This window comes from Siphateles boraxobius, unplaced genomic scaffold (genome assembly GCF_051911475.1).
Source record: "Siphateles boraxobius isolate OS27281-9 unplaced genomic scaffold, OSU_SipBor_1 41, whole genome shotgun sequence".
Classification (NCBI taxonomy): domain Eukaryota; kingdom Metazoa; phylum Chordata; class Actinopteri; order Cypriniformes; family Leuciscidae; genus Siphateles; species Siphateles boraxobius.
This window is the reverse complement of record NW_027509042.1, coordinates 20,519,957-20,592,045: the sequence shown is the minus strand read 5'-3', so window position 1 is coordinate 20,592,045 and position 72,089 is coordinate 20,519,957. Positions and strand designations below refer to the sequence as shown.

Below are 72,089 nucleotides of genomic sequence, written 5' to 3'. Positions count from 1 at the left end.
ACCCATATTTAAAAAACAAAACAAATAGTTATCTTTTACTCTCTCATGTGTCGTTCCTAACCTGTAAGACTGCCTTACTTCGCTGGAACACAAAAGGTGAATTTCTGAAGAATATCCTATGAATTATAAAATAATTCATACAACTTTTGCACTATATTACAAGTCTTCTGAAGTTATATTTTTGTGATACGTTTGTGGTCCTTTTTCATTCTCATTTCATGGAAAGGAGCAACCAGTACATTATAAATAATGTATCCTTTTGTATTTAAAGGCATAGTTCATATTTCATCTGCTGAAAAAAAAGATAGTCAGGCAGGTTTGGAACGAGATGAGGGGGAGAAAATGATGACAGAATTTTCATTTTTAAGTGAACTTCACATTTGCAACTGTGCTTATGAATATCATCATCCTTCAAGGCTGAGGTCACTTTTCAGCATCTCAAAACACAAAAATTTAATGTTTCACTTTAAAGAAATGAAAGAAATCTCATATATGTGCCATTGACTTCTCTGGAACCAGGTACATTTATCAGAATGGTCCGTTTGCACATGAAGGCTAATTTATCATTACAGCCCCTTAGAGACACAGATACCGTGTCAGATATATTACAAAAAAGGTATTTGTGAGTGTGAATCTGCAAGCTTTTGCCTGAATGTGTGTGTTTCTGTGTAAAATTTCGATATGGGCCTTAATAAGATAAGTGAGCCACACAGACCCCAGTCTGCTGTGCATTTCTGTTAACAGTTGTCAACTACGATTATCACACACTTAGATTATCCCATTTAAGAGGAGCAGCTATGACATTCCTAGCTTCATGATACGTTAGTCATACACCATTATAACAAAACCCTCTTCGCGGTTCAAACATAAAACAGAAATGTAGCCTCTTTGATAAATGTGGGGGTCTGACGTTTATGCCAGTCAGAAGCCTCACAGCAATATCCCAGCTGAATTACATCAGCCATCATTATAGACAAACCCACTGCAGCAAAAGAGCACTGAGCAAGATTCCATTCACACATTGTTTACAATCTCTTTCATATTTGCTGCTTTTTCTTGATTTGTCAATGAAATTGTTAAGGTGAAAAAATAAGCTTATTACTTTGTGAATAAAGGAGATTTCAACTGTCCTGGAACTTTTGACTTGACGCTCACTGCCGTTGTATTTTCTTTTCAATTTCTTTTTTCAAAGAAATAAATACTTTTATTTTGCAAGGACACATTCAACTGATCAAAAGTGACAGCAAAGGCATTTATATGCATTGTTACAAAAGATTTATATTTCAAATAAACTTTACATTTCCTAGAATCCTGAAATCACAATGTGCACAATATGAAGCAGAAATTGTTTTCAAAGCAGGTAATAATAAGAAATGTTACTTGAGCACTAAATCAGCATATTGGAATTATTTCTGAAGGATCATGTGACACTGAAGACGTAATGCTGAAAACTCAGCTTTGCCATCATAAACTACATTTTAAAATATAATAAAAAAGACAACAGATATTTTAAATTGTAATAATATTTCAGAATATTATAGTATATTCATAATATTATATTATTATATATAATATATTTAACTGTATTTTTGATCAAATAAACATTATTAAAAACATTAAAAAATATGTTAAACACATTCAAAAATATTATCGACCCCAAAAAAATGTATGGCAGTGTGAATATGAATATCATTTCTTTATTAGAATAAATGACATAAAATCAATAAATAATACATAACATGTATATGTATATGTAAAATGAAATGTTTAAATGTATAAATGAATAAATGTTTTCTGTAAAATGTATGTATTCATATATGGATTTTAACCAAGATCTAAGATTCAGAGCAGCAAGGTGGCCCAGACCTCTAGAAAATCTCTGGAAATTAAACGGGAGATTTAATTTAAATGAAATTGTCTCGATGCAACATATTTAAGACTAGTCTGCTAATGATACGTACAAGGGTATTCATTTCAGTCTAATTAGAAATATTAAGTTCCTGACAGGGGTCTTACCTGGCAAGAGGAATTAGACAGATAAAGCAAAAGTGTATGTTAATCAGAAATTAATCAGGATTTGAACTTTATGAGGGTAAAGCCGCTGCTGTGGCCCCTGTGTCTTTAAAATCTGTGCAACAGAACGTTTACAGCAGAGAGAGAGAGAGAGAGAGAGAGAGAGAGAGAGAGAGAGAGAGAGAGAGATGGGAGCAAGAGGTTTGTCACTGCATGGTGGCGATTCTATTCCAACCTTATCAAACCAACTCTTGATAGGCCTACAAATCAGCATTTTACTGGAGGTAATAAACTCAAGCATCCAAATTGAAGCTGAAGCGTTCTTAAATTGAAAGGGAATTTAAATAGTGGTGAAATTTCCTCCTTTAACAGGTTAAATGTTAAGACTTTAAAGTCATTTTAATTAGAATATATGTTTATAATTTAATTTTTTATATCGGTATAAAGTTTCTGGATAAATGTAAATGCTAAATAAATTTAAATAATCATCCATTTAAAATAAAAAAAGTCACAAGAGTTACAGTCAAAGTCATTAAATGATTATGCAGTAAAATGTTTATAAACACACAACAAAAATTATGTGAGATATTTGTTGAAAGGATTTGTTAATAATTTGTTAATAATGACCCTACAAGTTTGATTAAACCATCAACATATGAGGAATATTATATATATATATATATATATATAGGCCTATATATTGCTGGCCAACCACAAATAGCAGAGTTAGGGTCTGTTTTAATGTGTTGGCTCAACAACAACAACATATTTTTTGTTATGACAACTACAAATGAAATACCATTCAACCAACAAGCTACATTGAGTTATAAAGGAACTTAATATATGGCATAAACACAGGATTTTAAGTTGATTATTCAATACAATTAAGTAACTCTAACTACTTAAGTTGAAGTCCTGGAACCAAGTCTTGTCTGTTTCAGTTAAAAATCCACAGCACCACATGCTTAATGTAACTTACATAGCATGTATTTTTAATGAACAAGTAAGATATTTGTCAATGGCATTAGTCATTGGCAATAATGGCATAATGGCATTCTATAATGGCAATGCAGTCATTGCTTATGGAGTCAATGTAGCCAACTGTTTACCTTCATGTTGTCTACTCTTGGGGACAATGGTAATAAAAAAAATAAAAACTTAAACATAACAGAAACTCTTTTAAATGTCAAACATAACAGAATTAAACAGGTCTTTCCCTTCACTAAAGTATACATAAAATAACCCTTCATTTCAACTATAGGAATTAATTATTAATTATACACAATATTAACCCTTTCACACCTACGATCACACCGGTGTGATCAGTCTTGGCTGGTCCCTGGAGCTACGATCACACCGGGCCAGTGCATCACGTGATCAACTGCTAAATTCAAACGTGCTTTCGTGCGTTTGCTGGCGCTGAGCCAGAGACGGACCCACTCAGTGCTGTCATATATCACAACTATTTTGTGTTTTTAACCACATAATGTTTATTTTAGGTTTCAGACATTTAAATACACACAAGTACTAGCAAAACAATGATTTTGAGTTTGTAACACACACTGATGTCTATGGAAGCCGAAGCAGCAATAATAATCCTTTACATTATAATAAGACAACACGTTTTATTCATATCAGATACACAGTGTGTAAGTAGCTTTACATTTGACCCTATTCTTCTCCCAGTTCACCGGCCACTTACTCTCATGCATTTCGTGAGAAGTGGTGGAATTGACGTGTAAATCCAACAGATCCGATTCTCTGAACTGTGAAACAAACTAACATGGCGCCGCCCTTCGCGCATACAGCTCAACTAACGCGATCGTTATAAAGGTGTTTAAACAACAAAACACATCCACTTGCACATATTTGACAATCGGAATATCAGTGTTTCATGCTATAGCTAATACATTTGTGAATATTTTTAATAAAAAAGGGAAAATTACATAAAAGCAGATCATCATTCATTCAGCGCTATGTTGTGGTTGCGCTCTGTCACGTGACAAGCAATGACGCGTCACCATGGAAACATTAAAGTGACAAGTTCTAAATAACGGTCGCCTTGAAAAACTCACGCTGGGGGGTCAGTTAGATTTTTTTAAACTTACATGTGTAAGGGTTAAGTTAATTTAATGATCGATATTATGTTAACAGAACTAAAACATTAAAATAATGTTTGCAACTAAAATGGTTTAATTGAATCAATAAATTTGAATTTTTAACTTGTAACCATGCATTTATGGTATGTCCCTTGAATTACTTTTTACTCATCAATAAACTAATTAATCAATTAAACATTGATTGATCGAATCAGAAATATGACTGTTTATTGTCTCTTATATTTCTGTTGCAACCTTATTATGAATGCAATAAGCCACTAAATTTCCAGTTACAACAATTTTGGGCACTTTTCATTTAATCATATGATAATATTACCAGGCAGCTATTGCCAAAACCACAAAAGAAAAGGAAAAAAACTGTAAAGAAAAAAACTGTTATCAAAGCCACAAAAAGTCTGCACAAATCCTAAAACAGCTAAATGTATGCAGCGGACACAACAGATGCCCAATTTAATACATCAAGTTTGGAAAAATCTGCTGAATAAAAGAGGAGGGTAGAGTAATTATTTTGGCAGGGGTGAGGAAAACAATGTGGCGTGGCAGCGAGCTAGAAAGTGAATGATTGAGGGGAGGAGGGGGGAGAGGAGCAAGAAAGGGTAAACAAAACAAACCTCGGCGAGGGCAGCGGAGGAAAGAGCGGGGAGGTCTGGGGGGTCACGCGATGTGTTTGGGGGCTGCAGAGTGTGCCAGGAGCGTGGCAATGTGGCACAGGAAGGCTGCTGCCAAACGGAAGGCAGTCTGATTTATCAGGAGGGCCGCACCAGACACCGCCTCACACTCCCCAGTGCCCCCTGCCTTTATGGAAGGCCTCCCTGACGGCTCTGATAGCACAATCAGGGCCATGGCAGAGCCCAGGCAATTTCTCCTTCACTGTTTGATAACCCTGCATGCCCGTGCTGAAAGCCAATGGCTATGGCAGCCTCACCAACACAACAACAACTCAATTGTAATGAATGACTGTGTATTCTGAAGCAGAGGGGGGGAATAAGGTTATGCCCTGGTACAATGCTACACGGAAGTTAAACAGGGATAACCTCCAATTTTATGCCTTCCCTTTCAGAGATTCCTTCTGATGATCAAAGTCTTTTCAGATGCAGATTTTGTCTTTGTATTTTTGTCATCTCTACCATTTTATTGAAAAATACATTTAAAAAAGCAGTTCGTACATACAATGAAACTTCTTCTGTGATGAGCATGTTTTTAATTAAAACTCATTTTTCAGGCTGACCAACAGTCCAGTTATAATAAATACAAAAGCCCGGGGGGAAATATGGTGTGGTGGCAGGGCAGGGCAGGGCAGGAAAGGGAAGGGAAAGGAAATGAAAGGAAAGGGTCAAATGATTCATTACATCTTGTTTTTATTACAAAGAGACTTTAATAGGGAATCTTTTTAAAAAAGGAAACCATATAAAAGATAATAGGTCATTTTAGTTTGTCATCAACTGTTATCTACCACTTTTTCCAAAAGAGGCAGGATGTTCTAGCAAGTACGCAAAGCCATTAAAATTTCCAGGAAAATATACCAGAAAATGAGAGAGCATCTTGACATTAGATCTTGTTTCAGAACTGATCTAATATTTAATCAAGCATGAATGAATCAGAAGATTTTCATTAAAAAATAAACCATCAACAAAGATTAGACTGGAACTTGTGATCCAGCAAACACAGGGACCAAAGGTTACCTTGGCTGACCTGCAGTTTTGTCAATTCATAGTTAGTCAAGAAAACTTTCCCGGGCAGTTCTGGCTCCTCTGTTTAGGGTCAATATTTGTCATTTGTGATCTGTTTTCAGGTTTGACAGAATAGCGCAGTGATTATGATAGGATCTTCCAAACACAAACTGAGGGAAGATGGTTCTCTGTCTCCACCGGGCTCCCCGCTTTTCAGGAATTGGATTTTTACTAGGCTGCGGCAGCTCTTATCGTCCTATCAGGCTCTCCTATTGTGAAGCCAGGCTCTGGAAGAAAAGCCTCCCAGACGCTCTGACTTTGCGTCTTATTTTTCATTTATTTTACCCTTTAAGACCCCGGGCCTCTTGTGGTTCTTAATATTTACCCCCACCAAGAGAGGGGAGGTTTTGTGGGTTTGTCTGCTTTTGTCCACCAGATCAAAAAGGTGTGGGTCAGGCTGGGTCCTGCACCGCACACACTGAGTCTCATGGCAGACATGCGAGAGCTAGTGAGCGCATGCTGAATTCGTAACTCGCAGAAACCTGGAAAGAAATCTAGGCATGCACGCCGGGCCGTTCAATGTATGCCATATGCTCCTGGGACCTTTTTCCCCTTTCTCATTACTAACTCAATTGTGCAGACTGAATAGAAATAGGCACACTGATCGTCCACTCATTTTGCATATGTGCTTGATATGTGACACACTGAAAAACAATTATAGATGGATAGATAGCATCGAATGAGAACAAACATCTGTCATTTATGTTTAGTGTAGAATTGCATTGTACAGCATAGCATCTTACATTAATTCTCTATTTTAATTTCCCAGGAGCTGTATGCTGTTCTTTGTTCTTTCATGAGATGAATGGCAATAAACATTCATTTCTTCTAAATTTGATAGCTTAAATTGCTTAGTAGCAATCACCAGCCAAGACTTACTTTATAGTTCTACAACTGTTCTTAAATGTTTAAAGACAGACGCATTTCCATCTATCCGACCAGTCAAAAGTTTGGAATAATTTGGATTTTTAAATGTTGTTTAAATAAGTCTTTTATGCATAATTTAATAAAAGAAACAGTAAAAACAGTAATATTTTGAAATATAGTTACAATTTAAAATACCTTTTCTATTTTAATACATTTTAAAATGTAATTTATTCCTGTAATGGCAAAGCTTTTCAACATCATTACTCCAGTCTTCAGTGTCACGTGATCCTTCAGAAATCATTATAATATGCTGATTTGCTGCTCAAGAAACATTTCTTATTGTTATTCATGTTAAAAACGGTTTAAATTACTTAATATTGTTTTGTAAACCATGATACACTACCATTCAAATGTTTTGAGTAAGATTTGAAATGAACAAGAAATTAATACTTTTATTCAGCAAAGATGCATTAAATAAATCAAAAGTGATACTAAATAAAATTTTAACTTTATAAAAGGTTTCCATGTCAAATAAATGCTGTTGATTTCCTATCCATTAAAGAATCCTGATTTTTTTATAATAAATATTAAAAAATAAAAATATAAGAAAAATATATTAATATCTGAGTACTAGTAATAACAGATAATAATACAGCACCAACTCAGCATATTAGAATGATTTCTGAAGGATCATGTGACACTGAAGACTGGAGTAATGAATCAGCTTTGCTTTTATATGTTTGTTTGACTTTTTACAGTAATTTTAATCAAATAAATGCACCCATGGTGAGCATAAGAGACTTTCATAATTATCTTAATTATGCCAAGCTTTTTACTGGTAGTGTATATGCTTTTAACAAGGAAACAACATTAGAATAATAAACCCAAAATCATGTAGACTCTCCTCAGATTTCAATTAACTCCAACTTGGGAATCAGATCGTTCTCTGAAAATGATATCAACTGAATTTTTTTTTTTGCAGACTTATGCAGAACTGAGAGCCTGAACAGTTCTGCAAATTCCATATTTCTGCCTAACTGCCTTCAAAGACTTGCAGTATATTCTATTAAATGTAAAAGCGATCACCGAAATGTCAAGAGAAAACCACCCTACCGATTTACATCAACAGTGAACAGCGGGCCCCATCCCAGTCCTGGCCTTCAGGGCAGCAAGGTCAGAATACAAAAGAGCTCTTGGTGTTGGGCAGCCTGAACCTCAGCTTGTGCCTTATCTAGAGGACCTTCAGACCTGCTGATGCCAACGATTCCATACAGCCCCATTCGGTTTAGTTCCCAGCATAACTTGAGCTCTGCACGGTAACACTTCACTGCTGCGTATCTTGCGTATCTTGGCTTGGGACCTCATACTGTGAAAATATAGTGATTACTTTTCAAAGAGAGAACATGCTGTATATCCACAGTTGTGCTATTGAAACAATAAGGTGTGAGAGTTAATTCCATTGTGAAATATAGACATGACTAAATAGCTTTACAACACTTAGGAGAGAGCCCTTTACTATTCTATAATGTTTGTATATGCAAATGTGAGTATATTAAATACATGAATGTTTATTAGAACAAAAGTTCATTAACTAATAAAAAAAACATTAAGGTGGAACGCTGTGTAATTACTCAGCTTCCAGGACCAGAATTACACATTTTATAATTACTAATAAGGGAACATGTAAAAATATTATAATAATAGTTATAATAGTTTCTCAAATAATTGTTGAAACAGGGGCATTTGTCTTATGAAAACAGAAAAAATTATTTCAAGAAATTAATATTTTATATATTTTGTAATGAAATTTAAATGAAAGTAAACATGCAGTATTGGAATAATGAACTGCAAGATCAGATTATCCATGGCCTCATCTCAGCTTTATTTCAGATTTCAGAATGACATGAGATCACAGCTGAAGCATCTGTTTTATTGCTGCATCAGTGGGTGGATTGATTTGGGGTGCTGCTCCTCAACAGAACATAGTGCACCTGAGTTAATTAAACAGAAATATGCCCAAAAGCCATCAGAGACAGTCAACATGACATCAACGTCAGAACTAACTTCAGCTGAACTTTGTTTCAGTCTTTACCAGCTTACAATATATTCTGCTTTAAAGGATTAGTTCACTTTTTAAAAAACTTTTGCAGATAATTTACTCACCCCCATGTCATCCAAGATGTCCATGTCTTTCTTGCTTCAGTCGAAAAGAAATTAAGGTTTTTGATGAAAACATTCTAGGATTTTTCTCCATAAAATGGGCTTCACTGGGTACCAAACGGTCCAAGGTCCAAATGACAGTTTCAGTGCAGCTTCAAATGGCTTTAAACGACACCAGACGATGCATAAGCGTCTTATCTTGCGAAATAATCGGTCATTTCAAAAATAAATAAAAAACGTTTAGGTTTTAAGCACAAATGCTCGCCTTGCTCTATTCTGTGATGCACGTTCGTGACTGTCCTGTTCGAACTCGTTCATCAAAATGAACAAATCTTTTTTCGAGTCATTTAGTTAATTTTGTTCGTTGAATGAACGAAATGACTCGAAAAAAGATTTGTTCATTTGTTCATAAACCTTAATTTCTTTTCGACTGAAGACAGAAAGACATGGACATCTTGGATGACATGGGGGTAAGTAAATTATCAGCAAAAGTTTTTTAAAAAGTGAACTAATCCTTTAAACTTGTATTCAGTGTTTTCCCTCCTTAAAAATATAACTGAACAGAAATGAATATACAGATATGTTTTAAATGATATATATTTTAAAACAATGAAGACATGAAGACAATCATATCAGTTGCTGGCAGTAGCTGTGTTTACATGGACACTTATAATCGGATTGACGGCTCAATCGGACTAAAAAACCTTCATGTAAACACCTTAATCGATCCGATTGAGCTCGATCCGATTGAAATTTCGATCGGATTGAAAGGGGTGGTTTACTCCTTTTGTGAGCCGATCGAGAGAACATGTAAACACTTGATCGGATTGAAAACCGAAACTAAAAGGACTGCGCATGTGCAATGACGTTGAAATAGCATAATGACGTATGACGCGCGGAACAAGCTGTTCTTCCTGTTGAATAAAGTGAATATAAATGAGTGTTCCGTCATTAAAAAATTCTCATTTCACTCAGCGTCTGTGAAGTGGAGCAGGACAACGTCCCACCAGTGCTTGTTTCAGATTATCATTCATGGACCACGGGTTTTGGGCGCGTGGTTTTACTGCGTGATCAATAGCAGGACGGCAAAACAGTTCATGCTCATCGTCTCCAAATCATGACCAGAGACGGATAAATATTAAGTCTGCTGTTTAAAAAAAATAAAGAACAATAAAGGAGAATAGTTATGCGCGAACAGCGGCATATTCGTGCAGTGTGCGCATGTCAAAAAATCAATTCCGATTTGAATCTTGTTACATATAAACGCGCACATCAACCCGATTACTTTATTTATAGTTCATGTAAACACCGTGTTCGGATTCATCAATCGGATTGATTTCATTCCGATTGAACCATGTAAACGCAGTTGGGCAGTAATGCGTTACTAGTCATCACTTACCAGTGTTGGGAAGGTTACTTTGGAATTGTAATATGTTACAGATTACAAGTTACCCTGTTTTAAATGTAATTGTAGTGTAACTATTTAAATTACTTTATTAAAGTAATGTAACTGGTTACATTTGATTACTTTTTGATTATACTTTTTTTATAACTGTTAATCATTTTCAAACATTTAAACCAGGCCGGGTTAGCCTTACTGTAGTAGCCTACTCAATACTGATAACTGTCAGTCTTTAAAAAATTAAGATTATACTAATATAATTTTAAAGCACAGCCACCATATAATTAGACTTTGGCACCTCTTTTTACTTTGAGATCGTTCTGAAGTTAAAAACAGATTTAAAATCATAACAAGAAATAGTCTGTAGCATTTTAATAGTTGGCAAACATATTTTGCACTGAACTGTTATATTTGCACCCTTTTCTGATTTCTGGATGAAATTATTTTTAAATTTCCAGCACTGGAACGCATTTTTATGCCTCACCAAGGTGTCAACTCTTAGACATGTTGTAGCCTAAAGCGTTCAGTGGCAATGTGGATTCGATGTAATTGGAAGACGTGGTGTGCTGCAAATAAAACACGGGAACCAATCAAAAGCATCAGAATAGCATCGCTTTACTAAACGGACTTTAAATGGTAGGAGGCATTGTGCACATAAAAAACAGACAAAGCAACAAATTCTTATTAACTAGTGCTGTCAATCAATTAAATAAATTGCCTTACTAATCGCATATATACTATTTTTAACATATATTAAAAATAATAGGTATAAAAATAATATTTTAATCTATGCTGTCTGTGTGCATGTGTGTGTGTGTGTGTGTGTGTGTGTGTGCATGTGTGTGTGTGTGTGTGTGTGTGTGTGTGTGTGTGTGTGTGTGTGTGTGTGTGTGTGTGTGTGTGTGTGTGTGTGTGTGTGTGTGTGCATGTGTGTGTGTGTGTGCGTGTGTGCATGTGTGTGTGTGTGTGTGTGTGTGTGTGTGTGTGTGTGTGTGTGTGTGTGTGTGTGTGTGTGTGTGCGTTCCTGTGTGTGTGTGTCTGTCACACATACACTAGATTGACAGAAGCGCCAGTACATATTTAAGTTCTTATTTTTATATCTTATCAGACTTGAATGGTTTAATAGCCCTTGAATGAATAATAGCGTGATCATACTGTAACATATCCTTGCTTTTTACAGAAAATATTTAGCTGTAACCCCTTTTGTAATCATTAACATTTTCATAAGTAACTGTAATTTAATTACACATATTTTTCTCAGTAAGTGTAACAAATTACAGTTACATATATTTTGTAATTAAATTACGTAACGCCATTACATGTAACAAGTTATTCCCCAACACTGCGCATTACAAGTAATGCAAGTTATGTAATCAGATTACTTTTAGCAAGTAACTAGTTAAGTAACACATTTCACTTGCACAAAAACAGCTTCAGTATTCCACATAATTATTAAAAACGATGAAATGCAAACTCAGCATATTATACGAACCTGCAATAATTAAATATGTTTATCAATGTCTTTGCTGCTGACCCACAATGATCCAATTCAACTAATAAGCAAAAATGAATTTATTTCAGTGGTTCTCAAAGTGTGGTGCACGTAAACAACATTACTTTCCATAAAAAATAACAAGTAACGCAATAGTTACTTTTTAAAGGGAGTAACGCAATATTGCAATGCATTACTAGTTAGTAGTTACGAGTAATGTGTTACAGTAGTCTAATATTACTTTCCCAAGTAACGAGCAGCGGTATGAACAGCTACTTAACTGCTACTTCACGTGTACTACTGTAACCGTCTACTACCGGAGAACAGCTGATTTGCCGTAGTTGTTAATAAGTGACAGATTAGATGAGTAAAATGACTTGCTTAGTGATTTTTGCGTTATTTAGCTACAGAAATTAACAGTTTACTTCCGGTGGCCATTGCTGTTCCATCAGCAGCTATTGCTCAAAGTCCCCATTCACACACAGGAGCACATTCATTGTCTGAATTTTGAGGAGAAAAGGACGCAACTAGCAATTTTGTGGGGAGTAACTGAAAAGTAAGGAGTACTGTAAAGAAATACAGTTGGCAGGTAGTAATGAGTAATGAATTTGAAAATAGTAACAGGTGATGAATTACATTATTGGAGTAACAAGCCCAACACTGTTATAAAAAGCTGTTTTATTTTACGTGTAGTGGGAACCCTTATGGGGGCGGCCATATTGGAATCACATGACCAGGGGAATACTAATCCCTTTATCTCAGTCTTATTAAACACATTCAGCCTTATTACAGCCTTATTAAACACCTTCACTCACAGAATAAACTATGACAGTGCATTTCTCTAATGGCATCGGTAACCAGAATCCTTTGCATTTGTGCTGTACAATCCCTACACTAGGTGTCAGTATAAGATGACTGTCATATTGGCCCATCAACATAAAAAATGACGATTTCGCTTTTTGCCTCTCAGATACCTAGTTTTATTCCAGTTTCTAATTAAGCCAAATAATTATTTAAATGAGCAATTTGCAGAATTCCCCAAAAATAACGAGAAAAACAACTCCAAATGCAAGAGATTTAGATTTGGCAAACCTTTCTATTTTTAGCAGGTGAGATGCAACATACTAAAGACTGAAGAGACTACTCCAGGTCTTCCTGTTCTCACCTCCTCTCCCACTCTATCTGTTTGGCTTTGAATCATTAGTAAAGCAAAGGAGTCGTGAATCACTCCTTTCTTCAGCCCTGCCCTCTCTCTCTCTCTCTCTCTTTCTCTCTCTCTCCCTCCTCCTCCTTGCCGGTGCTAAACGACTTGACAGAAGGGTGCCCAGACCGTTGGCAGTAGCGATCGACTGGAAGGGGGAAGCTGCCAGAAGTCCTTGATGGATAGGCTCATTTTCCAGCCGGCAGCAAGTCTCGGCGAAGCATCCGTGTCATTTGTAATGTCAGCCAACAAAATGTAATCAAACATTCCAGCGGTTTAATCACAGAGGGCTGCTCGAGAGATGATTGTAGTGTCAATATAATGCTATTTCATTATCTGTTTGTATTTTATATTGACAGTGTCAGATAAACAGTGTGGAAAATTAAGATTAAAAATATGGTAATTTCATTTCAATCACCCAGGCTACAGTTGCAGGCCCATTATGCGATTGATTACTTCTGAATTAAATTTGGGGCTGAATGTAAAGTTTAATCTTCTTTCTTCTCTGCAATTCAGCTCCCCAAAGGCCTCTTAGTAAGTAAGTACCCATTTCATTTGATCTTTAATGAAAAGTAATGGCCCAAATGAATTGTATAAATCAGCTTGTGTGTATACCTAGCTGACATTTGCTTTTTTTTTACAGCCATTTATTCTTCATTGTGCTTACACATACCACTGCCCTCCAGACCTTTTAGCCACACAACTTCCTTTTCTTTTTCCCTTGATTCTTTCAAATCTTTCAAAAAAAATAATTTGATAAAACATCTCACAATGCTGTGTAATCAGCGCTGAAGTGGCAGCTCCTATTTTGCCTCTAATGCTGATCTCTTCCTCTCACACTACACACACACACTCAGCAAAGTTTTTTACTAACTAGAGAAGGAAAATGGTATGTACATTATATAAATGGAAAAGAACCTTGGATTGATGTCTGCAAGGTGCTTAGCAGTCAAATTAAATGGAGTGTTTTATAGCCTAGAGTGCCATTTGGAGAAGACGTATGCAGGCTCTAAACCATGAGCTCAATGATAGACGTTTTAATTACATGGTAAATTTTTGATATTTTTCAGCCTCTCTAAAAATGCAGCTACTGTCGCGGGCTCAGCATTTGCAGAGCGTCCAATTTTTTCCACCGTTTCTTTTCTCAAAAGTGACACGGCCGTTAACGAGGACTGCGCAAAAAGGAAGGCAAAGAAAAAAGGGCCTCCTCTTTGTGAGACCCATTCACAGTGATTTGTCCTCCTTTGTAGTCCTAATTATGTGCCAAAGTAGGATAACAGAAGTTCTCAACTCGACCATTATGCCAGCACAAAAAAGGAGACGCATACAAGAAGCTGATCACTTTGGAATTAGCAAACATGATACTATACGAGGGGGAAAAAAATCATTAATACCGACAGGGATTAGAGGTTCTGATTAAAGGGTAGCTTTTACCGTATGCAAATTAGTGATATGCATTTATCAGTGCCTGGCCAAGCTGTCTTAGCTGCAAAGCCACATATGTTTTTTAGCTGATTAAAAAACTGCTTGAAGTTGCAGACCTTTTTTTTTAATGGAGGAGAGCAACAGAGAGAGAGGCAGAGAAACAGAGTAAAGGAGTATATGTGGCAATCAACTCGTTTCCTTTTGGCCAAATTCCCGTGATTGTTCAAAGCGTTCGCCGTAATTCCCTCTTTTATTAAGAACGTTCTTTTGTACATAATTAAAACATTTCTCAAGTGAATATGTGTGCGCACAGACCCCTGCCAAACCACCTCCGTAAGCGTATGCTCGTATCTTTTTCTCCTGAAACAACCATCGCGGCTGGAGCTGTTATTTGCCTCTTGTCTGAGTGGCAAAACAAGCCGAAAGTAATGAATGGAAGGGCAGGACGAAGGGGGAGAGTTTATCGCCTGACCGCCATTGTCTGAGGGCCTCCCATTTACTTCACTCACCTTCCTATGGAGGTGACCCGCTTTGTGTTAACAAAGAAAAGCAGGATGAAACTGAGCTCTCTTTTCCTCTCGCCTACCACTGATAATACCTTCGTTACTCGACGCCCCCCTCTTCTCCTTGAGGGAGTGCTTTAATTTATGCTTTTTCATCTCTCAGGGGCTCGGGAGTGTGTTAACCTGCTCTCTGTGCAAACCGGCTCACATGAGAGGAAACTGCTGTGTCAAGCTTCTCGCCGCACGGCGGCCTCGTTTAAACAAATAAACCGTTCCCCGCAGAACGCAAAATTCAATTAAGATGTAATTACAAACACAAGCTGCTGACCATATACCATAAATCAACTTCACACTCACAATGCATTATCTGGTTTAATATCATCGCTGTCTGAGCTTCTAACAATTATGTAATAATGAAGTCACCATTTCTATTTAAAAAAATGTAACTCTAGCATTCTCTCTTCTGCCCCCTCTGTCAACACACTGGGATTCTATTAAGGATAAAGTTAATAAATCCATTGACTGTAACACCATCTCTGTAAATGGATATCCAAAAATATATAAATTTGATTTCTTTTAAAGAATATAATTTGTATTTCATTATTAAAATATTATTTGAATATTTTTGTCTTATCTGTTTAATTTATACAAAATAAACATTAAAAATACAATGATAAACATCTTTTCAAATTTTGTACTCAAATTTTTTAAAAATAATTTAGATTTTTTTTGGGGGGGAGGGGCCGGCCTCATTAAAACAATGAGTAACCTAGATCTCCTTCATTGGATTAACTAAGTTCAATTAAGTTCAATTTCAATGAACTCAAATTTTAAGGCAGCCAGGTAACTTACTTTTTTAAGTTAAATCAAAAATATTTTTTACAGTGTGGTCCAACCAGCATGCTGAAGAACACACTGTTAAACAATTTTGTTGATTAAACCTACAGAAGTAAGTAATCTGGTTGCCTTAAAATCTTAAGTTCATTGAAATAAATAAAAAAATGAGTTCATACAATGAAGATCCCAGCAGACCATCACGACTATGTCAAGGTTGATAAGTCTCTTAAAATGTGCTTTTGACCTTTATGACAAAGAAAGGTTAGTTCGGGTTGTAAAATGTTATGTGGTGTGACTGCCCAGTAATACAGTATTTAGGAATGAATATTTAATGCATTTGTAATTTTTGACATTTAATAATGTAAACCTAATGTAAACCCTATACAACCTTGGAAATTGTATGTTCTTTTTCTTTCCAAAACCATTTGAAACATAAATACAGAGAGTACATTTCTAAGATATTTCTAAGATCTTGGCTCTTGCTTAAGCTAAAAAAAAACATTTTCCTTTTATTTAGCACACTCATCATTGACCTTTATACCTCATGACATCCGATTAAATACAAAAGTCAAAAGCTGATCTTGAAGGAGCAGAATATTATGACTTTACATGTCTACAGCATGTAAATTTAAAACAGGTTTTGAAAACATGCATCAATTTAATTATAATTCAATGAGCAGGCAATATATATATATATATATATATATATATATTCAAATCCAAGCTTAATAGAGCCTGCATGGGAACTAACACACTCAAGCTCCACTCCAGATGAAAACTGCACATAAAGAAAAGGTTCACAATTTTTACATCATGGAATTAAAATAGCATTTTCTACCCCTACTGAATAGTTTGACTTCTTAGCAGGTGTGGGACTAGATTAAGAAATAGAAGATATTTCGTTCAGATGAAATGAGTGGTGGGATACTGGAGAACTGGAGAAATTCAGTTAGCATGTGAGGTGAACCAAATAAAAGGTTATTTAAATGGTCGAGCAGTGTCCAAAAGGATGATAAGATTTCAAATAAACAGAGAAATAAAGCTAGTATTTGCACAAGCAAGATAAACATGTGACTTTTTTTCCCTCCCCGCTTTTGCTATAGCATGGAAATTCAAGAGAGTAAGAGGAAGGGAGGGAATCTACAGCCTTAAAGCCTTTTTAAATTCCAATTTGTGCTTAGGCTGCTGTTTTCCAGCATAAATATGTGTGTACGAGGAACAGAGATAGGTCCTCATGGACACACAGAAAAGCAGGGTTATAATAGAGGGGTGGCAGTCAGACCCCCTCTGACATCCTCTATCTGACAGAACTCGCTGATCAATTCTTTTTTTTATATTCATCTTCTTTCAAATGTCATTTTCTTATATATGGGCTGATAAAAAGTGTTTACTATTGCATAGACCGTTTCATCCAACAGATACATAAATTAAACCAAATAAACATCTCTTGATTCTAGGAAAAGCATATGACATCTTTAGGCAACGATCAAAGTTCTTGAAAGTAAAGTACATTCTGAATAAAAGTAGGACATTTGTTTCATCAAATGGATTTAGAACCAGGTTTAAAAGTCACATATTAATAATTGTCTACTGAATATTTTGGGTCGCTTCAGTAATGTTTAACCCACACATCATACATTGGTACATTTGTAAAGGACTTGTTGTGCCTGACCTGCCAAAGAGATTCAACTTTCATATATTGGACCTTTTTATTTGATGGAAATATTAATTAACACATTCAAATTCGATTAAAATCTGAAAACTGAGGAATCAAAAGAAATGAATGGCTCACTACTTAAAGGCAGAACAGGCCATGATGAGTGAGAAAGTGGGAAGCAGTATGAAAAAGATGACACTGGAGCATCACTTTGAAATCTTCAGATGTCAATGGGTCTAATGGCAGAAGCACAAAACGCTCTCAGTGTCAAGGCCACATCTTCTCCCACTCACACAAAACGCATGCAAATGATTAACACCCAAAAGAGTCATATCAAAACGATTCATACTTAAATGGCTCAAGCCTAAGTATCCAGGTCCCTGTTTCATAAACTTAATAAATGACATGGAAATTATCATTGAGGATTGTCCTATTGATTTTTTAGGAATGGACCACTATGATTTCTGCTCTAAACAAGTAATTGACTTTGTGATTGAGGGAGCTTAATGTGGTGTGTGGTGTACAAGAGCATAATTCACATGATTCGCCAATGTACCTTGACTGAAAGTGTTTTACTAGCCCAACTGTTTCGTATGTCATCACACTGAACTTTTTAAAAACAAACAAAAAACATTTTTAACAAGATGACCTTGCAAACTAACTAAACATTCAGAAATACTCAACCCAGAATAATTTTGGGAGGCAAACGTTCCTGTTGCAACATTTATGCAAAATTATATAAAAAAAATAAAGATACAAAGAGGCAAAGAGAGAAAGAAAGAAAAGAAAAGGTTGCTGCCCGAAATTTTTAAGTACAATCAACTTTCATTTCAAGTCATTTCAACTTAAATTACATTAAACTGACTTAAAAATTTGTTGAAATTTGCTCAACATATTTTGATGAGTTAAAGCAATGCAAAAACTTATGTTGTCAAAACTTAATGATCATTTATTTTTTTTACAGTGCCGTTGCTTCTTGCACGTTTCACTATACGTTTAAAGTGAAATAGCTAAGTAACATTAAAAGCGTGTTCAGTTTTATCCTAAACTGATTAACATTAATCTGGCGACATTTTTCTATGATGGTTGTCGTGCGTATCACAGTGGTTTGAAAATGAAATGGTGCTAAAAAGAAAATGCTCTATTGGATTTGAATATAATGTACTACACTAAACACGAGCCTAAACCTAACTGCCAAAGCAAACATCAACATGTTTCCATTTACAAATCATGCACTATGGTAAGTGTTTTAAGTTCATAACATAGTATTGCACAATAAACTTAGGCCTTGTCCACATGGAGACAAGTTTAGCTGTATACATAAAAATTGTGTATCGTATCGGCGTTTCTTCCAGACGGATCCGGCGTTTTGTGAGCCTGAACCCGCTATTTTTTTAAACCGGCTCGCAGAGTAGATAAATCTGAAAACGGCACCCCTGCGTTTTCGTGTGTACAGTTAATCCGTATATTTTGTGAAACGATGATGTCATCACCCCATGTGTCGACCCTAGTCAGAAACCACTACGTCACGTAACAGCAACAACAACTGCGGACTACATGCTTGTGTTCGTGCTACAGAAGCTACTGAGCCTCTTTTATTTCTTTATTTATTATTTACTAGAATGTATTTTTATTTTATTTTATTTATTTATTTTACTTCTTTATTTATTTATATTTTCTTTCTTATGCTATGATACTTGTCTGTTGTCTGATTAAGACATTTCATATTTTGTACCAGGCCATTTATGGTTGTTTATATTGTTTAATAAAGTTCTTGTTTAAAAAAAGAAGCTACTGGGCCTATTGTATACAGTGCGCAGGGTTTATGCGCATGCTCCAAGTCGTCTTCTCCATTTTTAGTGGTCTCGCCTTAAAAAACTCTCCTTTCATATTTATAATTTTTTACCAACATTTTGATAAAAAAACGCCGAATTTTTTTTACCAACATTTTGATAAAAAAACAACGAATAATCAGCGAGATTTTCAAGTATCTCTGTGGCAGAATTACAGCGCCACATACTGGTCTGGCATGTATACTATATCATTTTGAGTCAGTTTCAGTGGTTTCGTGTGTACGCAGATATTTCTTGAGACGACGCCATGTTTACGGATTTTTTTTTTAGAACAAGGGACACAAAAAGATCGGATAGGGAAAGTTCGGCTTTGATGAAAATTAAAAAAAAATAAAAGACTAAAAACTAAAATCAATCATTATAAATAAGTATTTAAATGTGCTAAAGATCTCTAATATCTAAACATATTACATAGTGTTATTAAACTAATGTGTTTAAAGTTAACTTTAAGCGTTAGATGAAGACGAAAGAAATCTAAATGGAAACAAATACAAAAATAAATACTCTAACGTAAAAAAAAAAACTCTAACGTCAGCCGATTACCGATATCATTTTGATACATTTTGCAGCCCTACATCTCAGGCGTTCATCCAAACTTAAAGAAAGGTTCTAACAATAAAGCAAATTTGCAGAAGTATTATAAAAGAAACTGCACAATCAACCACAATCATTTTGTAAATGGGGTGGTGATGGCGCAGTGGATAAGACACTTGCCTTTGGTGTGAGAGACCTGGGTTCGAATCCACTGTGAGACACCAATGTGTACCTGAGCAAGACACTTAACCACTAGTTGCTCCAGAGGCGTGCGACCTCTGACATATACAGCAATTGTAAGTCGCTTTGGATAAAAGCGTCAGATAAATGTAAATGATTTTACTGTTTTTTATGTCATATTGGGGTTATACAACAAGTGAAGAAAATGATGAGGGCAGATATATCCCATAGTCCAAAAAAGGAGGTTTGCCGGTTACCTTGAACAGTCTGGAGGCAGAAGCCTAAATAGCAAGGGCACTGAATGACACTGAAAGGGACCGTTCCATTCTTTCTCTCCCAAGGACAACTAATTAGCAGACAACAGCTGAGTCCATTTCAAATGTTAATTTTTTTTCCTTTTAATGCTTTTTAACCATGTTTTATACTTCCGCACACAACTGCTGTTTTCATAGGAGAGCCTTTGTTTGTCAAGTCCCTTTTTATTTGCATGCATGTGGGCATTTTTGTGAGTCAATGTACTAGATGAAAATCTCTTTATGACACAATAGTCAAGTGGAGAGACGGTAATATGAAAAACATTCACGACTAACCTACCAGAAGGCTGAGAGCATAATAGCTTTGCCCACAATAGCATACTTTGTGATTTTACGTCTGAAAAGGGAGCACATTTCTTCTGCTAATATTCAAGCAATGCCACCATTCATTTTAAAAGGAAAACATCATCTTCAATGATTTTGGCCACTCTAAATCAGTTTAATGAGGAAGCAGCTGTCCAAGATATAAATGTGTATGTAATGATATGACAATTTATAATTAAGATGAACCTGAAAATGACTAATTATGTCCAAAATGCTTCCATGTCCAAAAAATAGTGGTTATCAAAAGATAAAACCTGTTTAATACAGATACTGCTTTTATGATTTGACTGATAAAATCAAATCTGTTTGTAACGGAGTTACTAGATCTTTATGGTGGACCCATGAGCAAAGCAAACGAACGGCTCCACTGTAAGCCTGCCATAAGATAACCTCTGGGTCAATGTGAAATGGTCACAGTGTGTGCAAGAGTGGAAAGATAGATTTGACAGGGACAAACGCTCTAGTATTACTCTGAGCCGTCCTGCCTTTAAGGCGCTGTGCTGGAAAATGGGCCCAGAGGCTCTGAAATTCTAAGATCCACCTCAACTGCTGTCGTTCTCAATACCTCAACACAGATCATTAGCGGTGCACACAACAAATTATTGAGCAGCAAAGACCCAGAACTGTCCCAGTGGTGTCAGAATTGTACAGTATTTGTCCCCATTGTAAGACAACTTCAGTCAATAACTTTGACCAATACAGCATGAAGCCAATAATTTTAGACAACAGGATGACATCTATGGAGTCTCATCATACTAATTTCAAGTGTTCTGGTCACTGAAATCAATAAATAAATATTGTCAGTCAATGACATATAAGATTGTCTGTGCAATCACCACGTCCACCCCGCTGGAGGTGTTTGACGATCACAGCAATAAAGCTCGGTAGACAAATATATATTGTGTAAAAATATAAATGCATATTTTCAAAAATGTATTTAAGCAAAAGGTAACAACACATTCCTTTCACCCTGAATATATGTGGGAGAGTACACATTTTAATTTATTTCCAAAACATGTTTTACATACAATTTAAGGTCAATTATTTATATGAATTTTTTTTATTTTGTTTACAAATATCATGAATTATGGGAGTTGAACATGACAACCTTTGAATACGTTTATTTTTTTATTTTTTATTTTTATATAATAATAATGCCAGGCTATTTAATAGTTTCTTTTTAAAAATGTCATTCAAATTCAATAAGGATTTTTTTTCTTCATTATAATATAAGGACAGTTGTATCCCCCTGACATTTTTGACCGAAAAATAAATAGATAAAAATGTAACAAACAGAAAAACAGATTTAAAAAAATGATTGTGATGTCACTGACCCATATACAGTACTTTGATATTTAAAGGAGTATTTAAGTTTTTTGTTTTTTTTGCCATCATTTACTTGCCATCATGCCATCATTCCCTACTCACTGTTCTTCTAAACCCATGTGACCTTTGTTGTTGTTGATTTGTCACTGTTCACTTCCATTGTATAGAAAAAAAGCAATGAAAGTGAATAGTTACTGAGGCGGTCATTCTGCTTAGTCATACGTGAATTGAACAACATGATGCTAAGTAAATGATGACAGAATTGCCTTATTGTGTTTTAACAAGCAGTGATTTGCACATAAAGATAACCTTCACAAAGTTTCCCTTTTCAGCTCTGAGAAAGATACATCTATGGAATAAAAAAAAATATATATATATATATATATATATATATATATATATATATATATTTGTTTGTTTGTCTTTTGGTAATCATCCTTATAACATCTTTACAGAGTGGACCAGTTTGGAAAGGGAACACATAATCACCACATGTCCACCCTGCTGGAGGTGTTTGACGATCACAGCAATAAAGCTCGGTAAGTGAATCGTCTCCCACTGGGCCCATTAACAAATCCACAAGACAGTTGTTTTCACTCAAATGTAATTAAGAGCACAAACGACACTCTGAGGTACTTTTTTCACAGTATTCAATGGAATATGTCCTTAAAGCATCCGCACACATTATTAAACACACAGACACCTGACAGAAACAACTTTTGCCAAGCTGCCACCATTTGTCCGTTGTCCTCAGGGAGTCTGAAAAATCAATAGCTGCACCATTTACAAAGAACATGGCTATATGACCTGTCCACCCCTTGTCTTCATCACCACAACCATTGCTTAGTCTACAGATGCCGTTCGACTCCTACTTATGCTGTGCACACGCTCGCCCCCCTCAAAACCACTCAAGTCATCGGTGCGGCACATTCCTCCTGACAAGGTTTTGGCCTCATATCCACAGTTTTACCAAGGTCAAAACTGAATCTGAGACAAAGAGGCCTTTATAAACCATTCTTTTCTGGCTTTTTCTCTTTCTATTTGTTCGATTTAGTAGTGCTGAGAGGAAAGAAGGGTAATTGGAGGGCCTTTATAGCAGAAAATGGCATTAGAGTTAATGACCCTGAGCATCCCATGGGGACCCTTCATATTAATGTCATTTATGTGCCGACAGCACTCACTGCATGCATACTCTGACTTAATATTCATCCAATGGCTCACAGAGAGGAAAAACAAATACCACTCGCTAAAAGGAAGATCTATCCTGTATTTTCAGCTAAGATGTGTCAGTTATGAAAAATGACTTCTAAATGCACAACGACATAACTTTTAAACTGATCGACTTTAACAGAAAATCTAATCATAGCTGAGGCCTTCAAATCTGAAAAGTTATCGGAAAGGGCATAAAAATAATTGTCAGCAACCTGACATCTACACAACTTTTTTTTCAAAGCAGACAAAATAAAAGTTCCTTTATGTGGAGTGAATGCGTCAGTTCATCCTCTTCAGGCCTAAAGCGTATCAAAAGGGTATTTGTATGCGGCGGCAGCTCTTGGTCCTCCCTCTGGCTGGAAAAGCCATGACGCGGCTTCATATTTACCTCTGGGACCCTCGCAGAGGTGACAGAGGGGCAAGGCCACATCCCACCTGACCAGCTGCCAAACAGATTAAAGTGGGCTGAAAATGTGTAGATTGCCACAAGAAAAAAATAATAACGCTGACATGGCCTTCCCTTTATGGCAGCAACAAAACATTCCTTGGAGACCAATCTCTTTATCATTCTGGAAAGAATGACAAATAAAACACTTCCAAAGGCAAGGAATTCTCACATTTATAGGACTGAGGTGGCCTGGACAAAGCTGTATTATCGCAAAGGCCAACAAGGTCTTGGTCAGATCTGGCAGGGGTTTTCATTAGCCATTGTGACGGATAAATTTCATCTGTGCCCCTTTCAATCATGCTGCAAAATGAATGGGGAGTGCCGCCAGTGGCATACTCACACAGACACACACACAATATGTTCTGTCCAATAAGATTTACATAAAGATCTAATCAGGAAGGCTACCATCAAGTTGTATGAATATATATATATATATATATATATATATATATATATATATATATATATATATACATACATACATTTTTAGACACAAAACATGCATTAAATAAACTGTAGGAAAATGACAAAACATTTAAAATGCCATAATAATAACAATTATTATGATGATTATTATGATTATTAAATATATTAATATACAGTCATACATTTTTTACCATTTTATTTTTATATTTATATTATAATAATTATTTTTGCAGATTTATGTTTGATATATTTCCAAAAACATTCTAATATCAGTAAGCTCCTGTAGAGGGAGCTCTACAGGTCCTCCTTTCACATGCGTGCACACACACGTGCACTCACGCACACGTGCAAGCACACAAGTATTTCAACCCATTCTCACTCCCAAGGCGTCAACAACTGAAGCATGGTCAAGCACCCGATGCGTCACATAGCAGACGCCGAAGGCGCCCCTTGCCGTCACTCTGTGGCCTATTAGGAACTCCATTGCTTTCAATGGGAAACCTGTGGCGGCAATAACCATAGACAGTAAAGTAAATTAATCAGATTAGCTCTCTCATGTTCAGTCACTGCATTATATCTGTCATCTCCACGGAGGCTTTGCGTTTCATTGGTTTCTAATTCGAAACACATTACTAAACTAACGTGATTAAACACTGTCTGTCACGTGACGTGCTATAACTTAGACCTAGACCTTCAATCAGTTAATCATATATGAAATAAATATTCATATCAGGTTCAAAGTAGTAATTAGTTCCAAAGTGGTATTTGTAGTAGAAGCGCAGTAAGCACAACACTTACCATGCTTTTACCACAGTATTTGCAGTTTTAATGTGTCATTTGTTGTAAATGCACAGTAACCACTAAACTTACCATGCTTTTACCTCAGTATTGGTAGTTTTATAGTAATATTTGTTTTAAATGCATAGTAACCACAACACCTACCATGCTTTTAATGCCTAATAATTTAAAATCCCAAAATTGTAAGGTAAATCTGTAATTTTCCCTTTAAATAATCCTATATATTATACATAATGATATTTTATTTTCTCTTTTTTCAGCTGAAAAGACCAAAAGGGCCTTTCGGACTCAGTCAGCTCATTATTGTTTGAGAAGTAAACAGGAGACGAAAAGCTACAAAGGCAAATATTCACAATGGTATGTATGTGTTGGTTTTAACCTGTTATCAAACATTTTATCAATCATTTGTTGTTTCTTAAACCTTCTCTTACAAAACCCATAGCCCAATCAATACAAACATAGTCTCTAAGTCTTAATAATTCACAAGATTTAACAAGTTCTTTTTACTCCTAGTGCTGTCATTGGGTGCTGTCATCCTAGTGCATTGCGATATTTGCAAATCAGTTGCGGATGCCCCACACACTGTCAGAAAGTTTATATTAATTGCATTGTATTATTTAAAATTATTACAAATTTTACCCTGTCTGTTCATGTTCCAATGATACATGATGTCTCTCCACACCTCATGACCTACCTCTGTCTGTTTGCAAGAGTGGAAAAGCTAATCTGACTTGTCACACGACATCAGATACTCTATTATTTTGTCATGATCAGATCAGTTACACTGCTGATAACTGTCCCATTTGCATGTAAATCATGTGATTTTTGCTTGCTATTAATGACATACTTTTAATCATGCCCACATATCAGTAAACTTATTACATAAATGCATTTAACATTTAATTATTCAACCTCTTTACAGAAAAATATCCCACAGTTATGGATAATCTCACAACATCATCATCAAGTCCTGTGCTGGGCACATTGGGCAACAAGTGTCCTCCAACGTATTCGATCCGTGGACTAGTTCTCCACATCTTCCCATGGGACACTGACATTCTTCAGGTGTTCGTGAAACATCTGTCTCCATGTCTTCCTTGGTCTTCCCTGTCTCCTGATCCTCCTGGTGGTGTCCACTTCATTACTGTCTTTGTGCGGTGTTGTGTGGGCATGCGTAGGATGTGTACTTGATGTCTGCCTAATGCCTTTATCAAACAAGCGTCAGTGCTCATCAGGAGTTTTGGTAAACGACATATTGATTGACATCCATTAGTTCTAGTCATGCAGCGACTTCATGGTGCAGTAGTCAAATGTATATTTCTGCAAGTGTATATAGCAGGTGTTTGTCCGAACAATTGAAGATATTGAGAGTGTTCAGGAAAACCTTTTGAAAATAATAAATATTTATGGAATTCTGTTTGGTGCTGAAAGAGTATTACAGAAATGAGACACTTGACAACTGGACATTATTCTGTGAGTTTGTTACCTTTACATTTAGATGGACTTAATGTCTTGCATTTAGCTTCATTAAACCTTTTATTACAGTGGTAGTAAATATCCACCATAATTGCATCATTAGAATCTATCTGGTATCACTGCCTGGTTAATGTAAATGTAATATACCCGTGAATGTATTTTATAGAAACATTTTCTTGCTGACATTTATAATCATTAACTATTTTAAGTTGCCTTTCATTTAGTTCATTTAATAAAAGTGAACAATAATCACAAGGATATAAAACTAAAGTTGAGAATGTAAAATGTTGTGCTTAAGTTTCTGCCTATTTGTTCTTTAAAGGGAGGAAGAAACAAACATATTTTCACATAACAAAGTTGAATCTCATCTCTTGGTTTGTCAAAAATATTACTTCATAGTGATTTTTTTTAATGTTACTGTATGTGTAACTGTAATAGATTGCCTCTGTATCTGGCTATTTTTTGTATATAATTAACTGATATTTATACAGTTGTGCAGTAGCTAGTTTTGGCTCTACATTTTTCTTTAAACACTTTAAATATTGGAATTCAGTATTTACAATCTAAATTGTGTGCATTCATTATGCTTTTGTTACATTTATTTGAATTCCAAGAGTTCAGATGGTGGAGGATGGCATAAAGAAGTGATTAAGGTTATACCTTTGATATATACACTGTAAATGTTAGAAACCATTTAGTACATGTAATTATCTTTAATTAAAATACTGCAAAACTACTCCTGCTGTAGGCCATCGCTTTGGAAAAAAAAAGTTTCTCTTTCAAATGTATTTATTTATGCATGAGTCAAATAATCAAAAAAACTAATTTGTGTCATTGATCGTGTGAACTCGTTTTTGGATGGTAAGCACACATGGGAGTCTTTTGTTTTTAAATGTGAGTTTTATTATTTAATTAGAAGGAATACATATTTAACAGGCCAAATATTAAATCTATCCCTGCAGCCGGAACCAGAAGAGATCTGTCATCATTTACCATACATGGGCAAGTAAGTGTGACGCATCTGTTCAGCTGGGTTGTCATTGGCTGTGACTTTATCGCAGAACTTGCTGTGATTGGACTATCTTTTAACCCATATAAAACGGCGCTTCATGTTACAAAGTATGTTTTGGTGTTATTATCACGTTAGTTATACAATAAGTTAACTATAAAATGTCTCTATGTTGTGAGAAATTACTCATTTATCGAGATCCGAACCCTAACCCTTAGCATTTCTGCACATCTCAATGAACGACAGCACCACGTTTCCTGTTCCATTGATAGAATGAAAGAGATGTGGGTAATGTAGTTTAAAACATTTAGCAATGAAACAATACATTTTAAATAAATAATATATTTAATGGACAACTGGATATCTAAATGTTCATTGTGCAAACCTTTATGACATAAACTGCCTTTATGACAGACTGAAATTGTCACGGTTCATCGATCCATGTGTTCGTTTTGTATATCTGTTGGTGTGTTTTTGGGTGTGGGGTTGTGTGTGTGTGTAGTGCTTGTTTGTTGCTTAGCACCGGCTGATTACGCTAACTGCCGTCAGCTGCAACTAATCTACTACTTGTTAGCTGCCTTTATCTAGCTGGAGGTTTTCATGCAGGGTGTCGGTTCGTTGTTCATGTTTTTGTATTCTGTCACCCAGTACCTGTGTCCTAGTTCCTTGCGGGCTCTGCCTGTTTTCCACGGAACATCCAGTTTGCTGAGGGATCATCCGGGAGAGTGTTCCTGTCGCTGTCCTGTATCCTTTCTGATCTCTAGTCCAGTTCCTCTCCTCTCGTGTTGTGTCTTCCAGGTCGCCCGCCTGTAAACGTGGTTTTTTGAGTTTCCCTGTCTTGTCCGTCGTCAATAAACTGTTTCACTTGCACTTGGATTTTGAGACTCATCATTGTGACAGAAATGTGATATTTTACTGTGAGCACTTTTAAAAAACCTTCATGCCAGCTTTCCATATATGTCTGAAAACTGTGCCCAACATTATTTAGTAAACATAGCATAAGCATCCTGCCGATTTTCTCTTTGATACACTAACCCGGGGGTATGCAAGTTCGGTCCTAGAGAGCCGCTGTCCTGCAGAGTTTGGCTCCAACACTGAAAAAAACCTCACCTGCCTATAGCCTTAGTAATCCTGAAGACATTGATTAGCTTCTTCAGGTGTTTTTGATAAGGGTTGGAACTAAATTCTGCAGGACAGCGGTTCTCTAGGACCGAACTTGCCTACCCTTGCACTAACCAGACTTTAAGTTACACCCATTTGAAATGTGTATTATGGAAATATTTTAAAGAAATGCTGTAATATATAACAATTATAATAATTAATATTATTTACTTTTTTTGTATGAACACCAATAAATATAATGGATGAACCTGCAACAACTTGTCATTATCCAATTTCCAGTGTTGGCAGTAAACAAAAATCAATTTATATATTTACTCTTTACTATTACACAAGGATAATGCACTATTTAGTAAAACAACAAAGAAACAGTGCTAACATTTCTATTTCACCCCCTCTGATTGCTTCTTATATGCCTGACATCAGTAATATATATATGCTTTCATACTAAATGCAGTAGATGTACTAGAATGATCAACATGGATCATCTTCAATTATGATTGAAGTGTTTGTAGTAATATAACCCACTGCAGCCTCTTGTTATTCATATACCTTCCCTTTATTTCACTGAAAATTGGTATACTTCTCACAACATGCAAGTATGTGCAACTTTTAGTGCATTGTTGTCCCAAATATCATTAACTAGATCAATAATGTTTATGTCCTGTTTATTTTTAAATTATGAACTAAACTCAAAAGAAATTAAAATTTCTCAAATAAAATTACATTACATTTACTGTACCAAACACCACTTTCAATACACAATATTCACCATATTTCATATCCACAATACTTTATTGGAGGACACAGCATAAAGTTGATAAAGTAGAATAAAGACAAATGAGATTCAAGATAAATAAAAATGGGTCTTCAAAAATACATTAACATCACATTAATCCATTCACAACTGCTGAAGCCACACAAATGAGTGCCAGAGAATCAGATTCAGTCACCTATGATACAGAAAACAGATTTGATATTGTGTTGGAAAATAATGATTCATTATCACAGATAAACTGGTTTCTTGCTCTTCCCTGTACGTCTCTATCGTGTTCATGTTCTTCTTCCTCATCTAAACAGTTTGTTCAGTTGTACCCTACAGTATAACTGATGAACAGAAGATGTGATCACTGATGTGGTGTAGCTTTTTCTCAACCAGAGGAAAAGTCTCAACATCCCATCGTCAGGCGTTCTCCAGTCCTGGTCTGAAAGTAAAACAAACAATTCAAATTAAGTTGTTTAATGGACAGTCAGGTCAGCTTCTGTTGTGTGTTATTTAAAGCAGTGGTGGGCTACTCTGGCCCTCAGCTTCCACTGTCCTGCAGATTTATCTCCAACCTCAAACCCTCCTGCCTATGTCTACAAGTAAACCTGAAGACTTTGGTTAAAATGTTCAGATGTGCTCAATTAGGGTTGGAGGTAAACTCTCTACCTCAAAAAGGAGAACGCAAAAGGGCCTGAGTTGCCTGTTCCTTATTTAAATTTACAAAGCAGCAGTCAGTACATTATATTATACACATTGAAGTATTATATATATATAAAATTGCAGCACATACAGGTGAAACTTGAAAAATTTGAATATCGTGCAAAAGTTTTTTTTTAGCAAAAAAAAATGTATTGTGCAAAAATTTATTTCAGTAATTCAACTTTAAAGGTGAAACTAATATATTATACAGACTAATTACATGTAAAGTGAGATATTTCAAGACTTTATTTGTTACAATTTGGATGATTATGGCTTACAGCTATGAAAACCCCAAAATTAGAATATTGTGAAAAGGTTTTCATAGCTGTAAGCCATAATCATCAAAATTATAACAAATAAAGGCTTGAAATATCTCACTTTGCATGTCATGAATGAGTCTATATAATATATTAGTTTCACCTTTTAAGCTGAATTTTCTGAAATAAATGAACTTTTGCACAATATTCTAGTTTTTCGAGTTTCACCTGTAATATAAGTTAAGTACTGAAAAAAAAACTGTTTTACCCATATCAACAGCAACCTGTTTTAAAATATATTTTAGAAAGGCATGGTCTCTTTTGAGCCTTTGCCAGTGATGCTTGATTTCTTTCAAGACAACATACTCTTCTGTCACTTGTTTCAAGAGCTTTGCTTGGTCAATAACCAAGTGATAAACTGTACAATGTAAATTTGTCAACATCAAATGATGTACTAGCCTACATATTACAGCATTATTTCAATACAAGACATACCAATGGCCACGCGCACCTTTCTGTCTTTGGGCACCGGATGTTCCTTCCTCACCGAAACAAAGGATTCATTCGATTAGCTTGCGTTGATATAACGACTGGTCTTCCTTCTCTGCTATAAAACAAAAAAAGTCTCTACTTACTCTATGTGCAATTACTATTGTTCTTAAAACATAGAAATGAAGACAGTTATAAATAAGTTATTTTACCATACGATTCAGGAGAGAGCATTTGATGAGTAAATACTGATTGAAATATTGTAGGATCTTTACCTGGGAAGGGCTGATCACGGCAAGATTCACTGAGACTCACTAGTGAGTGCTTCACTGTTGGTTGAAAGACTATTCAGTGTTTGCCGCGGTCATTCCCTGTGTGCTCCGGCACTGGTGACGGTCCCATTTCCTAAAAGAGCAACACGGGTGTGAGTGCGTCTTTTTCAAGATGCCATTCCATCCGTGGGTTTCTGGGTGCGGTCTGGCATTGTCCCCCTCTGACGGTCACGAAAGCTGTGTCGCATCTTTGGGCTTACAGCATGCCGAGGCAGCTTTCGTGGATGAGTCATGTTCTCACTGCGGGAACATGGCCATCTCGGTGTTGAGATCTAGACTCGCCTTCGTCAAAAGCGTTGGTGCAGTCCCCACCTCTGGGCCCCGCCCTTGTTCTTCCTCTGGGTTACCTTCCCAGAGAAGGAATGGGGTGCCGTCCAAGCTGGGTGATCTGAGGATCACAGTGAGGGGTAATCCGCCCGGCCAGGCCCCGTGGATACCTCACTCCTCTTTCACACCGCAACCGGTGGAGCTCCCCATTGATCCCGCTGGTCCCTCTGTAATGGACAGGCCAGCCGTGTCATTTGGGGCCCCTCCAGGGGATACTATGTCAATCGCAGCATCGGAGGGGGAGCTGAACTCTGGAGATGACGACTCGGCTGCACTGCCTCCCTCTGGGAGACCAGTGTTGCCCGAGCCAGATCCAGAAATGTCAGCTATGCTGAAAAAGGCCAGGTCCACCAGGTCCACCAGGCCCAGGCACTCATGAACATGCACGAGGGTAGTCCGGACCGTGAGCTCATGGGTGAGCTCCGCACTGCAACTGACCTCGCCCTCCGGGCGACGAAGGTGGCAGCTCGCGCGGTCGGTTCGGCGATGTCCACGCTTGTGGTCCAGGAGCGCCATCTCTGGCTCAACCTGGCCGATATGAGAGAAGCGGACAAGGTTCGGTTCCTGGATTCTCCCATTTCCCAGGTTGGGTTATTCGGCGACGCTGTGGAGAACTTTGCCCAACAGTTCTCTACAGCCCAGAAACAGACGGAGGCCATCCGGCACATCCTGCCTCGGAGGGACGTCCGCCCGCAGCCGCCTCAGCTCCCGCCGGACCACCGCAGCAGCCTTAATCCAGGTTCCGGCGTGGAGCCGGCCGCGGAAGGGGCGCCCAGCCTGCTCCAGGCGCTGCCAAGCCAGGTGGTAAGCATCAGCGCAAAAGAAAACGCTGTACCTGGACGGGCTCTCAGGGATGGAGGAGTTGCTCGTGGAGTGGTCGCCGATCCACTCCCTCTGGCTGGTTGGAGGGCCGGCTAGAGTTTTTTTTTTATGTGTGTGTTTGTTCCACCGCTGGCCCCTATAAAAACGGGGTCAGCGGTACCCACATATTCAGAAAAAGAGCAAATTTTCTATTCCTGAGTCCCAAGGGACCAGTCGGCGGGTGTGACCCTGTAATAGCCTTACATCCCCCAGCTTCCCTTGGTCGCCAGCAGGCAGCTGGGGGCGTTCGAGGACCCAGTCATCCGCTTCTCACGTCCCCCTGCCGCTAGTGGAGACAGGTAAGTGTTGCACTGCACACTAACACCACTATCTCTACTTTGCTGCCCCACCTCAGGCTCGGCTACCCCGCTCAAGCCAGTGATAATCATCACATTAGGTGTTGAGCAGACGTGCTCCTGATAATTCAGTGATATTCATCACACCGAGTGTTGAGCAATGCTCCTGACTTGTACGTGCTTATCTTATCCTGCTGGCGAAGGATTTGATATAGCCGCTCCTCCAGCCGTTACGAAGGCCAGTTGTAAACTCTTTCTTCGTGCTACTAGGTGGTGGGTCGTGACCATCTGGGACCAAGATTGGTCTGCAGCTCCGACCTGAAAGACATGTGCTTCAGATCTCTACCTTCCGCACCGCAGGCCATCCTGTGTGTTGCGTGTAAGGGTGGAGTATCAGTACAGTGTCCTTCCCTTCGAGTGCTCCAGAGCCCGTTGGGTCTTCAGGTCAACTGGAAGAGAGTAATCTCGCCCACGGGCTGAGTATCTCTTTTTCAGTTTTGGAGATGGACTCGGTCTAACACGTCTCTCCAATGAGAACATGTTCAGCTGGTGTTTTGAAGTGAGGAAGGGTCCTACTGAAAGAACTTTCAGAGGCTCCTGGGGTATATGGTAGTTGCAGCCATTGGCTTCCTCCATATGTGACCGCTTCAGCGCTAGCTTCATGATCGAGTCCCGAGGTGACCATGGCAGAGCAGCTCACCCTGTGTGACTATAGTTCATCCCGGTCTGCTGCCAAACCCTCTTCAATAGAAGAGCCATGTACAAAGGGCGTGTTTTAACGGGGGCCTGGGCGACCCTCGACTACACGGGCATTCGTGCCTCGAGTTGTTAGACATTGTGACCGTTGCGCAAGCTTCCCTTACATGTCACAACTCACCCGTCACCTCCTCCTTGGAGTCAGAAGCTTCTGAGGACGCTTTGTTCCACTCTTCCCGCTCTACTCAATCGTGCCGCCATCGAGCCTCACGACAATTATAGCCAGGGCAAGTGGAGACTCCATCCCCAGGGTCCAGCTGGGTCATGACCATTCCGGGGCCGCTCAGTTGCCCCTCCGGTTTCGACTTCCTGCCAGTGTTTGTATAAACCGAGCGGACTACCCTTGGACAAACACTGGCTCTCAGCTGCCCCAGGGGCCCGCAGAAATGCGTTTAACCCCAGTGAGCCTTCTAAAAGCGACTGCGACTCATGGTCGCCTTGCGCCTGCTCAAGTCAGTGAATTTATCTCACCTCAGGTTGAGCAAAAATGCTCCTGAAACTCAGTGAAGTTCATCGCACTCAGGTGTTGAGCAGCAATGCTCCTGTAGCTCAGTGAGTTCATCACACTCAGGTGTTGAGCAGAAATACTCCTGTAGCTCAGTGAATTCATCACACGCAGTGCTGAGCAGAAATGCTCCTGTTGCTCAGTGAAGTTCTTCGCACTCAAGTGTTGAGCAGAAGTGCTCCTGAAGCTCAGTGAGTGTATCACACTCAGGTGTTGAGCAGGAATGCTCCTGTAGCTCAGTGAATTCATCACACACAGTGCTGAGCAGAAATGCTCCTGTTGCTCAGTGAAGTTCTTCGCACTCAAGTGTTGAGCAGAAATGCTCCTGAAGCTCAGTGAGTTTATCACACTCAGGTGTTGAGCAGGAATGCTCCTGATGCTCAGTGAACTTATCACACTCAAGTGCTGAGCAGAAAATGCTCCTGAAGCCCAGTGATCTTCACATGTTGTGTTGAGCAATGCTCCTGTCTTTTTGCGCCCGTCGCTTGCACCTACGTGCCAAGTCAGGAGAGGAACAGGTCTTCATAGTTGCCCCTTATTGGCCCAACTAGACCTGGTTCCCATCGACAGCCTTCCTGACTTCCCCTGAAAACTCTTTCAGGGACGGGGCACGATGGCACCCGCGTTCTTCCCCCGGAGATTCCGGGCGGTCTTACATCTGAACGCGGAGGTTCAGGTGGCTATCACAGGGACATGTGATAGTTACCATCACTTCTGCGAGCACCCCCTAGAAATGGGTAGCGTGCTTACGCCTTTAGAAGTGGAACCTAGTCGTTGAGTGCGTCTTCTCTCCAGAGGAGATCCTGAAAGCTTTCGATCACTTCAGTGCTCTCTCAAAATGGGTTGGAGTAGGCTGTTTTCCTTCACCCTAAAAATGATGTTGCCTCGGTGTTTAAACGACGCTCATCGTGTTGCAGAAGTGTGCAGAAGCACGTTCTGATCGCCAGGTTCCTGAGGAGCAAGGTCTTGTAAATCCTTGCGTCCCTCTTTATCCTCTTGGGCCTTGTCCCTGGTGCGACTGCACTGCAGAGACCGCCCCTGAGCCACTGCAGGCAGTGAGTTAAAAATTCTGTTATATCAGTTCTCCTGCTCGCGTGGTCTCTACTAGAGGGTAGGGACTTGCTCGCTTTCGGTCAACGTATTGTGCCTGGAGTCCGGGCCGGTTAACTCTCACAAGCTGAGACCCCGGCTCGGATTGTGCCCAGGGTTCCTACCTCTCCCGTAATAGGAGCAGGTGGTGAGCCTGCAAGCGCTGCCCTGGAGGAGGCAGATCCAGCCCTGGCTTCTCTGTCCGTTCGCTTGGACGTGTACAGAACGCAAGCCAAAGACCTCAGACCAGCTCTACAAATATCTGTTGAAATTCAGCAGAGAGGGAAGGCTGTTTCCATGCAAAGTTGCACTTAGTGCTTGCCTTCATTTCGGTAAAAATCCGAGATGCAACATGTCCACTTAGGTGTTGAGCTCCTCTATGATGAGTGTAAAGTGCTCTGCCTGGGCGTTGACGATATGCCTTGCTAAACAGATTCTAGAGTTGGGGGCTGGACGACACCTAGTTGAACCGCTGCTTCCTGTGGGCTCCCTTCTTATGAAGCCAGTTTCACCGTGAGCCCGGTTCAAGTGTCGGCTTGCTGCGCAATTCCCCTCCTATGGACTGGATACGTGCGCCTTTCTACTCCAGTTGAGTTCCCTTAAAATTGAACCCTGTTGAGTTCCTCCACACCCCTCCGACGTCGGACGTGCGGAACGTCTGGTGTTAGGCCTACCACTCGTAAGCAGTGTGGAACCTGTGTTAGGCTGGGTCCATATGTTGCGGTCCCTACGGCGACCCCATATGTGTATTCTTCCATGATACGGCTCCCTGCGGCGAGCCCGTGTCTTCCCTCGGCAGAGTCTCTCTGCCGTCACTGTCGGTGTGTCTCCCCCCGTCTTAGGCTGGAGCCACCCCAGTGACATTCCATATGTTAGACTGCCCGGTTTCCGCCCAGTTCATATGTGTATTCTCCACGTTACCTCCCTCTGGGTTGGATGTGGCTTCCGCAGCGTCCCTTCCTTCCAATGTACGGGGAACGCTTTCCCAGTGGTCCTGTAGGAACAGCAGTGACTTCCCTGGCCTAAGCCCTGTCCTTCCCCACCTTAAATTTGCGGGGGCATCAGGAGGCTTTGGTTTAGGCACTGGAAGGTGGCAGCGTTATTGGCGTTTTCAAAGGTTATCCCCATTCAGTCGACCGTCGACTACGTCTGACGTTATCGACTGAAAGGGAACGCCCTGGTTGCGTATGCAACCCACCGTTCCCTGAAGGAGGGAACGGAGGACGTAGTCCCCTTGCCACTACCGCTGGACCACCGCTGACCCCGGGTTACTCTCGGCTCCTCAGCGAAAAGCAACTAGTGCGTGCATCCACTTCCGTATTTATACCCGCGCCGCGGGGGCGGAGTGTGTGATGCAAATCACGCACGCCAAATTCCATTGGCTCGTTCAATAGTAATCGAAGATGATAGGCTCTCTAGCGCGATCCCCATTCAGTCGACCGTCGACTACGTCCTCCGTTCCCTCCTTCAGGGAATGGTGGGTTGCATACGCAACCAGGACGTTATGAGCAGTGTAACTGATCTGATCATGACAAAATAATCGAGTATCTGATGTCGTGATTAGCTTTTCCACTCTTGCAAACAGACAGAGGTAGGTCATGAGGTGTGGGGAGACATCATGTATCATTGGAACATGAACAGACAGGTTCCAATTTGTAATAATTTTAAATAATAGAATGCAATTAATATAAACTTTCTGAGAGTGTGTGGGGCATCCGCAACTGATTTGAAAATATCGCAATAAATATGTACAGGAATTGAGGCAGTAGCCAATGACAGCACTAGGAGTAAAAGCTGCAGGATTATGTACGAGCATACAAATATGTATAACATCATATGAATTTGAGAACTTGTCAAATCTTGTGAATTATTAAGACTTAGAGACTATGTTTGTATTGATTGGGCTGTGGGTTTTGTAAGAAAAGGTTTAAGAAACAACAAATGATTGATAAATGTTTGATAACAGGCTAACTGCAAATACTGTGGTAAAAGCATGGTAAGTGTTGTGGTTACTGTGCATTTACAACAAATGGGACATTAAAACTGCAAATACTGTGGTAAAAGCATGGTAAGTGTTGTGCTTACTGCGCTTCTACTACAAATACCACTTTGGAACTAATTACTACTTTGAACCTGATATGAATATTTATTTCATATATGATTAACTGATTGAAGGTCTAGGCCTAAGTTATAGCACGTCAAGTGACAGACAGTGTTTAATCACGTTAGTTTAGTAATGTGTTTCGAATTAGAAACCAATGAAACGCAAAGCCTCCGTGGAGATGACAGACATAATGCAGTGACTGAACACGAGAGAGCTAATCTGATTAATATTGACAAACAGAAAAGACATATAGCAAAGATTATTTGGACAGCGTATTTACGACTACTTACCAACATCTGGCACACGTGACCTGATGCCAAACATCGCGATGTGTTCGGAATGAGACTTCTTCAACGCTATTTCCTACTGATAAAATTCGTGTCTGTTATTGCCGCCACAGGTTTCCCATTGAAAGCAATGGAGTTCCTAATGCGCCACAGAGTGACGCCAAGGGGCGCCTTCCGCGTCTGCTATGTGACGCCTCGGGCGCTTGACCATGCTTCAGTTGTTGACGCCTTGGGAGTGAGAATGGGTTGAGTATTTGATATTAAAAATAGATTCAAGGTTGAAAGAGCTATGATCATGAAACAAGTACCTGTTTGGTCATTCAAGAGATCTTGAATTCAAATATAATCTGGTAAAGTTTTGACAAGAACACTTTCACAGCTTTTCAACAAAAGTGACATTTATGCAAGGCAACCAACTTTGGCTTGAGATCTGAGCCAAAGATAAACCTGCCGTTAGAGTGCCGAGAACAGCATCATTGATAATCATTTTCATACATCTTTTGTAATGCTTTAATCCATTTATAGCTACTATCATTCCTTTATTGTTGGGCAGTCTTTATGAATGGACGGACAGACAGACATGCAGGCAGGCAGACAGACAGATATTCTAATGTGACATATAAATGTTATCATCACATTATAATACCAAGCAATGTTGGTTAAAGTAAAGCAGACTAAAGTACACTGCAGGAAATAGCTGAAATAGTTCTAAAAAAATCATTTTCCCACTTCACTCTGAATTGTAGACATGCATGTCAACAGCATCACTATACAGGCATAAAATGCTACAGGAATGAATATTCATTGTGTTATTGTCTAGTATGCGTTTTTGAGACAATATCATGCCTGATATACACAGCGCTGATTTCTTTTTAGACAAATCTGAACATTTGTTTACTCAAGCTTTTGTTTTAGCCATTCTTTTGTTTTGTTCTGACAAAGAGAGCTGGAAATCTCAGCATGAAATCCAAACAAGGAAACTCGTGCTTAAAGATTAAGTTGGTCTTTTTCTAATGAGGCGGGTGACGTTAATTGTTCTGAGGATCTTTTTGGTTGTTTTTTCTTTCATTCCCCTCTAATTCCAGACAAATATCTGACAGTAGCTTTGCATGGCAAACCTGTTTAATGAATGACTAATCCCAAGAGGCGCATTATGGCAAAACTGTCACACATCGTATTGTGGCAATTTTAAGTTGATTTTACATTATCATCCTCTGGTAATACTCAAATATTTGGATTTTCTTTAATGCAGGAGCTTTTTGTGGGAAGGAAACAGCAGTGAACTAAATCTGCCCCCCCCCCCCCCCCCCCCCAAACCCCCAAACCCCCAAACCCCCCCCCTCTCCTCCTTTGAATCCCCACCCAGTGTCGAGGCAGGGCTGGAATGGCTTCTTTATTGGGCTGACAGCTTCAAGGCTGTCTATTCCCATCAAGACCGCACACAAAAGGGTGAGCTGATCTTCTTTAAGCGCATTCACGTCATGTTCACACCACATTCAGCCAGTGTAAACCGCAAGTAATATCATGGTATTGTGTGCATGTTGTAAATCACACAGAACAATGGACAAAGAGGAACAATCACACAGTATGGCATCATCATCCATGCCGAACAGAGGCCAAGATATAGGAACACTGAACCAAACTCTCCATGAATGTTGGGAAACTCTATTGTGCTTGTATTTATTGTTTTTATCTGCAGGGTTGGATTCTCCATTTATATGTCTTCTTTTTTTCTCCTGTGATCTGATTGGAGGACATTTTATGTTTGGCTTCTCTGAATGAGGGCCCTGCTGAAAGGGATTTTGGTGTTCTAGTATTTTCCACCAGGCTTCCTCAATAGCTTAACCAGATGTAAAGGGATAGTTATTTACTCATCTACTTTTTCCAGACCTTCATGCATTTCTTTCTTCTGCAGAACACACGACAAGATATTATGAAGAATGTCGTGGTCTATACAACATTGGACCCTATTGAATTTCATTATATAGGCTAAAATAAGACATTTTTCAAAATGTCTTCTTTGTGTTTCACAGAAGAAAGAAATTCATACAAGTTTGGAACAACAAGAAAATACAGAATTTTCATTTTAAGAGACCTTTAATCTCACCAGAAAGACCACGCTAGTCCCCTACCTAGCTAGACTACTAAATTAAACCTTATTTATTTTAAGTTAGAGTGGTTCTAAACTGGTGTATGGAAACCTAAATATGGATCAAAAGCCATACATCCAACCTAATTCTACAATATTTTGCAGTAAGTTCACTTATTCCATTAATTTAGAACTGATATGACTAAAACTACATACTGTACAAGTTGAAGAATATACAAGATATACGTGCCAAGCAAAATGTGTTTTGTGATGTGAATTGTGTAGTCTTTAAAATTCACCAAACATTTAGGCACCAAACACTATATTGTTGGGCCTATACATTTTTTGTAACATTTATAGTTTATTTTATTTAAATAATTATTTATTTAGATTTCTTTATATATTCTATATACTATACTCTTAAATATTTATTAATTTTATATGTACTGTATTCATTTTCATTTTCATTTGTAATTATTTGTTAAACAGTGCTAAGTGTTTCTGAACTCTGATTGAAATTTCTTTCCCTGGAGTATAGTGTAGTATTTACAGATAGAGGGCTTCATGCATTTAAGTTTTTTTAATTAACACAATATATACTTAAAATGGCCAATTGTTAATGTCCTTAAACGTTTAAAACATCCCATTGCAGATTACTGAAGATTATCGAACGGGCCGTGACTTACAATAATCAATAAATGGGAAGGTGTTTTACTCTTACTTCAAAAGAGTCCGGTACATCTGGCTTCCCATCATATGCAAACAAACCCCTGAAACATCCATCTATGCAAGCTATGGAACACATTTGTCCAATTCCTACTCGTATAAAAATAGGCTAAAGTAGCTGATGCTGGCCAAGCAAGCTTTTTAGACTGAAATGATCCATTCTGCCCAAGCTCCCACATTCCCACTGTGATACTGTGACGCAGGGCTGAAACAGCCATTCCTACTGTCTGCACTTCTGAGGAAATTTTGCCTAAATCCCTCTACACACCAATAACCAATTTGAGGTCATTATTTTGTGTACTGCTTCAAGGGAAACTGTGACATCTTTGTCCCCTTAGTTATTCCACGAACAAATATTTCCAAAACATTCTCCATTTTGAAAAGAAATTTCATAGCATTAGGGTATAATTAGGGTGGGGGAAAAAAATGTAAGAATGCACTGAACTAACACATTTCAACAGTTTAAAATTGCACCCATTCTTGTCACAATGAGCATTTAAAAGAAGCCTTGAACCCCTTAGTTAATACAAGTGTGGAGGAGAAAGGATTGGAGTGAGCCAACTGGCAGCACAGGACTAAGCAATTTTTGAATATTACTGACCCAGCATTTGGAAATACTGAACACAAGATGGGAAAAAAAAATGCTTTTTTTAGTCCAGAAATCCTTTCACCCCCTTACATTCAACTGATCAGATTAAGAGAGAGGTTTAAGAAGATTTGGACAAAAACTTCAGTGCAGTGGAAGGGGGAGTGGAAAAAGGTGGAGGGGGAGAACATTTTGCGATTCAGTAGCCCCAGGCAATTCATCATAGAAATTGAGTTTCTAATGCAGCATCTTGTGAATCCCTTTTGCTCTGTCAACGTTTTAATACATTACATTGAGAAATTGTAAATCATGTTATAAAAAGGCCACCGAAAGCTGGCACTAACTGCCCCCCTTAACTAACTCTTTCATTTCTTTCTCGCTTTCTTGCACTATACATCTCGCACTCACACATACCAGCGCTCTCCATACTGTGGTAGATCTGTTGAGAGGAGAAAAATAACCCTGCTGCAGGCCTTGTTCCTTACAAGAGAAAAGAGATTCTAAATCTCATCGTGCCTGTTAAATTGTGATTTGAAGAGAGCTCAGAGTTATGGGCCTTGACACATTCTGTGAGCTGAGTTTGTTTCTTTCCTTCTATTCGTTCTTCACAGTCCCTCACACTAGGGTACTTTCTGTCCAAAGAGGGAAAAAAGCAGACAAAAGGAGATGGATATACTAGAGGACTCAAGTCACCACTCAAGGAGAGCTGGTGAACATATTGCACTCTAGTGCTAATTCTTGTGTAAGATCATGGAAACCGAAGTGTCTGAATAAACTTTCTTAAGGTGTTTACTTTAAATATTTAAACTTTAAACATATTATGTAATATGTGGATATATACGATGCATGAATGATCTCTGTTTACATAAGAGCATCCATGATAAAGTAAAAATCCAGTTTCAAACACAAGTTATTTCATTAGAAAAACGTTTCTAGTACTTTTCAAAGATTTTTTTTAAATAACCCCAGAAATTTAACCATCAAGCAAAAAGTATTAACACATTTTCATGTGTACATGCCTGTACACCTCCTAAATATTATTTTAAAATAAATGTTTTTTAATATATATATTTTTCAATTGTACATAATTATTTAAAAAATATAGTAAACTATTAATTCACTATCATGATTGTGCTTTTGAGTAGACGCACCACATGACATTTTGAAACCTGAACTAACATTGTCTTGTCTTTTAACAAATGAATAGATCTGAAGGGGGAAAAAAACGTGTCTAATTGTTAATTATAAATAATGTGAGATAATGAAGTGATTATATAACTTTTTACTTGATAAACTTCACTTAAGCTGTCAGGATCCCCATTCACCAGTTACCATGCCTGTTTCCTTTACTCACTACTTTTCCCATAATTCTCCCTGGTCATCACCTGTACACCTTTCTTAATCACGACACCTGTCTGCTATAATGCTCATCAACTCTCCATAAAAGCCAGCACCACACACACAGGGGTTACCTACTTACTTGTATCGTCTTCCTATCATGTGCTCCATTGATCTGTGTGCCTGCTTCCCTGGATTCCCGTCTCCTCCATTAACGTCTGTTCAGCTCCTAAAAAATAAGAGACATTATCATCATCATCATCATCTTCAGCAATCATCAATGTGTGTGTGGTGAAACATACCTGTTTGGACTGTTTAATTCCTCATCCACTCTGGTTGTTGTGATTTGCTTGTCATCGAATTTCACCCTGTTGGTTAATAAACTGTCTTATCATTGTACTCACCGTTCTGTATTCCGTGACAGAAGCCAAATGATTTATTTGATTTTACATGTTTGAAATGCATAATTACTTTTTCTTTTATTACCCGAAAACTATATCAAAAAGTGAAATTGTAAATGTATATATATAGCAATGTATATTGTTATCCACACACCACACACAGTAAATATCACAAACACAATAATCCAAGTGATCGATTTGACTACTATTTATTTAAAATAAATAAATTGTATAGCAGAATATACCAGAATCAGTGAAGTAATTGACAGTCTTGCAGCAATTGTAACCTTTATCTGGGACTTCATGGCTGCATTTGGAGTCAAAACTCTGTCAGTAAATCTGTTATTAATATGCATAAGTGTTATAATCTTGTCTTGAATGGGCAGCCGTGTGTAAGGGGGAGATTTGGGAAATCAGACATAAGTTTCAGACAAGAAAACGGTCAACCCTCTTAATCGCATTTAAAATTACATATTTCATATCGATCAGTGGAGTGTGAAGCTGTCACAGAATATTACATATCTTAACATCCTACCATTAAGAAGCCACTTCAGTTGACTGCATTGCTTACTGTACTTATAATCTTTATTAATCTTTTTCTTAATTGACACACTTCATCTCCCCAGATATCAGAGATGATACTACACACCTGAGAAGGTGTGCATTTGCTACGTGTGGACATTGACATTGGCATGCTAATATATGAATCAATACACGTGTATATGTTCGTTTATGTAGTGTGTTTTTTTTTTTATTTGCATTAGACGCATATGCGCATAATTTAAGTTCTCACTGTGACCAACTGAACACTCTTGCTGCCTCTCAGGAATCATTAGCTGGCTGACTGTTCAGGTGCAGCGAGCTCTGCCACACAGCTAAACTTTATTTAATGCTTCAGGAGGCTGTTTCACTATGGGTCTCATGTGTAACGAAAAAGTAATCTCAAAGTGACGAGAGGAGAACCGCAAAGACGCACCTCTCCTTCATCTTCATCCTGCCAACCTCCCTGGAGCTCTTGCCTGTGTGAAGGCGATACCTCTGAGAGGCACAAGTTATGACCATCCCAGAACTGAACACTGCAGCCTTTTCAAACAAACGCCATACTCATACTATTCTCTCAATAAACCGCTGCAAACAACAATAATAATTAGTCTTGTTTTTGAAGAAAAATTATGTAAAGTTACCCGAGAAGTATGAGATATTAAGGGGATCGTCCACCCAGATATATGAATTCTGTCATCATTTACTCATCCTCATGTCATGTCGTTCCAAACCTGTATGACTTGTTTTCTTCTGTGGAAAACAAAAGATATTTTAATTTTGGTTGCCCCACAAGTAAATATATAGAGGACATGGGTATCGACACAAATTACACGATTTAATTCGATTCGATTCTATTTCGAATAACAAGCCTTCGATTATCAATTCATTAGGATATATATATATATACCTGTATATATATATATATATATATATATATATATATATATATATCAATCAGTTACAGTACAAATTTCCTCAAGGAAAAAATATCTCAACTAAAGCTATAATGTTATACAGGGAACCCTGTCAAGTATATATAGCATGGCAGGTTAAAATAATTGATTATATACTGATTTAAGATTATAATACACTGCAAAAAAATATATTTTCATGATTTATCACAACATTTTTTTTTATTTTGTCAAAAACGCTTAGATAATTCATGCGTCTCATGATAATATAATATTTTGAGTTTCTGTTGATTAAACCAATCTCCTTCATGGTATTAACTCTAATTTTTAATTTCAATAAACTTAATTTTAAGACAAGTTTTTTTTTAAATTTAAGTTTAACAAATAATATTTTTTATAGTGTAATAATTTGTTAATGACACAATTATGTTTCAGGAACACTATTATGTTTATTTTGATGGTCCACTTTAGACATTCAACTTCGCAACTACATGACAACTAACTCTCATTATAGTATTGGTAGACTGTCTGCTTAATATCTGCTAACACTTTATTTTGATGGTCCACCGACAGACATTCTGCTGACTATAATTAACTTTGCAAGTACGTCAACATATCCTGCTAACCCGAACAGTAACACTTAACCTAACCTTGCAGTTAGTTCAAGTTACTTGTAGTTAATAGATTGTCTGAAGTGGACCATCAAAATAAAGTGTAACCTATGTTTCCACTCCAAATAGTTTTTTTTTTTGTTTTTTTTTATGGTAAATGGACTGCATTTATATAGCGCTTTCACAGACCCAATGGCCACCAAAGTGCTTTACATATTTGCCTCTCATTCACCCATTCACTCAGTCATTCATACACCAACGGCGGTGTCAGCCATTCAAGGCGCCACTCAACTCGTCGGGAGCAGCTGGGGTTAGGTGTCTTGCTCATGGACACCTCGACACTTGGTCGGGTGAAACCGGGGATAGAACCACCAACCTTTCGTTTTGTAGACAATCTACATGAACCACTGAGCTGTTGTGCTCTTCGGACTCTTGCTCTCTTGGCAAGATGGCGCAAGTGTGGTCGGCAAGCCGTCATTTGTTGTCTATGTCCCCTTTATTGAGTTTATTCGTCTTGTTTGTGTGTTTGTTTGCACAAAAAATTACCACAGCGCTTGTTTATGATCGTTCGTTCCTCCTCAATATACAAAGGATTGTTGAAATTTTCTCAGACCCGAATTACGGGGGGTACAAGATTCCTGATCCACCTTTTTCAACCTTCCTGCCATCTGAAATATGTCGATTACCGGTCTGCGAACACCACCAGAGGAAGAAACGGTATAGACGACGGGGAACACGTGGCGGTGTGTTGGTACGCGTGAGGAGGTACCTCTGTGCCTCGTTGCGCGCAGGGCCGATTCACACGGATCTTGTGGGTCTGGCTTCCAGCTGTGACCATGGCCGGATTTTGTATTCTTTTAAGCACTGTCCCGACTTTGCCTATCCGGATCAACCACGATCAGTGCCATCGTCAAGGAGGTCGTCTAGATTACGCGTTTGCAGAAGAGGAGCAAATCTCTGCAACCTTCATTCATTGGAATATTCCTTGTTGCTGCAGCATCAACACAATTTTAAAGCACGCTACCATCAAACCACACATCAGGAAACAGTCTGCAATGAAGTGAAGATGGCGTTACTAAATGAAAGATCGATCTCAAACAAGACATTCACAATTAATGAACATTTTCTATCTCTTGGGCTTGACTTTTTATTTATGACTGAGACGTGGCTATATGCCGGTGAACTTGGTCCACTCACTGAAGTTTGTCCTAAAGACTATACATTTTTTAATACAATACGGTCAGCCGGTCATGGTGGGGGTTTAGCTACTATTTATAGAAATAAATTTAAATGCCGTCTATCTGACACAGATCTGTTTTCCAGTTTTGAGGCACAGCTATTTAAGAAGGATGGCTGTAATTCAATTTTATGTATATCAGTTTACAGACCCCCAAAGTATAATAAGGATTTTATAAGTGAATTTTCCGATTTTTTTATCTTCTGTTGTGCCAAATGAAGATAGGATTTTGATACTGGGCGATTTTAATATACATGTTTGTTGTCCTTCCAAACCTATGGTTAAAGAATTCTTGCAAACTATTGACACTTTGTTTTTAATCTTACTTGGTCATACTCATAAACAAGGGCACACACTCGATTTAATCTTATCATATGGCTTTTCAGTCAGCAACGTAGTTATCAAAGAATTTTTCCTGTCTGATCATAAGATTATTTCTTTTAATATAGATGTTCCTAGTCCAGAACCACTTTATGTGCCGGTAGCCCGGTTTGCTCGTGCTTTTAACTCATCTACATCTGAAAAATTCCTGGATGCCTATATAAGTTCCCCAAAAACTCATGAAATTGAGTCAAACTGTCGTGGAACAAAGCCAGATGAGTTAGTGAATAAGTTCAATATGTTATGTTCAAATTTACTGGACGTTATTTCCCCGTTTAAATTGAAGAGAGCTAGAAGTTGTGCTCACCCTTGGTTTAATGATGATATATAGGGTTATTAGACAGAAATGGAGAAAAGCAGAAAGGAAGTGGAAGAGGGACAAACTACAAATATCTTATGAATGCGTTAGAGACTGTATGATCCAATATCAAGAAGTTGTTAAGTTTGCAAAAGCAAAATACTTTTCAGAGCTCATCGCTAAAAATGCACACAGTCCAAAAATACTATTTAATTCTATAAAGAATGTGCTGAATCCGATTTCTAATTTATATCCTGATCCCTCTCCTACAGCCTGTGAAAACTTCCTTAAGTTCTTCTGCGAAAAAATTGATGTTATAAGATCATGCTTTTCGGACTCTTCTTTGGACCTACCTCAGTCCACATCGTCACAGATTTTAACAAATTTATCAGTTTTCTCCAGTGTCTCATAGTCATTTGCTACAAATTTTTCGACAAATGAAGTTCACCTTTTGCTCACTTGATGTTGTTTATCCTCGCATTATATCAGATACTTGATTCTATTAGTCCTAGTCTATTGTCAATAATCAATAGTAGTTTAGTCAGTGGGATAGTTCCATCTTATTTTAAACATGCCATTGTGCACTCTGGTAAATGTGCTGTTTTAATTCTGCTGGATCTTAGCGCGGCATTTGACACTATCGATCATGGTATTCTTTTAATTCGTTTACAGCAAATCGGAATCCAAGGTTGTGTTTTGAATTGGTTTGCTTCATATTTAATGGATCGAACCTTCTCAATAGAGACAGGCAATTATTTATCACCTCGTGCACCAGTTTCATATGGGGTTCCGCAGGGCTCGATCCTGGGTCATGTTTTATTTTCCTTATACATGCTTCTGCTGTATACTATTTTTACCAAGTATAATGTATCACACCACTGCTACGCAGATGATACTCAGTGTTATGTTCCTTTACATCCAAAGGATGATTCTAGCTTGCAGCGTTTATTTGATTGTTTGAGGGACGTTAAACAGTGGATGTCTGCCAACTTCCTTCAGTTAAATGATTCCAAGACGGAAGTCTTGATTTTTGGCTCATTGAAGTTCACAGAGGTTGTCGCCAGTAAATTGGGACCTTCATCTGGCAATATCCATACACATGTTCGAAATCTGGGTGTTATTTTTGACTCTGCTTTGACTTTTGATAAACAGATCAATGGTGTGGTCAGAAGCTGCTTTAAAAAAATTAAGGCATTTTTATCACCCAGAGACATGGAGTCTGTGATACATGCTTTTATTTCATCGAGATTAGACTACTGCAATGTACTATACTTGGGTTTCTCACGGTCCCTTCTGTCACGTCTTCAACTGGCCAAAATGCTGCTGCTAGATTGCTAACAGGAACACGGAAAAGAGAACATATTTCGCCAGTATTGTTCTCTCTCCATTGGCTTCCAGTTAAACATTATATTGAGTTCAAAACACTATTCTTTGTTTATAAGGGATTGCATGGACTGGGTCCTTCATACATCTCTGATCTCCTTTTAGCCCACCATAATGTTTTTAGAAATCTCAGGTCTACCAGTAGTCTACAGCTGACTGTTCCGAGGACACGTCTAAAATTAAAAGGAGATCGTGCCTTTTCAGGGGCCGCTCCACAGCTTTGGAACAATCTGCCATCTTATATAAAGACTGCACCTACATACATTGATTTTAAATTGTTGCATAAAACCCACTTATTTACTGCTGCTTATGGTCACAAGCGGCTGTAGTGGTATTGTATTGTATTGTTTTACGCATTGTTTATCTGTTGTTTTTCTGTTTTTATGGATACCTGTTTACACTTGTACAGCACTTTGGCCAACAGCTGTTGTTTTTAAATGTGCTCTATAAATAAATATGACTGACTGACTGGCTGTTATAAAAATCTGTTTTCATGACGGATTTATTCAAACATACATTAAATATTGAAGAACAGGTTAAATGCTTCTTTCTAGAGTTTATTTCTCTTGCTAACTAATGAGTTTATGGTCACTGAATGGCTTATCTGAGGTAAATGTATCAAACACTACTTCATCATTTCTGATTTAGACTTTGATTGAATTGTCCCCTTAACAATTGCTCTATCTTGTTGTATATCCCATTCATTTTATTATGGAGGTCATATTTGACAAAGAAGATCACAAGTGTAACTATTTTATAGACATTGAGCCTTTTCTAATCATGTCCACATTTCATATTGCAAATGCCACAAAAGTTACCAACATTCCTATTCCATTCCAATGAAGTGAAAAATGTTAACTCAAAACAAAGTTTTTCAGCCTAAGATGACCAAAGACCACCAGAGGTTTTAATCAAGTTATAATCTCTGTTCATTGTTATTCAGTCATAGATGAAGCTAGGATCAATTTACTGACACCAAATATATTGACCAATTAAATTGCTTTTAAAATGCTTACAATCGGGATAATGAGCCGTGGCCAACACGTCATGGAAATCTCATCTCTACGAGTCTGCTTCATGCTGTTATCTGAAAGGGACTGTTTCACGTAGGACAGGTAAGTGGAACTGGGTCACTGAGCTTTGCTTCCAATTTGCCACAGCGTTCACAAAGTGTGAATCATACAAGGATTTAATCTCACTTAAGTCCACTTAAACCCCTCTCTGCCGCAGAATGGCTCACTTGAACTGTCACAGGTAGGCCCATTTTATTGTACCATCTCTACTGCTCTCCTTACACCAACAGAGCCACTATTACAAGAGTGTTTATGAAACATCGGATTGGCCTGACATCTCCTACAAATCCATCCAAACTCTATTCGACAGGATTAGGGTATTAAGCAACCTTATAAAGCCATTAATGCACCTCTGTCTGCCATGGATGAGCTACTGTTCCTGTAGGATGAAGGAAAGGGAAGGGCACCTGGTCCCATGTTGCACCAGTTCGGACTGATATCAATAGTTTCATCTTTGTGGGTAAAGAACAAAGGACAATAATCAGGTCAAATGCAATCCTATACCAGCTGTGTGTCTGTGAACATGGCTTGACACCACTGAGCATCCATTTACGTTAAGTCCAGTTCATGTTAGTAATCCATTATTCATCTTCTCAAAAGCTTCCACTGATAAAAACAATGGCTATATTTTGTCCCATACTGAAGATTAGGTTATAGCGGTCTCCACCTGTTCCATTCAACATGCAAAATCAAATGATTGTGATTTTGTTTGGGTTCCAAGGTCAAGATTGTATCTCCAAATGACTATTTGCTACCAAAGCAGAAGCATAATGTCCTTTCAAAACTCAAGTAGATTTGGACTGAAGTGAAAAGATAGAAGATAATAAGTTCATAATTAATGATATAATGATTCATTCTCTATCACCGACTCTATCAAAATCAAAATCAGGGCTTGTGAATCTAAATCACATCGGGAAATCTGAACTGATACCCAGATCAATTGGTAACTGATAAAGTTGCTCAATGGTCTGGCTTTAACAGAATACATACATCTAAACATGATCAGTCAAACACCTTCAAAAGATCTAGCGACCCTCATGTTGCTATATTATATTATACCATATTTGTCACGGGTGGTTGCAGGAAGACAGAAGAAGATGAAGGTATCTTTTCAACATGAAGGTTTAATGATGATCAAAAATACCAACCCAGGCTCATGGGAAATACGTTACTCTGCCTACATTTTTGCAAAAGGTATGTCTCCCTGCACTTTTCGGGTGAAAAGTCCACTAGAGGCGCTAAGTGGTATAATTTTTTCTCCGTTCCAGATGGTTAAATAAAGGTTATAAAAACAATAATATGAGTAATGTACAGACTTCTCAGTAGGCCTATACACTCATTTTAATATAAATTAGGAATTATTTCCACGCTTTTGAGGTGCCACACAGCCTAGTCTCACGGCATTTCGTGATATGGTCACGTAATTTAATCTACTGGTTTGTTTATTTCGTTATTTTCGTAATGTCACCATTTTTTTTTTTTTTTTCTAATGTAATGCACGATTCTTTCTGCCAGTCGGGCTGGAGTAGAGAAAGCTGTTTAATCGACATTTATTCACGATATCTTATCATGTTTAAATATATGTATTTCATTTAATGTTATTATTTCGGTCTTATTGCCAGGGAAGCTGGACTGCTTTGCTGTTTATTGATTTAAAAAAAAGTATAAACGACGACGCGGATTTTAACAGTAGGAAATCACTTTGAAGAAGTCTGCTTCCGAACACATCGCGATATTTAGCATCAGTTATGTGTGCCAGATGTTGGTAAGTAGCCGAAAATACACTGTCCTAATAATGTTTGATATAATGTATTTTCTGATGGTCGAAATTAATCAGATTAGCTCATGTTCAGTCACTGCATTATCTGTCATCTCCACGGAGGCTTTGCGTTTCATTGCTTTCTCATTCAAAACAAGGTGATTAAACACTATCTGTCACGTGGCGTGCTATAGGCCTAGACCTTCTATCAGTTAATCATATTCATATTAGGTTTAAAGTAAGTTAGTACAATTAGTTCCAAAGTGGAATTTGTAGTAGAATCACAGCAAAAACAACACTTACCTTGCTTTTACCACAGTAGCCTTAGTTTTACTGTGAGAGGTGTGGTAAAAGTCAAGTCAAGTCACCTTTATTTATATAGTGCTTTTTACAATACAGATTGTTTCAATTTATGTATGTAGTTTTGTAGTTTATAAATGTAAATGTTTTACCACATTATTTGTAGTTTTAATGTCATATTTGTTGCAAATGCATATTAAACACAACACTAACCATGCTTTTACCACATTATCTGTAGTTTTAATGGGATATTTGTTGTAAATGCATATTAAACACAACACTTACCATGCTTTTACCACATTATTTGTAGTTTTAATGGGATATTTGTTGTACATGCATATTAACCACAACATTTACATGCTTTTACCACATTATTTGTAGTTTTAATGTGATATTTGTTGTAAATCCATATTAACCACAGCACTTACCATACTTTTACCACATTATTTGTAGTTTTAATGTGATATTTGTTGTAAATGCATATTAACCACAACACTTACCATTAGTTTTACTGTGATAGGTGTGGTAAAAGGACAGTAACCACAGAACTGTCCATGCTTTTACCTCAGTATTGGTAGTTTTAAAGTGATATTTGTTGTAAATGCATATTAATCACATGACTTATCATGCTTTTAATGTCTAATAATGTAACAACAAATATTTTTAAGGTAAATCAGTAATTTTTCCATTAAATAATCAAATATATTAAGCTTTTTTTAAGCTCAAAAGACCAAAAGGGCCTTTCGGACTCAGTCAGCTCATTATTGTTTGAGGAGAAGTAAACGGGAGACGAAAAGCTACAAAGGCAAATATTCACAATGATATGTATGTGTTGGTTTTAACCCTAAGTCAAACATTTTATCAAGCATTTGTTATTTCTTAAACCTTTTCTTACAAAACCTATAGCCCAATCAGTACAAACATAGTCTCAAAGTCTTAATAATTCACAAGATTTAACAAGTAATCATGCAGCTTTTACTCCTAGTGCTGTCAATGGCTAGTGCCTCAATTCCTGTACATATTTATCTCCATATTTGTAAATCAGTTGCGTGCCTTCTTGGAAAGTAGTCGAATGTCCCATACACTGTCAGAAAAGTTTATATTAATTGCATTGTATTCATTAAAATTATTACAAATTGGACTTTGTCTGTTGATGTTCCAATGATACATGATGTCTCTCCACAACTCATAACCTTCCTCTGTTTGCAAGAGTGGAAAAGCTAATTTGAGTTGTCACATGACATCAGATACTCGATTATTTTGTCGTAATCAGATCAGTTACACTGCTGATAACTCTCCCATTTGCATGTAAATCATGTTGTTGTTTTTTTACATGTTATCATATAACATATTATATCATGTTATCATAATCACTTTTTTAAGTTCATATGATTATTGCATGCTATTAAAGACATACTTTTATTCATAGAAATGCTCACATATCAGTGAACTTATTACATAAAAATGCTTTTAATATATAATTATGCAACACTCCTTACATAAATAAATCCTACTGTTATATATAAACTGACTACTTGCAAGTAATGTATTAAAATTACCTTCCTTTCTGTTTTGCAGGATTATCTTTTTTAAAGCTTTACAATATCAAACTCAACAGCTCTTTTCGGAACCAACCCTCACAAGATTTACTAGTGAGTCGCAGCACGTGATCAGCCCTTCCCAGGTAAAGTTTCTACAATATTTCAATCAGTATTTACTCATCAAATGTTCTCCCCTGAATATGGTAAATTAACTTAATTATAACTGTGTTAATTGGTATGTTTCAAGAACAATAGTAATTGCACATAGAGTAAGTGGAGACTTTCTTGTTTTACAGCAGAGAAGGAAGACCAGTCCTTATTCCAACGCAAGCTAATCGAATAAGTCCTTTGTTTCGGGTGAGGAAGAAACATCTGGTGCCCAAAGAAGACAGAAAGGTGCGTAAGTCCATTGGTATGTCTTGTTTTTAAACAATGCTGTGTATTACATAATTTGATCTTGACAATTTTACATTGTACAGATTATCACTCGATTTTTATAGGGGTAAAACTGTTTTTCTTCAGTACTTAGCTTATATTATGTGCTGCAATATTATATATATATATAACACTTCAATGTGTATATTGTATAATGTACTGACTGCTGCTTTTTGTAAATTTAAATAAGGAACAGGCAACTCTGGCCCTTTTGCGTTCTCCTTTTTGAGGTGGAAGTTTACATCAAACCCTAATTGAGCACATCTGAACATTTTAACCAAAGTCTTCAGGTTTACTTGTAGACAATAGGCAGGAGAGTTTGAGGTTGGAGCTAAATCTGCAGGACAGTGGAAGCTGAGGGCCAGAGTAGCCCATCACTGCTTTAAATAAAGCTACACTGTGTAATTTTTTATGTTGATTCTTTGCAGAAAAAACACTTTGTTCTTTCAAAATTATATGTGCTCATTCATGTGTAATTACTTCCACCAACTAATCAAGTACTCTCGTAAGTGTAGAATCTGCCATTCAGAATACATATGAGCGAGTCGCTCGAATGGTGGCAGCCATGTTGCGCATCCATCTTGAAAATACATTAGCCAAAGAGGGAAATTTCCATACCTGGAAATTCAAGCGTCGCCTTTCGCGCCTTTACTTAGTGGCACCATGACGAATGCGAGGGGGAGATTACTCATAGTAATACAGCCACAGTAGGAGTTAAAACGCCCTCGGAATGGTATAAATAACGCAGAACATAAGCTGACCTGACTGTCCATTAAACAGCTTAATTTGAATTGTTTGTGTTTTTTGTTTTACCTTCAGACCAGGACTGGAGAACGCCTGACGATGGGATGTTGAGACTTCGACCTCCGAAAAAAAGCTACACCACATCAGTGATCACATCTTCTGCTCATCACTGTAGGGTACAACTGAACAAACGGTTTAGATGAGGAAGAAGAACACAAACACGATAGAGACGTACAGGGAAGAGCAAGAAACCAGTTTAGCTGTGATAATGAATTATTTTGTTCCAACACAATATCAAATCTGTTTTCTGTATCATAGGTGACTGAATATGATTCTCTGGCACTCATTTTGTGGCTTCAGCAGCTGTGAATGGATTAATGTGATGTTAATGTATTTTTGAAGGCTCATTGTTATTTATCTTGAATCTCATTTGTCTTTATGCTACTTTATCAACTTTATGTTGTGTCCTCAAATAAAGTGTTGTGTAATAAAGTATGGTGAATATTGTGTATTGAAAGTGGTGTTTGGGACAGAATTTTATTTGAGAAATTTGAATTTCTTATTTATTTAGTTTAGTTCATAATTTAAAAACAACTAAATATAATTAATTACCATAATTATTTTACTTAGTACATAAACATTTTGTTGTGGTTAATGATATTTGGGACAAAAATGCAGCAAAAGTTGCACAAACTGGCATGTATGCCAGTTTTCAGTGAAATAAAGAGAAGGTGTGTGAATAACAAGAGGCTGCAGTGGGCTATCTTGCTACAAACACTTTAAGTATAATTGAAGATGATCCATGTTGATCATTCTAGTACATCTACTAATGCATTTAAAATTAAAGCATAGACATTACTGATGTCAGGCAAATAATCAGCAGTCAGATGGGGTGAAAAGGATATTTTGGCACTGTTTTGTTTTTTTACTGAATGGTGCATTATACTTGTGATATAGTAATAGTTCAAAATCTAAAATCTGTGTAGACTGTACTGCCCGTCCACCCCCAGTGGCCCAGCAACGGATGCACATTTCAAATGGCTGTAACTCAAAGTCCGGTTAGTGTATCAAAGAGACAATATGAAGGACAACTGCTTATGCTATGTTTACTAAATAATGTTGGGCACAGTTTTCAGACATATATGGAAAGCTGGCATAAAGGTTATTTTAAAAGTGCTCACAGTAAAATATCAAATTGCAACCTATCCCTCATATATATATCATAAAGGTTTGCACAATTAAAAAATTTAGATATCCAGTTGCCCAGTAAAGATATTATTTATTCAACATTTACTGTTTCATTACTAAACATTTTAAAGTACATTACCCACATATCTCTGTCATTATATCAATGGAACAGGGAACATTGTGCTGTAGTTCATTGAAATGTACAGACATGCTTAGGGTCAGGGTTGGGATCTCGGTAAAGGAGAAATTTCTCACAACATAGAGACACTTTCTAGTTACCTTAATGTATAACTAACGTAATAATAACACCAAAACATACTTTGTAACATGAAGTGCCGTTTTATATGGGTTAAAATATAGTCCAATCACAGCGAGTTCTGCGATAAAATCACAGCCAATAACAACCCAGCTGAACAGATGCGTCACACTTACTTGCCCAATTATGGTAAATGATGACAGATCTCTTCCGTTTCCGGCTGCAGGGATAGATTCCTTAAATATTTAATATTTGGGCTGTTAAATATGTATTGCTTCTAATTAAATTATAAAACTCACCTTTAAAAAAAAAAGACTCCCTTGTGTAGTTACCATTCAAAAACGTTGGATTCATATGATCATGACACAAATTTGCTCATTTGATTAGACTGATGCATACATTTGAAAGAGAAACTTTTTTCTATTCAATGGCACAATGGCAGGGTAGTTTGCATTTTTTTTTAATTATAGATAATTGCATGTACTAAAGTGCTTCTAACATTTACAGTGTATGTATAGTATATCAAGTATATTATATAACAAAATGTGACAAAAGCATAATGAATGCACACAATTTTTAAAGCAAATTCCTATATTTAATGTCAAACTGTTTAAAGACAAATGTAGTGCCAAAACTACTGCACAACAGAATAAAAATCAGTTAATTGTAAACAAAACATAAAATCCAGATACAGGGGCAATCTATTATAGTGACACATACAGTTATTTTAAAACAATCGCTGATGAAGTTATATTTTTACAAACCACGAGTTGAGATTCAACTTTGTTATGTGAAAATATATTTGTTTCTTCCCTTTAAAGAACAAATAGGTGAAAACTTAAGCACAACACTTTACATTCTCATCTTTAATTCTATATCGTTGTGATTATTGGTCACTTTTATTGTAACTAAATGAAAGGAAACCTAAAATAGTTAATTATTATATATGTCAGCAAGAAAATGCTTCTATAAAATACATTCACGGGTAGGCCTGTATTACAATTACATTAACCAGGTAGTCATATAATGATAACATAGATGTAGTTATGGTGGATAAATAGTGACCACTGTAATTGAAGGTTTAATGAAGCTAAATGTAAGACATTAAGTCCATCTAAATGTAAAGGTAACAAACTCAGAATAATGTCCAGTATGTCAAGTGTGTCATTTTTTGTAATACAGTACTCTTTCAGCACCAAACAGAACTCCATAAATATTGCTTGTTTCAAAAGGTTTTCCTGAACACTCTCACTATCTTCAATTGTTCGGACAAACACCTGCTATATACACTTGCAGAAATATACATTTGACTACTGCACCATGAAGTCGCTGCATGACTAGAACTAATGGATGTCAATCAATATGTCCTTTACCAAAACTCCTGATGAGCACTGACGCTTGTTTGATAAAGGCATTAGGCAGACCTCAAGTACAGTTTATGAAGATGAAACGAGAAAACAAAATTCTTTAACAATATGTAAAAAGATAAATGACTATTTTAAATAATGGTTCTGCATATATCAGAGATCATAAGAGTGGGACTCCACATGAAGACTTTCAGAAACTGTGACAGAGCAAAGGGAGCCCCTCGCTGGACACATCCTACACATGCCCAAACTACACAATCCAAAGACAGTAATGAAGTGGACACCACCAGGAGGATGCAGGAGACAAGCAAGACCAAGAAAGACATGGAGACAGATGTTTCACGAGGACCAGAAGAATGTCAGTGTCCCATGGGAAGATGTGGAGAACTTGGCCACGGATCGAATACGTTGGAGGACACTTGTTGCCCAATGTGCCCGCACAGGACTTGATGATAATGATGTTGTGAGTTTATCCATAACTGTGGGATATTTTTCTGTAAGGAGTATTGCATGATTAAATGTTAAATGCATTTATGTAATAAGCTCACTGATATGTGGTCATTTCTATGAAAACAAGCATGTCTTTAATAGCAAGCAATAATAATATAAACTTGTTTAAAAATAACACGATTTACATGCAAGCGGGACAGTTATCAGCAGTGTAACTGATCTGATTACGACAAAATAATCGAGTATCTGATGTCATGTGACAAGACAAGTCAGATTAGCTTTTCCACTCTTGCAAACAGAGGAAGGTTATGAGTTGTGGAGAGACATCATGTATCACTGGAACATCAACAGACAGGGACCAAATTGTAATAATTTTAATGAATACAATGCAATTAATATAAACTTTTCTGATAGTGTATGGGACATTCGACTACTTTCCAAGAAGGCACGCAACTAATTTACAAATATGGAGATAAATATGTACAGGAATTGAGGCACTAGCCATTGACAGCACTAGGAGTAAAAGCTGCATGATTACTTGTTAAATCTTGTGAATTATTAAGACCTTGAGACTATGTTTGTACTGATTGGGCTGTGGGTTTTGTAAGAAGAGGTTTAAGAAACAACAAATGTTTGATAAAATGATAAAAAAACACATACATACCATTGTGAATATTTGCCTTTGTAGCTTTTCGTCTACCGTTTACTTCTCCTCAAACAATAATGAGCTGATTGAGTCCGAAAGGCCCTTTTGGTCTTTTCAGCTTAAAAAAAGAGAAAAGAAAATATCATTATGTAAAATATATCGGATTATTTAATGGAAAAATTACTGATTTACCTTACAAATATTTCTTGTTACATTATTTGGCATTAAAAGCATGGTAAGTGTTGTGATTAATATGCATTTACAACAAATATCACTTTAAAACTACCAATACTGAGGTAAAAGCATGGAGAGTTTCGTTAATGTCCTTTTACCACACCTATCACAGTTAAACAAAGGATACTGTGGTAAAATCATGGTAAGTGTTGTGGTTACTGTGCATTTACAACAAATATCACATTAAAACTACAAAGATTGTGGTAAAAGCATGGTAAGTGTTGTGATTAGTATATGCATTTGAACAAATATCACATTAAAACTACAAATAATGTGGTGAAAGCATGGTAAATGTTGTGGTTAATATGCATTTACAACAAATATCACATTAAAACTACAAATAATGTGGTAAAAGTGTGGTAAGTTTTGTGGTTACTGTCCTTTTACCACACCTATCACAGTAAAACTAAGGTTACTGTTGTAAAAGCAAGGTAAGTGTTGTTTTTACTGTGATTCTACTACAAATACCACTTTGGAACTAATTGTACTAACTTACTTTAAAAACGATCTGTCACGTGACGTGCTATAGGCCTAGACCTTCTATCAGTTAATAATATTCATATTAGGTTTAATCACCTTGTTTTGAATTAGAAACCAATGAAACGCAAAGCCTCCGTGGAGATGACAGATAATGCAGTGACTGAACATGAGCAAATCTGATTCATTTCGACGATCAGAAAAGACATTATATCAAACATTATTAGGACAGTGTATTTTGCTACTTACCAACATCTAGCACACATGAACTGATGCCAAATATCACGATGTGTTCGGAAGGAGACTTCTTCGACGCGGTTTCCTACTGATAAAATTTGTGTAGTCGTTTATACTTTTTTTTTTAAATCAATAAACGGCAAGGCAGTCCAGCTTCCCTGGCAATAAGACCTAAATAATAACATTAAAATAAATACATATATAAACATGATAAGATATCGTGAATAAATGTCGATTAAACAGCTGCCCGACTGGCAGAATCGTGCATTACATTAGTAAACAAATAAATTAAATAAATAAATGAATAAAAATGCTGATATCACGAAAATAACGAAATAAACGTGTCCGTATCACGAACCAGTAGATTAAATGTCGTGACCATATCACGAACTGCCATGAGACTAGGCTGTGTGGCACCTCAAAAGCGTGGGAAAAAATCCTAATTTATATTAAAATGAGTGTATAGGCCTACTGAGAAGTCTGTACATTACTCATATTATTGTTTTTATAACCTTTGTTTAACCATCTGGAATGGAGAAAAAATGATACCACTTAGCGCCTCTAGGGGACTTTTCACTCGAAAAGTGCAGGGAAACGTACCTGGAGGTACGTATTTTAGGTTTTGCAAAAATGTAGGCAGAGTAACGTATTTCCAATGAGCCTGGGTTGAAAAATACAGGACAGCAGAACAGGCAGCAACACACACTATTTACAATAGAGATCAGACCAAGACTGACTGAATAAACAACTTAAGTGCAAACACAGATGAGCATTGATTAACTTTACAATTAACTTTATATTATATTATATTATATTATATTATATTATATTATATTATATTATATTATATTATAGCTGGGCCTAGTGTTAGGGTGACCAGATTTCTCGGAGTGGAATACGGGACAGATACAGAACGCATGCGTATAGAGGGAATGCACGTGACGTCACCGTTGGCCGGAGTGACTGCGGTTACGCCCACAAGTGGCAAAAAGACTGAGCGGCAGCATTGGTTTTCAGTGTGAATGCTGCGGAAAAACACACAAAACGCGTCTAAAACGGGAAAGAGCTTTGAGACTGACTGTACAACTAGATTTGACAAGAAATATGAGGAATATTTTTACAGACTACCTAAAGCTACAGAACAGAGAAGCAAATAGATCGCTACAATTCATAGAAACAACTGGACTCCAGGCAGCTAAAGGTGGATTTGCAGTTATCCTTTTTGTGTCAATATGCTGAATTTAGTGGTAAAATCATTCTCTATATATTGTATTGTTATATATTGCAGTGACAACTCATCAATCAAATATTTACCACTGTATATTCTGTATAATTTGACATTTTTAAATAAACACTGACAAAAAACTATACAAGTTTTAAGTCTCTAGACGATATGATGATATATATAACATTGATAAGTGATCACCTGGATTTAGACCTGCCTATTTTGTATTTATATAAAGCATTCACAGGCAAATTTGCTGTATGTATTTCCCTGGTGTCGAAATCAGGGCAGGCACATATATATGTCAGGAAACACGATTCCTGGCTGCATGTTAATATCCATGGATCACTGGATCTTTAGTAAGTTGTAAGGAACACTATATTGAGTCCAATCTTTAGTTTAAACTGATAATCGTTTGTTTTACTTGCGTTTTCGCAGTTTCCCCTATTAAATCCAGCCACGCAGCTGCTCTTCTGCCACTCAGTCCGGCTGAGGGGGCGTGTTCCGGCGGGAAAGTGACGTTAATGCATTCCCTCTATTAATGCGTCTTACATGCGCTTCATTAGGCACACTAGCACACACACAAGGTCTCTCCCTCTCTGTCATGCGCGCTACACGGTTTGAACGTAACATATATATTCACTTAGCCTTTCGGAAACGAAACCTATTATATATAAATATATATATATATATATATATATATATATATATATATATATATATATATATTAACGATGAAATAAGGGACAAAACATGATTTTTTCAGAATAAGTCGGGACACTAAAATTAGAGTGGAAATACGGGGCTGTCCCGGGAAAAACGGGACGTCTGGTCACCCTACCTAGTGTGCAAGCACTGCCAAACAGTTGCATGACATCCCTGTGCCAGAGTATAATATAATAAGCAAAATCAGAATTGTACCATTAGACTGGAAGTACAGACTTTTCAAACCACAATTATTTCAGTGTAACAGAGGTAGATGGATCATAATATTCAAATCCGTCTTTAACCTTTCATAGCAGGAGGATTAGAGAGGAAAGTCTCCATTCCAAACTATTTCCTCGTCCACCCCCCACTCGCCAGCAATAATAACGATCATTATCTCCATTGTGTGAAAAACGGATTATTATATCAGTGTATAAACCCAGAAACACCCCTACTATTATAAAGTTATTTCATTCTCCTCAGGACTGCGGTTTGAGAATGGCAGGGGTCCCTGGCAGTCGCCGAGGCCATCATGGGTGAATGGCTCCTGATCCGCCATTGTCTGAGCAGTGCAGTCTCTATTCCAGGAGTTCAATATACTTAAGCTGCACACTCTCTCACTCTTGATCTTAAATATTTGATCTGAGGAAAATGAAATCCAACAGTGCAGAAATGTATTCCTCTTCCACATTAAGAAGGCCGCATCCCTGGAGCGAACGACAGTACACCACGGGGGAAGGAGAAGAAATTCGACCAGTATGTACGGTTTGGTATTTTAGTGAAGGATAACAGTGTTTTATCGCTAATCACTACTTTTAAAAAATGTTGTTAATTAGTTATCAAAGAATAATGTATGTTTAGAAGTATTTTTTTAAAAAGTTTAGAGTATTTTAATAAAATAAGATGAACACACTTCACTGGTGATTCATGTTATTTACTGACATTTACCATTCAAATTATGAGGAAAGTATAAAATGCAAGTGCAAGCTGGCTCAAACTCTTTAACAATATAAACATAAACTACCTCAGATATCTTGACCTTGTAAGGAATGAACACTTATTTAAAATTATAGCAAAATACTGTGTAAACATAAAGACAAGATTTAAAAGAAAATTGTTGAAGAGAATAAAACCACAAATGGCAATGGTCTTGAAATTGAAGATTTTTAGAAACAGCACAGCACTCAAATTCATCTTTAACACCAATAAGAGTGCAATTTCCATCTGATTTAGTTACTTTTGCCTTCAATTCTTTCATGTTTCATATTTTATCACAAGGTCACACTTCTGTGCTTACACACACCTTGGTTTTCCACCGTGGTTATATTTCTTAAACGTGCACTCCTTTAATTAAATCATACGTCGATTCAGTCCATCTCAGTCTTATTGACGGAAAGGTCATAAAACTATTAAGAGAAGTCGTCAGTAAAACTGTTGTGAGCAAGAGGTGGTTCCAGAGGTTAATTAAGTGTCGACTTCCATCTGAGACAACCTGGAGGGAGAGTAGCATTCATGCACAAAGATGTGCGTGCTCATGTAAAAGAACTATTTGTATAATGAAAAAAGCCTTATGTTTTGTATGTATTAAACTGCATAACACAAAATTTTATATTGTGGAAAACCAATCAGCTAAATCAACCAAAAAAAACATTATACACACACACTAAAGATGCTTGCCATGAAGGGGTTGAATAATTTTGAAACCGGGTTTAGTCATTAAAAGTTGCATTTTCAATTGAATTTGCAGAAACCACTTGAGACATTTGTTGTGTTTAGCTATTGCAATTACTTTTGTTATTCATTGCAAACAGCTGAAAGTCTGTACATTTACCAATAAATCTGATTTTCAATGAGGGTTGAATCATTTCTATTATAACTGTATATACATATACTCACACACACACGTTTAACTATGTTAGTGAGGACATTGCATAAATTATGCTTCCATTGATTTTATATCAGGTTAATGATATTTTCTACCGCCTAGCCCAATCCCTACCCCTAAATCTACCCATTACAGTAACATGGGCAAAGCACTAGATTTAAATGTAACACTTTATATATAACTTTCATTAATAAACAAACATTATATAATGCTTAACAGATCATTAATTAGTACATATTCACATAGCTAGAAATATGAGATAACACACTTGTTAATATTTGCTTATGAACTTATTAAAGGGTAACTAAACCCTAAACCAACTTTTTTAGTTAATGATCTGTAAGAATGGGGCTTTATTAGTACTGTTCATTGATTCGAGTAACTTTTTTGACATTTGTGTAAAAAGTGTTTTAATTCTACAATATATGGTGTAAAAACGTCTGAGTGCTGCCCTCTTCAGGTTGAACGGTGGCTACTGCAAAATAATTTTCCTATTGGATGTTTGGGTGGTTCGTGACGTAAGGGGTGGTTGGTGACGTAGGCAGGTTCCATACAAAGAGATGTGTCTCAGGTGCACGCCCCCCTCCGCTGGGCTCTGCACACTTTTCCAGCATTTTTCAAATATTGCCAGTGGGTGGAGTCAGGCTCTGACCAGGGGTTTAGTTACCCTTTAAACATTATATGTTGATTTATTAACAGATCGTTATTTAATGTAAATTGAAATGCTTACTAATGTCATTAACCCTTTCAAACGTAAGTTTAAAATATTCTAACTGACCCCCCAGCGTGAGTTTTTCAAGGCGACCGTTATTTAGAACTTGTCACTTTAATGTTTCCATGGTGACGCGTCATTGCTTGTCACGTGACACAGCGCAACCACAATACAACGCTGAATGAATGATGATCTGCTTTTATGTAATTTTTCCTTTTTTAATAAAAATATACACAAATGTATTATCTATAGCATGAAACACGGATATTCCGATTGTCAAATATGTGCAAGTGAATGTGTTTCATTGTTAAACACCTTTATAACGATCGTGTTAGTTGAGCTGTATGCGCAATGGGCGGCGCCATGTTAGTTTGTTTCACAGTTCAGAGAATCGGATCTGTTGGATTTACAACACGTCAATTCCTCCACTTCTCACGAAATACATGAAAGTAAGTGGCTGGTAAACTGGGAGAAGAATAGGGTAAAATGTAAAGCTACTTACACAATGTGTATCTGAATAAAAGTGTTGTCTTGTTAAAATGGAAAGGATTATTATTGCCGCTTCCATAGACATCAGTGTGTATTTTACAAACTCAAAATCATTGTTTTGCTAGTACTTATGTGTATTTAAGTGTCTGAAACCTAAAATAAACATTATGTGGTTGAAAACACTCAATAGTTTTGTCCGTCTCTGGCTCAGTGCCAGCTAAAGCGCGAAAGCACGTTTGAATTTAGCAGTTGATCACATGATGCACTGACCGTTCTAATCACACCGGTGTAATCGTAGCTCCAGGGACCAGCCAAGACTGATCACACCGGTGTGATCGTACGAGCGAAAGGTTTAAACTTTCAATTCATATAATGCATGCACTTCCTGAAAATATACAAATGTCCCTAAACGTCAGTTCATACACATTCAGAAAAAAAGCTAAAAAAGCTATCACTGGGGCGGTACCATTTCAAATGGTACATCTTTGTAACAGCCCCTCACGGATGACTGCTGTCACATATTACAAAACAGAAGATAAATCCAGGCCTGGCTACTCTCGTCCTTCACCGTCGTCGCTTCTCCTTTTATGCTTCCGCTCCTCTGTGAGAGATACAAGACCGGTGCGTCGCGCAGGTGTCACTCATTATCAAATCACGCCACCGGCCTTGCGCCGTTCTCCCACAGCCCTCTGCCTTGTCCTGCTCGCCACAATTACCTATGCACTTTTTTTTTACATTTACAAATGTAAAAATACAAAAAGACATTTGGTAGCTATGAGTGATCTGGATGTTCAATAGAAAATTTAAAAATATAAGAATGACTGGTCCCACTTTGTATTAGGTGTCATTAACTACACGTACTTCTGTCAAAACAAACGTCTCGGTTACGTATGGTAACCCTCGTTCCCCGAGGAGGGAACTGAGACGTACATCAGAAGTGATTCTGACGAATGGGGATCTCGCTCGAGAGCCTATCTACTTCGAGTGTTACTAAACAAGCCAATGCACATTGGATGCGCTAATTGCACCAGCTGCTGTGCATCGCGGCTAGAGCATATAATGAGTGGAAGGTGCATCGCATCCTTGTTTTCCACTGAGGAGCCGGACTTGTGACTCGGCCGTACAGCGGAAGCTCAGCAACTGTGGTGAGGGGACGTACGTCTCCGTTCCCTCCTCGGGGAATGAGGGTTACCATACATAACCGAAACTTTCCCCTTCCTCAGCTCACTATGACGTACGTGAGAAGTGATTCTGACGAATGGGGATATCTACCAAAACGCCACTGCTGCTGCTGGCCCTTCCAGTGCTCTGCTTGAGCCTCTTGACCGCAGTGTTGGGCACAAAAGTTGGAGCTCTAAGCAGAGAAGGTCAGTCACTGCTGTTCCGCAAGACCCACTCAGGGTGACTTATTGGACAACGCTGGGAAAGCGTGCCCTTGGGGAAAGGAACGCAGCGGAAGCCACATCATAAGCCGGAGGAAGGCACTGTGACGGTTAGACAAATGGACTTGCCAAGCAGGGTAGTGCAACATATGGCAGTCTCTGGGGTGGTTCCAGCCTAGTTATGGGGGGAAGAACATCAGCAGAGATGACAGAAAGACACAGGCTCATCCTCAGAGGAGCTGTTCGTGGAGGAATACACATATGGGGTCGCCGCAGGGCCCGCTACATATGGACACCTAGCCTAGCACAGGTTCCACAATGCATATGATTGTAGGCCTGGCGTCAGACGCTCTGCAACATCTGACTACCGCAGGGGTGACGGGGGAACTCAACAGGGTTAGCCATTTCTGGGGAACACTACTGGAGCAAAATACCCAAGCGGGGCGGGAGTGGTGTTGCAAGCCGACACCAAGAACGGGTCCTTTGCGCTACTGGCCAGTGGGGGCGAGTATACGGGACGATACCGGCTCTAGACGGAGGCTATAGAATCTAGCGAATGTGTTAGGTGTCACCCAGCCCGCAGCTCTACAAATATCTGTCAGCGAGGCGCCTTGAGCCAGCGCCCAGGAGGAAGCTACACCTCTAGTTGAGCGTGCTCGTAACCCGAACGGGCAAGGCACGCCTTGGGCTTCATAAGCCAAGGCAATGGCATCCACTATCCAGTGGGCCATCCTCTGCTTGGTGACAGCCTTCGTAACAGACGAAGAGCTGATCTGAGGTACTAAAGCTTTGCGTTCTGTCCACGTATAACCACAAGGAGAGGACGGGACAAAGAAAAGCCAGGGCTGGGTCTGCCTCCTCCGAAGGCACCGCTTGCAGGTTCACTACTTGGTCCCTGAAAGAAGTGGTAGGAACCTTGGGCACGTATCCAAGTCAGGGTCTCAGGACAACGTGAAAGTTGGCTGGCCCGAATTCTAGGTACGGTTCGTCAATCGAAAATGCTTGCAGGTCCCCTACCCTCTTGATGGAAGCCAGAGCAGTCAGGAGCACTGTCTTTAGTGACAGGATCTTTAACTCAGCTGACTGCATTGGTTCAAAGGGAGGTCTCTGCAGTGTGCTGAGCACCAGAAACAGGTCCCAAGAGGGTATAGAGGGGGGGCAAGGCGGATTCAATCTCCTCGCTCCCCTCAGGAACCTGATGATCAGGTCATGCTTTCCCAAAAAACATACCTTCAACTACATTGTGATGTGCTGCGATAGCGGCAACATATACTTTGAGGGTGGAGGGAGACAGCCTTCGCTCCAACCCATCTTGCAGGAAAGAAAGCACGACTCTGATCGGATATCTTCGGGGGTCTTCCTGGTGGGAAGAACACCATTCAACGAACAGGTTTCACTTCAGTGCATAGAGGTGCCTTGCTGAGGGGGCTCTAGCAGAAGTGATGGTGTCTACCACCGCCTGGGGTAGGTCACCTAGAACCCCCGCATGGAGTTTCCAGAGGTCTGGATGTGAGTGCCATAGAGTGCCCAGTCTCTGAAAAAGCAGGTCCTTCCTCAGAGGAATGGGCCAAGGAGGGGCTGTTGCGAGGAGCATATGTTCTGGGAACCAGGTCCAGTTGGGCCAATACAGCGCAACTAAGAAGACCTGCTCCTCGTCCTACCTGACTTTGCACACTATCTGTGCGAGAAGGCTCATTGGGGGAAGAGTAGGCCCTGGGGCCAGCTGTGCGCCAGTGCATCTGTGCCGAGGGTCCCCTCGGTCAGGGAATAAAACAACTGTCAATGGGTCGAGTCCGGGGATGCAAACAGATCTATCTGAGCGGCTCTGAAGAAGTCCTATATCACCTGAATCGCCTGGGGATGGAGACGCCACTCTCCCGGAAGCGTAGGCTGTCGCGAGAGCTAGTCGGCTGCACGATTGAGCACGCCAGGGATGTGAATGGCACGAAGCGACCTCGGATGCTTCTGACTCCATAGAAGGAGATGGCGGGCGAGTTGCGACATGCGGCGGGAGCATAGACCACCTTGACGGTTGATGTACGGAACTGTCGCTGTGCTGTCCGCACGGACAAGTACGTGCATGCCATGTAGCAGCCCCTTGAGTCGGCCCAGCGCAAGGCATACTGTGAGCAACTCGAGGCAAATTATATGCCAATGCTAACCCTAACCCTAAACCCTAACTGCATGCGCGCTGAAGCGGTTTCATATGAAGCAATCCGAGCAACGTTCCTGCAGCTGCGGATGCCATATGCCCCAGAAGCCTCTGAAAAAGTTCCCGTGGGACCGCTGTCCTGCTCTTAATTGTACTCAAGCAGTTCAACACTGACTGGACGCGCTCCTCTGTGAGTCACGCTGTCTGGTTGACCGAGGCCAACTCGATACCGAGGTCTGTGTCAAGGAAGAATCAAGACATGAAAGTACGCATCCTTCAGGTCGATCACTGCAAACCAATCTCGGGGATGGATGCATTCGAAAATGCGTTTCTGCGTTAACATCTTAAATGGGAGCTTGTGCAGGGTCCGATTCAAGATTCACAGGTCCAAGATTGACCGTAACCCACCGCCTTTCTTGGGTACAATGAAGTTGTAGAACCCTGTCTTCATATCGGCTGGAGGAACCGCCTCGATCACGTCCTCCGCCAGTGGGACATCGATCTCTGCCCACAAGACAGGGGCATCGGAACTCCGCACGGAGGTGAAGTGGATGCCCTTGAACTTGGGTAGGCGCCAGGTGAACTGAATCGCATAGCCGAGTCTGATGAAACGGATGAGCCATCGAGACGGGCTAGGAAGCGCCAGCGCTCCCAGACACCGTGCAAGCGGGACCAACAGGACCACAGATGTACCCGGGGTGGGGCAGCGAGGAGGAAAACAGAGATTCGGCTTTGGAGTCACTGAGGCAGCCCGAAGCGGAGTCTGAGTGTGTTGTGCCACACTTACCTGGTTCCAGGGTGGGGCAGAGGGTGCGTGGGAAGCCCTGGTGGTGTCCCCGAGCTGCACACTGCTGCCCGCTGGCGATGGAAGAGGGGGAAAAAAGTGGAAAGGCATGGAAGTCGCTCACTGCAATCCGCGCCCTCTTTTGACCCAGAGATGGAAGAAATCCGGCCCTTCTCTGGGGGAGGGAGATGTGTTAACACCATCTCCCGAAGAGCAACTTCCTCCATCACTGGGTCACCCGTCTCAGGGCTGCTTGCCCTTACGCCTGCCGCCTTTGGCCTTTGGGGCCTGGACGGGCAGGGTGCTCCCCTTGTGCCCTCGGCAACTAGCAGGCGGAGGTGCTGCGGCCGACGACAGGGTGGACACAGCAGCTGGTCGTCGGGGCAGGATGTGCTTGATCACTTGATCGTGCTTGAACTGCTGGGCAAAGTTTTCCTCAGCGTCGCCGAAGAGGCTGGCCTGGCAGACAGCGGCGTTGAGGAACCACACCTTGTCGGGCTCACACATATCTACCAGGTTCAGCCACAGGTGTCGCTCCTGGACCACAAAGGTGGACATAGCCCGACCCAGGGAGCGCGCAGTGACTTTCGTCACCCGAAGGTCGCCCGAAGTTCCTGTGTAGCAAATTAGCTCTAAATAAATATTAATAATATCACAACTTGTTATAATTGATTATGAATATTTGGATCAATTAATTGGATTAACCTGATGTAGTTATATTAACATTACTGTGAACCCTCAATATTGGTTATTAATTGATTAATAGGAATGTGCATTTCCGGGGTATGGGAAATGTCTTTCTTACTTCACAGTACTACTAAGAACAATTAGTCAAAATCTATGATTAGGGACTCCAGTATATGAGCTTGAGACATGGACAACTTTACGTGTGACATGCACAAGATTTTATTAACTAGACTAAACACATAAACTACTCTAACATACATATACATATGCATACAGTTTACCAAGGGAAAGAGAGCTAAAGCGGAATACAGGAAAACAAGAAGTTATAGCATTGTTTGAAATTCAGCAGATCAACAGCCTTGAGCAAACCATCAGTTTAGTTCTAACACGCCATTCTTAAAAAGGGGTAAGGATGCTTAATGTATCAAATAATGAGACTAAGTTTGATACTTGCATGTCTCGCCCATTTGAATTAAACTATCCTGATGCAATTTGTTGAGGCTCCAGTTGATCTTTGCTGATGTTGTCTTGATGAGAGAGAACCAGTGGGAGTCGGAGGATCTTTGATGAATGGAAAGACAAGGCCGGAGCCTGGCACAAGCTTGGGGGTCCTTATAAAACTTCTAGTTTAGCATCATCTTCATTAGGATTTTTAAAAGGGACTAAGAGGCGTGATCTTGTGATCAGTAATTTTAAAGCTTGAAGATGTCACACCCTCTAGAGGTGTGTGAGCCAATAAGAAGTTTTCCCTTTGGAGGGAGATTTTCCGACCCATTGTGTTCTAGCAGGGCATTTGAATATATAATTTGATTGTGTGTTTAAGAAAAGAATCTTCATTCTTATAATACTAATGCGTCACAAATTTAGAAAAATGTAATGTAAATTAACAAATGGGGGACGAAGATTGGAGTTTATAGAGACTAAACATGCTACACATGTGATTTAGTTAAACCATAGTATGCAAGTCTGAAACATTAATCCAAAAGAGTTTAAAAGAAAATGAAGACATTGGCCAAACCACATAAAAGGAAAATCATGAGATTGGAAAATTAGATGCATGTTTATACATTTCTCACAGGATTAAAAGGATGTATTTCTCCTTCTCAGCAAGAATTAAGTGAGAGTCATAATTCCCTGCAAATTTCTTTTGGGGTTGTAAAATTTTTATCAGTCTTAATGTGTCCTGTAACAGGACACCGGCCACTGCCAGTGTGTTAGCTTCATTTGGGATGTTAGTTTTGAGGGACGTTTCATAGACCTTTGTTGGGAGAGTGAGTTTGCTGTATTATTCATTAAATATATTGAATAATTTGTGTGTGTCTGATTGATCCAGATGCTACACTGCATAACCCCTGGGTCGGACCTACCCTCGTGCAATTCATTGAGCACTTTGGCCTGGCAGACCTGAAGGAGTGCCATAGCATGCAGGGCGGAGGCAGCTTCTCCACAGGCAGAATAAGCCTTGTCCGCTTATGCCCAGGAGGGAAGGCGCGGATTTACCCGCCAGGAGGTTGCTCCACCGGGGGGATATCCACGTAACCCTTAGCCCCTCCGCCGTCAAGGGTAGTGAGGGAGGAAAAGGCACCAGAATGCCATCCATGCTCTGGTAACCTCTTCATGCACTTCCAGATAGAAAGGCACTGGGGCAGGGCGCTAAGAACCCGCCCCGAGATACCAATCGTCCAGCAGCGAAGGTTCAGGACACAGTGGAGGATTCAACTCGAGCCCGACACTTGCGGTGGCCCGGGAAAGCATAGCCGTGAGCTCTGGGTCTGGCGGCAGCGCAGCCAAAGAGGACATTAGCTCACCCTCCGATGCAGCGAGCAACATCTGATCATCCGGTGGAGCTCCAAAAGAAACGACTGGGACCGCCGCGGATGGCCCAGCGCGCTCTCTTGGAGGCTCCACGGTTTGTGGCGTTACAGACGACTGAGGGGCCCGAGGAGTTTGACTCGGTGGGTTACCTCTCACTGTGATCCTCAGGTCACCAAGACTATTAAAGCTCCAGTCGGCAAGTCTGCAGATTGAGTGGACTTAGGCAAAATTTTGAATGTTTACAACTCTCATGCCCCTCCCCCACTATCAACGAATACCCTCCCACCGAGTTCGTGGCTTTGTGCTCGTCAGTGCCAGTGCACCAGATTTTCTGTGAACGCGCCCGTCTCATCAGCATCCATCAACACCATGAAGTATTTTGTTATTGTTGTTTTGTCATTTTGGAGTAGATTGTAACGAAATGGATTACCCACCAATTAAACGTAAATAAACAGCATCGTCTGTCTGAAACGCTATTATTGCTGTATGTGGCAGACATGGTCATTGTATATTTTTCTACTGCTCATAACGTTATATCAGAGCTAGTAAGATAGCACATACAATAACAGTAGCTTTACTACTGTTCTTACTCTCGTAAGAAAGACAGAGTAGCATTGATTCTTCCTAAAAGCCGAACTTTCATCTGGACATGTGTATCCACCTAACGTTTCATTCACACGGATTTCAGTTCAAACAAACCTGCCCAACAAGTGCTAACGTTAGCTATCCATACCAACACATTAGGGCAAACATACATTACTAACATAACACTAAGAAATAAAGGTACTGGTTGATAAAGCACAATTATCTGTGGAATTACTATAACACTAAGAAATAAAGTAACTGGTTGATCAAGCACAATTACCTGTGGAGAAGAAATGTTGCAAGCTCTGCATCTAGCAGAATTGAACCCAATTAAATCACGTAAATCTCTCCACCTTTCCAATGCCGATCCGATGTTGATCCTGGTTTATTTACGCACTTTCTTTCTTTACTTCTTTATTTTCAGCAGGTGTTCTCTTTTCCTGTGTTGTTTTTGACCTCCTAGCTCTTGAGGTTAACCGAAGAATTGTAATCTTTTCCGCCCTCACTTTTCAGTACTGCGCGAACTTCAGGCGTGTGCATGTGATTGTAACGTGCGCGAGGGGTGTCGTGTGTGACTCTGATTGACAGTCAGATCTCACACCCCCCTGCGCTGATTGTCCCCGATGATCCGGGACGGGTGGATTTTTCCAAAACAAATAACACGCTCCAGGTGGAGTTAGAAGCTCGGTCTTTTTTCTAAAACCACTTTATTTATGTTGTTCTGTCGGATTATAGTGTCGATTTCACTGAATATGATCAAAAAATTGTTGCCGACGGGAGCTTTAACCGAAGTAGGCCTCTTCTGCTGGGCAGAAGAAGCACTAGATCAGGGAATAAGCGAAGGGGCTCCACCTCTTATGAGGTATCGGAGTCTCGACCGTAACGCCGCGATGGTCATGTTCCTGCAATGGGAACATGAGTCATCTATGAGTGCCATTTTAGTGCGCCTATAGCCCAAGCACGTGACACAGCGACCATGATCGTCAGCCGGAGTCAGAAATTGGCCACATCCAGAAACACAATCTGAATGACATCTTGAAAATGTGAAAATTTTGACAACTTGTCAAAAAAAAATATTGCTCTCAATACTCTGACACGGAGAGATAGCGACCACCGCTCTTCGCGCTGTCACACCGTACACAGAGGCTTCCTCGCAGAGACTCGTAGTACACTGGTAAATCTTGCAGGAGACAGGAACAGCTTTCACTGTCTGGCTCTGAAGCGAAAGACAAGGATGCGATTCCCCTGCCGCTCATTACTCGG

At 38.7% G+C, this 72,089-nt stretch overlaps 2 long non-coding RNA genes across 2 annotated transcripts; both read left to right on the top strand.

Moving 5' to 3' along the window:
• Window positions 1-22,393: 22,393 nt before the first annotated feature.
• Window positions 22,394-40,200, top strand: LOC143706700 (uncharacterized). Its single transcript, XR_013193016.1, has 3 exons — window positions 22,394-22,477; window positions 38,561-38,643; window positions 38,751-40,200. It is a non-coding gene; the product is annotated as an uncharacterized LOC143706700 (long non-coding RNA).
• LOC143706701 (uncharacterized) lies at window positions 25,139-26,237 on the top strand. Its single transcript, XR_013193017.1, has 2 exons — window positions 25,139-25,179; window positions 25,745-26,237. It is a non-coding gene; the product is annotated as an uncharacterized LOC143706701 (long non-coding RNA).
• Window positions 40,201-72,089: the final 31,889 nt, after the last annotated feature.